We start from the raw sequence: 72089 nt of genomic DNA on the forward strand, positions 1-72089 counted from the left end.
TGAACCATGTTCTTTGGGCTTATTGAACTACACCTCGGACAACCACTAAGGAGACCCCATTTGCCTTAGCATACGGCGTCGAGGCCGTGATTCCTTCGGAGATGGTGGCAGCTACTATGCGAACTAAGGCCGTGGAGGAGGGATTGAACTGGCGCATCTTGGCGGGGGATTTGAATCTGGCAGAAGAGAAAAGAGACTCAGCACGCATTCAATTAGAAGAGTATCACAGGCGATTACAGAGGCAATACAACAAGCGGGTCAAGCCGTGGCAATTCAAGATAGGAGACTTGGTGCTCTGCCGAGTGACTCTAAGTATAAAGAAGGAAAAGGATGGGAAGTTGGGTCCAAATTAGGAAGGGTCATACACCATGGTGGAAATAGGAGAGGCTGGTACCTATAAACTATGAACAATGAAGGGCAAATTGATAGAAAAGCCTTGGAATATAAGAATGTTGAAAAAGTTTTGCAATTGAATGTAATGAAGTTACAAAGCAATGTAATGAAAGTCCAGAGCAAAGGACTAGAGTTGTTTGTAAATATATAAGACCACGACACTTTTGTGAAAAGAAATTTGTTTGCTATGTATAATGTCTAAATAAGAATGTGGGTAGCGGACAAGAGATACGAGAGACACATGGGGCAAGGAGAGTGACCCTCATCAGGCTTCCACGCCCATCAGAGGGAGAGGCAACGGAGGGGATGAGCCCTTCGCTGACACTAGAGCTGGAGGGAGCCTGGGACAAGATGAGTTGTTTTAGCAGGCTTCATGGCTTGATCGAGCCCGTAGAGTAGGATGAGCCCTCCACGGATCAGAGATGCGAGAGACACATGGGGCAAGGAGAGTGACCCCATCAGGTTTTCACGCCCATCAGAGGGAGAGGCAGCGGAGGGGATGAGCCCTTCGCTGACACTAGAGCTGGAGGGAGCCTGGGACAAGATGAGTTGTTCCAACAGGCTTCATGTCCTGATCGAGTCCGTGGAGTGGGGTGAGCCCTCCACGGACGAGAGATGTGAGAGACACTTGGGGCAAGAAGAGTGATTCCATCAGGCTTCTACGCCGATCAAAGGGAGAGGCAGCGGAGGGGATGAGCCCTTTGTTGACACTAGTGCCGGAGAGAACCTAAAACAAGATCAGGTGTTCCGGCGGACGAGCGATGTAAGAGACACATGGGGCAAAGAAATTTGCCTTCATCAGACTGCACCGCTAACCCAGGCATGCTGCATGACCCAGCCGAGGCTGCATAGTGCCCTAATGAGGTGTAGAAAGCTTCAGGGGTGTAAACTTCAATAGTGTACTAAGGAGAGGGCAAGGGACTGACTAGAGACGTGAAAAGCTATATGTGGAGATACTTTACAAGTTAAACAAGTAGATAAAGTTCAAAGATAAAAAGACAGCGTTCACACTGAGCAAAATCAAACATCACAGCCGTAAACGAAATGGTGACAAAATAGTCACTAAACATGGAGCGAGACAAATCATGAGCTTGTAACTAGGGCTGGCAATGGGTCGGGTAAGAACCGATACCCGATCCGATCCGAACCAATAAAAGCAGGTCTGGGACAGGTGGTTAGCATATTGGATCGGTTCTGGGTCTTGAAAATCAGAACCAGACTCTTATTGGATTGGTTCTGGATTAAGTATGTACCGAACCGTTATAGGCCTGATCCGATTAAAATTTTTAGTCTTATTCTTCCTAATTTTCCTCCACCATATATTTCTATTACCACAATATTACAATATTTAAAGTTCCAAAATAAGATATGCAAAATACATATGTAATATTACGATATGTTTTTTACATAACAAAAAGATGGTTTCTATCTAAAGGAAAATCCTCCCTTACAAATTTGGATTTAAAATCATTCATTATGCCTTTTGGATTTGTGTATTCTGTTTTTGTGTTTAGCAAAAAAAAATTATTTAATATTTATATAACGAAAATTAGGATCCAATTATAAAGAACTTGATTCACCGGATTGAAATTGAGCTTATTGGTTCGGAATTGATTGGATCCGGAATCCAAAAAAAGTTTTCGATTCTGTTCTGGTTCTCTAACTCAAATATCCGTTCGGGTCGGGTTCGGTTCTGGTCTGTATTGTTGAAAAGCGGATCGGTTTTGGATTTGCATATATCCGGACCGATCCAACCCATTGCCAGCCCTACTTGTAACAGTGTCTTAATACAGAAAGATTTCTAGGGCATTCCCAAGGTAGGCTAATCAACGATCATCTCATCAGTAGCTTCCTCAATGGCTGCAGCGGTGGTCTCATCAGTGGCTGCCGCCTGGGTAGAGTTTTCTTCTGTCATAGAGTTTTCTGGAATGACATCAGTGGCCAACACTTCTTCCCTTGCGACCTCAAGGGATTCAACCACCGGGGTGGTAGGTCTTTCGGGGAGAAGCCGACCTTCCTGTGTGAGCCGCGCATGTTCCTCTTGGATTTTCTTGACCACCATCTTGTCAGCCAGGAGCTTGAAGTAGTCGCGAAGTACAGTCATGTCTGTTTGGTGCTGCTGCAGTAATTCGGCAGTAGCATCCTGATGCTTCTGATTGAGGGCGTCCACGTCTTCCTTGTGTTGTTGAGTGAGGGCATCCAAATTGAGCTGGTGTTGTTGGAGGAGCACTTCCCTTTGATGGCTCAGGTGTTCATTGACCTTATCCATGTATTGTTCGTGAGATGACTCCGCGGACCTGAGCTCGTCCTGTGCCTTGACTTTAGCCAAATTAGCAGCTTCTAGATCTGATTGGAGGCCGACATAGGTAGCTCTTAGTCCAGCAGGGCCGTTAAGTTCTTGCTCTAGGGCTGCCACCTTGTTCTTGGCACTGAAAAGGCCACGGATCATGAAGGAGACATCTAGGCTTACCTAGGATCAAAGAGGAAGATGGATAAAAAAAAAAAAAAAAAAAAAGTTGTACCTTCTCCCAGTTGGTATACAGAGAAGTGCGGTGCTGATAAAAAAAACTCCCGTCCGCATATGCTATGTCTTTGGGCAAGTGAGCATTATAAAATAGAGATGAGGCTACGGCCGCATTGTCCAGAGCGGAGTCCGCAGTGTTCATCCTACGATTGCGCACCTTGAAAATAGGATACAAGTCCTTTGCAGTTGCAAGTTCGGATGCTGGGGTAGTAGACGGAATTGGTTCTTTGCCAGACCGGCGTGTGCGGGGGGAAGAGACAGCAGGATGAAGGGCTGAAGTGATAGGGGCTTGTTTTTCGGATGCAGAGGTCCGCTGAGTGGTAGGGGCTGAGGTCCTCTACCTCTTGGATGGAGTCGTGTCAACAAGAGCCCGCACCTCTTTGGAGGGAACCTCCCTCACCTCATCATCATCTGAATCACTATCGAACAATTTTTGTTTGTGGACATCCATATCGTTGGGAGGGGAGTGGGGAGAAGTGTACTGATTGTCCCAATTGCAGATAGAGCGGTATGAAGGGACGTCTTCAAGAGTAGAGGAGTTGGGAGGATCGTGAGATTCAAGGGAGGCGGGGGAGTGCGAGGAAGTTCGGGGATGATGGCGGTGGGAGGTATGGGTGCAAAGCCTTTTCCTTGGAGGAGGAGATGCTCTGGGTTTCCGCTCCTTGGGAGGGGGAGGACAATAAAATGGGGCAGAGAAACCGCCAATATTGTGTAGATCGGGGATTGGCAACAGGGGAGTAGCGGTAGTGGGATGGATACCCAGGCGGTCGGCTTGAGCAGGACCGAGTTCGCAAAGCCTTTGGAAAATGGGACACGAGATGCCGGAGTAGATTCTGGACTTGGAATCTGGCCGCCAACCTGCAAAACAAAGAGGAACCGCGGTTTAGTGATAACAGGGGCAGCACATCAAGAGAGAAGGGAAAAGATAAGACACTCACCATGGGTTATGAAGGCGAGGTGGGTAAAAGTTAAATCAAAAGGAATGTCCACGGACAAAAATTGACCTAATACGTATAACGGGTAGTGGTGCCACACCTTGTCAGAGGTTGTGACACGGAGTACAAAAGATTGCTTTCCGGAGGGCATAAAAAAATTTGGTACCCTACTAATCGACATCTTTGGTACTGGTTTTGATATAATATTGAGAGAAGATATCGCGGCTCGTAATCTTGGGTTCTCCAGTCTTATTGTACGAGTTCGCGGCGTACATAATTCTCTAAAAATTCCCTATACCTTGGCAGGGGGGGATATTGAAGTGATTGCACACCTCGATGTCTAGAAGGGTGAGAGGAAGCCGTAGACCGACGATAATTTGACCTACAGTGATTACAAGGTACCCCGAACGTCGGGGAACCAGATGTGGGTAATGGGTGACAGATGGCACATGTTCCAGCATTATATCGGTCAGAATGCCATATGCAGCCCTAATTATGGTCAAATTAGGTCTACGACATCTAGATGGGGGTGGCAGTAAAGGGGCCAGACGATCGGAGGTGGAGGGGACCGCAACAGGGGCAAGAGCGGGTGGAGAGGCTACTCTATCGGATTGGGAAGAGGAAGAGTCATCGGTTTCAGAGCCCGACATTGGGTAAGAAGATGAACAGACGCAAGATATCGAACCAACTCAAAAACACAGTACAAACAAAAGAGAGTAACGCCTAAAAAACTTACTGAGGGGAGTGAAGAGAAAGGTGATGAGCCCGAAGAGTGTGCTGGAAAGAATAAGGAGTCACCGGAGGAACGGTGGAAGCGAACGCAAGTCGGAGGTTGGTCGGAAAAAGGAAAGGTGGCAGAGCAGTAGAAAAATAGAGGGAGAGGGGGAAAACTAAAATGAGGAAGGGAAGAGAAGGAGAAGAGTTTAAATAGGGGAGGGGTAGAAGAGTAATTTCCAAAGATTGGGAAAATCGAAGAGTCGGATAGTAGACCCAGGCAAAGAGTGACGCGTGGAAGCTCGAGGTACGAGGGGCTGCAGAAAATGCGCGTGATGGTTGCCATCAACCTCACACACAAACCGATGAAGAACATGATGAGCTGTAAAGAAAAAAAAGTGGTGGGAGTTCTCGACCCCGGGTCCATTAACAGAACCGCGGAGTCGAGAAGGGGCATTTGTAGTGGCCCAATAATGAGAAGTGGACTAGGTCAACAGGATAAGAAATGGGATGTAATATAATAGGGGAAGTCGAGGAGTATGGAATTGTGACTGCGGAATCCTAGACCGCAGACGTGGCATAGGTACAGCGAAAAGAGAGACCGAGGGATGAAAAGACAGATGGACGATCTAGATTAAGAGGAGAAGGGGTATAAAAAGAAGAGGATGGAGAGAAGAAGGGGGGCACAGTGAGAAAAGAGGGGGAAGAGAGAGAGACTAGGTAGAGGCTGAGTTTTTAGCTCTTCCGTTCTTACTTGTAGTTTTTAGGTTCATACACTGTTATATTAATTTTAGATAAGGAATGAAATGAATATCATAGCGCATGAATTATCTACCTCCGATAAATGGACTTTCTTGAATGGTTGGCCGTTAGAGCTATAGTAAATCAAATAATCTTATTCTCGTTGACATCTTTCTAATCTATAACCATTCCTAGCTTATCAATACGTGTTTTTCATTTCAATTCTTGGAAATGTCTTAAATCCTTTGTGCTGTCTTTCTTTCGCCAAAACAATCTTAATATAATGTAAATTGTGAAATCTCAGTCAAATTAGATTTGGAAACATTCATAAACAGCAACGATTTTGCTTGAAAAAACAAAAAGAAAAAGGAAGAAGTGGGCCATTACAAATTAATTAGTTGTTACATGCCTAAATGTCATTCATCCAGTTATAATTATTGCATATCCTAGACTGATTTGGGTATTTTTCTCAATACTTATTATCTATATGATCATGCTAAAGATGAAGATCGGCCATCTCTAAAGCGTGTTAGATATTTTTGACACAATTTTATTAAGGGAACAACTAGACAAAATTCCCTTTTCTCACTCATTTCTCTCAAACTAACAGTTTGTGGTATATAGGATATACTTCAATAGTTGTATAAGCACCATAACAAGCATTTCAAATGTAAAAGTCAAAATGCAGTCTTTGGTCTGTTATTTTTTCATTCTGTTACTTCCCCCTCTATCTGTTTTTGATAGCTCTTGAGCGAGCTTGTTCTTTAGGACTTCTGGTTTTGTGTACAGTCAAAAGTGTTTCAGAACATTTCCTTGCTGCTCTCTTGTTTGTTTCTCATTTCAACAATGCGGATCAGAGATTTTCTTGTTTAAAGCAATGATGAGTGTGCTTTTCTTTTTCTATTTCTTTTGTTAAGAATTTTTTGAAGTACGTTGGGTTGAGTTTCATTGTAAGAAAGAAATGCTGCAAGGTGAAGAACATAAGGAGGAGTTGGAGGAAGGGGAACTGGAAGAAAGTGAGGCTCGCGCCCTGCTTCTCCAATATGAAAGCAACCTGGACCCAGATGCTGAATTTTCTTACATGGTAAGAACATGCTTTTAGCAAACTTCAGATGGTTTCTCATATAATTTTGATCTTTACTGTTCATATAGTTCTCTCTTAGTTTCTCTGCATGGTATTGATGAACTCGACTCTGGCTTATTAAGTTTTAGTATCCTAGAATACTTCTGCTTTTCTGTATATGTAGATGCCACCTTTATTCTAAATGCATGATCTTAATTTCCTTTGAAGCATGCCAAATAACTCAAAAAACAAGTGTTCAAACCCATAAAAGAAAGGTGTTTAAATTGCTTAACCAATTTTCTTATACAAACTAGAACGAAATTTGATTCTCGAACAATCTAAGTAGGAGTCAGATCTCTTTGGATGTTTTTAGTAGTCTGTTGTTAATCATTGCGACAAGTATGTGCCTGGCGTGGTCCACAGGACAAAGCTTTCAGTTTTGTTTCTAGGAATGTACAGCTTCAGTCCTTCAGGGTCCTACACAAAAACACAAGGATTTTTTGGATATACCTATTTTATGGATTTTGACCATGCACGCAAATTTGAATTGATTGCAACATAGCTACGTAAGAAAAAGATACACTCATATTCTGGCATAAGTTATAGTTGGTTTCCAAATGATCTAACTGCAATTCATACTCAATGTCTTCAGTTTTAATTTTGTATGTTTAATATAGTGGTTTTTGTTTCTGTTTCCGAAGGATGATCGGATCCAATCTATTTTCGGGAATTTTAAGAACGATTTTGAAGATGGAGGTTTTAAGGAGAATTTGGGTTAGTTTTGACGTTTTTGTCGACTGAATAGAATCACATACGCATTTTTTGTACTTCTGAGTGATGATTATGAGTGTTTTAAAAAATTTAGGGGCTAAATACGGAATGTACGGTTCATTTCTTCAGTCATATGCGCAACCCCCTTCTGAATTTTCCTGTCCAAGGACTCTGCAGAATTATCGCAATAGGAACAAACACAGATATCCGAACAGTCTGCCAGCCAAGGTCGATATATATTTCAAGGACTTTGAATCTTAATACATAAAACTGGTTTGCTGCCAGGGCATTGTAAGTAACTTTTTATATATTCGATTAACATGCAGACTGCAAATTTTATATCAAGTACAAGACGAGGAAGAACTTATACAAATAGTGGATCATTTCCTGTTCCCAGAAGTAATTATAGTAGGAATACCACATTATTGCCTTTCTCGAGAAGAAAATATAAGAAAATTGCACCATTCTCTGTTCCTAGAGGAAATTATAGTGATGCAATACTATTGACTACTCCAGAATTCCAGGGTTTCAACTATTCGTCCAAGGAAATTGCATGCTTGTCATTGTCCTGTGGCACTGGAGTCAGTGCCAAACATGTAACCATAGACAATTCATCACTTAATCAAACCGAACAAAATCTGCTGAAAAATCGAACTAAAACAGGTCGTGTTTTCTTGTTGCCTGAAGAAGAACCAGCTATATGCTATGACCTAGGGTTTCACTTGTTTCCATCTTCGTTGGCGGACGTCCCTGGCCAAAGTAGAGTATGTCCTCTTGAAACTCAAGTTGCACTTTATGAGTTACCCTTGGGCATAATTGAGGTAATCTTTATGGTTCTTTCCCTCTGAAATTTATGTGAAGTAGTGTCTTGAATAAATGTCTTGCTACTGATCGACATAAATTGTTTGTTTCTCTTTCAGTGTATGACTTCTTTCCCAGTCCTTGAGGAATGTTTACTATCACCTATCTCTAATAGTATATTGTGCTGCTTTTCGGAAACACAAGGTAACTAAGAAACTCTTTCTTATGCTTTATTGCTTTTGTTCGGTATGTTGTCATTGACCAACGACATTTGGGGATTCACTGTCAAACTATTGTGTACAACTGTAGCCAGATTAGTCATTCCAACAGAAGTCGCATCACTGAAAGTTCGAAAGAAAACAGATTCCGTTAGCATGTTACCAATATTAACTGAGGAACTCTACAATGAACTTGACCTTAATGCGTCTCCAACTTCATCGGAGCTTGAAACTACTGGCCTTTACTTCCAGGCAGCCTTAAAACTTTTCCGAGGAGCTTTTCTTTTAGAAAGAAGCAACTATGACAGTGCTGAACTTGATGAAATCACTTCCTCGATGCTGTTGTATAGGAAAACTGCAACTCTTTGCGAGTAAGATGTGTATTCAAGCTGCAGAGCTGAGTCAGCAACCTTTACTCTCATGTCCAGTTTTGTGCACTGCTTTTCTGTGTGCAAGCTTACACCATCTCATTGGTTCCCTGATTACAGTATGTACTTCCTAAATATACAGGTTTGTTGCTTATAAATATGAAAGATGCAAAGAGATGGCTGCAGCAGCTTTAGCATACAAATGCATGGAGGTGGCATCCATGAGGATTGTTTATTTCATAAGTTCAGTTGTAAGCAAAGATCGGCACAATTTGCAAATGGGAGTAGTAAATAGTCGTCCAGGTAAGTTCAAAGTTTTAAAAAAATATTTGTGGTCCCAATTAATATATATTCATGCTCCCAATTACAATTCAAAGCTTTAAGTACTTGACATCTTCTCTTCATTTCAGCATGTTTTATTAGGTTAGTCTTTCAGCATTTGATTTAAACTTCTACGCATGTTCTATTGGTGAGTCTCCATCATCTATTGTCTCAGATGTTTACAACATGAAAAATCAAGGAATAGTGGAGAAGATTGGTCCACAGAACGCTGTTGACTCTGACCTTGATGCGGACCATACCATTGTTGCAGGAGACCTGGACAGTTACGAACGAGTTCTTAACTATGTAAGTACTTGATGTTGTTTCTTGTATGTGCTTAATTGTACATGCTTCGAGCCCAATCTTTGTTGACCTACCTACATTAAGGATTCAGGAAGAGAGTAATGAGCATACTCCTGACTTCCTGAGTGTACCATCCAAATGAAGAACATAGTAATTTCTTTATGGAATCAAAGGTCATTTCTGCTGCTAGGATAGACCTTTGATTCTATAAAGAAATTACTATTCACACTCCTGCAGCTGACAGAATAACATGCCCTTATCTCTGTGGATGGTAACCTAATCAGCGTGCCTTGCATAGAAAGAATGAACCTGAACGTCATAAGTCACTGTCATGATGCAGATTGTTTTCCTTCACTTGTTTCTGACAATAATAATGTGGATGTATCAAATTGGTATTGTTGCAGATAGAAAATGTACTTAAAGCACTGGAAGCCACAACAAAGTACATAAATGCTCTTGAAGCTGCTATTGTAGGCCAGAGAGATGCAGAAAATGCAAAGGCCATATCCTCGGTTCAAAGGGTCATTGAATATAGTTTCCAAGATATCGAGGAACTAATATGTCTTATATGGCTTGCACTAGAGGCTATTAACCATAAAAAATGAAGTGGTAGCGTGGATGGTGTCAAAACCTGTGAATACTACATATATCAGTGGAATTATTCTTGATAAAGAGACCTTGTACAGAGAACAGAAGAACATAACTAACTTAGCTGATATCTGTACTCACAATATCTGCTGAAGAAACTCACTGAAGGACTGTAAATGATTAGTTTGGTTGCTGTTTGTTCAATGTGAATCATAATATATATGTAAAGCATACTAAAACACTAAAAACATCAAACGAACATTGATTTCAGTAATTGATCAAGTAGTCTCGTGTAGCAACCTCCACTGCAGTTAGGAGGGGATGCTCGCTTAAGATCTTTCAAGTGCAAGGATTCTACATAATTGTTAGGATATGTATGGGGGGCTACAGATATTCCAGGGCATGTAAAATACTTTCGTGGTTCAGAACTATTTGCCAAACTGAGGTAGAGTCCCACATTGAGAAGGCACTAGATGGGAAAAGAAAAGATACAGTATATATCAAGATTGAAAACTACATTGTAACATACTTAACTGGAAGGGTCAATGGGCGATCATGAAGGTCTATGGCCTAGGTTAGTGACCTCCATTGCACTTTGGAGGGGTGCTCACCTAAGATATCTCCAAGTGGGATAATCTAGGTCTGTAAGTTGTTGTAGTGGGGTACATAGTAGGTCTATAATATGTTCAGAGATATATACGACAGCAACTGTTTGATGCTATTTAAACGATATTCCAACTGTTTGATGCTATTTAAACGATATTTGTAATATTTTGGGATATTTAGAGATATTTTGTATATATAACAATTTTATTTCATATTTACTATTATATTTTAAATAAATATAAATAATATCATGATATATCAAGAAATATCTACGATATTTGTCGATATTTTGGATATATTCACGATATTTGCATGTGAAACAATGTCAAATATCCTCAAAGAGGGAGATATATCCACGATACATATCCAGAAATTGAATGTTGATAAATACCCATATCCTGATATTTTGTACTAGTGGGGTACGTGTTCGCCCCTACCCCCCCACCCTTTACTAATTCAAAGTTAAATTTTTTGCTGTTTAGATAAAGTTTTAAATAATAGGGCAATCCGTCTTGAGATGAAATATGGAACTAGCCATCTCAGCAGTTCAAAGTCAAGAACATCGTGCTTCGGTGTCTGTATGGCGCGTTCACGATTTCTTTGCTTGGAGAAGGGAGTGCGACCCACACTCTGGTTGGCTATGGAGAAGAAGGGAGTGCAACCCGTGCTCTGGTTGGCTTTGGAGAAGGCGCGACCCGCGCTCATGTTGGGAGAAAGTTATTGGAGTTGGGCGTGACCTGCGCTCAGATTAGCCTTGGCCGAGGTGCGACCCGCGCTCATGCCTTCCGAAATTTTCACTGATTTCCGATATTTCGGCCCAAAAAGCCCATTTTCTCACTTTTTTTTATGTGTACCTATATAAAGGAAATAGAATAGGGTTTTGAGACAACTTTAGAGAGATTCATTTCTTGGGTATTGTGGGAGCTCTATTGAGCTAGGGTTTGAGTGAGGCTTCTTGTTCTTGATTCTTGTTACCTCTTGTAAACTCTCCAATCTTTACTATAAAGGAAACTCGGCTCTTGTGTGGATGTAGATAACATTTACCAAACCATCTTAAATCTTTGTGTCTCTTTGTATTATTTACTTCTATATTTATTGTTGCTATGAATTGTGATGATATATTAGTAGTTTTGCTTTGTTGAGTTTGTTGTGATAACTACCAAAGTCTTAGGTGGGTGATTTCCTTGGTGTGAGCTCCAAGTTGAAATCATTTGGGTTAAAAAGTAACTAGATTGAGATGTGACTTTCTAGTGAAATCTCCCAACACATCGTAGGCTAGACAGTCGAGCAGCTCACGAAATGCTTCACTATGTTACATGTCACGAACACCTGAATAGTAGCTTATTACATACATCATAGTGATCATACTAGACTACTAGTAGAACTTCTTCGTCTGACATTGAAAATCAATTATGAAGACTTTCAATCAATTATGAAAACCATGGATTATCGGGAAAAAAAAGCATTATGAAGACCGTGAAGCAGCATACTACCATCTTTTAATTGAGTGAATACATTGGAAAAATTAGAAAGAGAGACAGAGTTGTACAAGATGTCGATAGATTTAGAATTTGCAATAAAAAATAATAACTGTACAGAAAGATTTCTTGTTGTATTGCTCTCATGCCATTAAGGTATTAAGCACAAGAGTCTAGAATCACACTTCATTCATTCATAGAAATACAAAAGGTTAGAGTTATCAAATATCAATACATGAATATGGTGGCAACTGGGCATCCACATACATTGGACCTTTCGTTAATTTATTGGCAAGTCTGTTTTAAATGAGATCAGTAACATTTTGATGCTGGTAGGGTTCGAGCCCCAGACTTCTAGTATCATCACCCAAAGGTTTTACCGATTTTGCTAGTTGACACCTGCAATTAATTTTGCAAACCTGTTAATCTCATTTCATAACACCAGAGATTTTAATGTCGTTTTGAGTTTTGGACTTTTGACATACCCTGTTTTCTATCATTTTTTTTACAAGACTCTTTCCTATTCTACCATATACTTACCAATTGAACATGCTTTCCACATTTCCAATTAATATGAAAGAGCTGAAATACTTATACTGCTGAAGAATGTCATTAAAGGACTCAACTTGTACCTGTGTTGGTAGAACATGCTCTAAAGGAATGCCCAAGCTTTTCTTGCCAGAGAGCAATGAAAGAGTAAGTTTTCTTAGTATTTCTTCACTCAGACAAACACAACACGTCAATATTAGTGTTATTTTCTTCTTTTCATCTTGTCATAAGTTCCCGATAGCATCATGCCATATTTTTCAAGTAATGCTTTGTGTTCAACAAATAGTTTTAGGAGTCCAAATAAACTTGCACTACCTTTTTGAACTCCTTTTCCCCTGATATCTTCATGCGTTGCTTATACCTTGAATGTCCTATCAGTAAGTCCTCCACATTTTATTGTATGCTTGTTGCATCATGTTAACATTTGTACCCACCACATTCAACACCCCTAGCATGTTGTTAGAGAAATTTCATTGTCTACCATGAATGAAAACACTCAAACTTACGTTAAGCTCCATAATGTCTTTCCCCTTAACAAATAAATCACAAATAGGCTTACTTAGCAACCTGTTGTCCCTCCAAAGGCAAATCTTATCCCCATTTCCAATGATCCAGCCACGAAGAGAACTCATTTCATTCAGAACCCATATAATACCCCTCCACATAGTTGAGGACTTGAACTCAACTTGTGCTAGCAACGGGAGAGCCATAGTCATTGGTTGTATGCACTTGCTAATAGTTATTAGGTAGTTTGTTTTTGTATGTTGATATGCTTTTAGTCCCATATCACCAAGGTACCAAATATCCCCAGGAAATGGCAGTATGAAAAACTTGATTAAGCATACCTTTCTCGACCTTTAGGCTAAGATCAAGTGTAGTATCTGTTCTTATCACGCACAGTGGGGAAAAAAAAGAAAAAAAAAACACAAGTGCTTATAGCTCAATTGGTTGTGTACCCTCTCCTCATGGGAGAGATTGCAAGTTCGAATCCCACTAAGTGTTGGTTGGGATTTATTTCTTGTATAATTATGTGATAGGCCTTTGGGCCATGTGAGCCTTCGGGCTAGAGACAGGGTGTTGCTCCGATGGGTGGACCAATGAGCGAAAGCAAGTTTTCATGGACAAAGTGGAGGCGGTTGGGTCTACTCAAAATGGCGCATCGGCGAGAGCCTTCGGGCTAGGTTCCCTTCGGGGTTGATGAGCCTTCGGGTAATGTAAGCTTTTGGGATAGGGGTTGGTGAGCCATCGGGCTAGGTTCCCTTCTGGGTTGATGAGCCTTCCGGCAGTGTAAGCCTTGGGGCTAGGGTCCTTAAATGTAACCGGTGTGGGTCTGCCTTAACCCTCTAAATATTTTAAAAAATATATGTTCTTATCAGTTTAATATCTGATATGTGAGGCAATGCCTCACACGATATTAAATTAATTTTTACCTAGGGGAGGTCTACCACAATAGTTTGCTATTGGGACCTTCAAGTGTCGCCCATGCATTGCACTACTGCTTAGGCATGTGGCCCACCTTAACAAATCAATTGGAAATTTGTTTTGGGGTTAACGAGTATTACCCCCACACTATATGAGCCAATTAGGATTTCCCTCTCACTAGATGGGAAATTAGGGTCTCTAATACACACAAAAATAGTCAAATCAGGTTGATTGTGATTTTTTTTTTGTATATACAGATATGGGGGTGGGTGGGTGGAGAATGGGGCTTTGTTTTGTTTAAGAATGAATCTCTCCTTGGTTCTAAGGGTACCTTAGCAGTAAGGGTTCTTAGTGAAATTTACTCGTACAGGCTTCATACTGTTCTTAGACTGCTTGCAAAGGATTTTCCTAGATCCCTTACATACCGTCAACACTTACAATTAATAACATGTATTCTTAAACGTACGTACTTGAACATACTTTTAACTAATTTCCCATCTAGTGTGTGTGTGTGGGGTTTAAGAATGAATCTCTCCTTGGTTCTAAGGGTACCTTAGCAGTAAGGGTTCTTAGTGAAATTTACTCATACAGGCTTCAAACTGTTCTTAGACTGCTTGCAAAGGATTTTCCTAGATCCCTTACCTACCGTCAACACTTACAATTAATAACATGTATTCCTAAACATACTTGAACATACTTTTAACTAATTTTTTCTCAAAAAAATTTGTTGCTTTTGATTCAAGCACAACTTTTGTAGCAATGGTTGAATTTGTTGCTTTCGGTCCAAGCACAACCTTAAAAACAGGTTGGATTAATTTCTCAGGAGAATGCTTTCGGGGTGTTCTCGTGTTTGGTCCTTACCTCTTTCTCTATGTCAACTCCTGTGGATACATCCATAGATCAAGGTACTAGAGCCATGTTGACATAGGTCTATCACTAATGCTATGAATTTGTTGATGTCACACCCCAAATTTCCAATAAATTTAAAATAGGGAATTATTCAAGATATAAATATCTCAATCGCCACCCTATTTAATCATCTGAAAACCCAGGGGTGAAACGAAAACCTAATATCCTAATATCAAACATCACAATAAAAATTTGAGATCAAATTTAAAACAGAATGAACAATCCATCAATCTCATTATTAAATTAAAAAGAAGCTAACCAACTCTATTACATCTATCTCAATTCAAAATTGTCCACTCTATAAAACTTAAACCATAAAGACTCCAAGAGCGAATACAAATCAAGCGTCGCCATCCACTGCATTCTACCATCTATATTTCCACGAACACACCCACGTTGCAAAAGAAAGCAAACATGGGTCAGCAAATTGAATTTGCTGGTATAAGTACGGTTAAATATAAAAACAATATGTTCAATATTTCAAATAAAGGAATATACTATTACAATCATTATAACTTAGAAGACAAGTTAGTTCTGTTTTTTTAAAACGGCATGTAGTTTCTTCTTAAGTAAGATAACAGTGTAACAGTACTCATCATAAAAGTATAACAGTACAATTCTAAGAATCACATATAACAGTACTCATTATTTCCACTTTCCAAAATAACTCACAACATAAATACTACTTACATTCCACTTATTAAATACACATATGATAACCTAATTAAATATGAGTTTGATACACCTTACCTTTAAGCCAACACGTCGTCTTAGGGTAGGATATTTATGTCTCTGGATAAAAGATTAATAGATCCTGCGCTCCTGCAAAATAGAGTTAAACATCACAATAAAATGATTTATCTCAACCAGTCAAATTTCCATTCATAATCAAACCTTATTTAAGACATTTAAGTCTAATTGATATAACCTAGTTCGTCCCGCATATTCGGAGAATACCACTTATCATAATACTTCTATCAAGGGTAGTCATTCACATGACATTATTACGTTATAAAATTTCTGCGTGCATAACTATAGATCTCAGACTATCACAAGTCATTAATATTTTCGTAATAACATATCAAGTTATAGTCATTTCTCAATCACATAAAAGATCACAAACATTCACTAATATTATTCACAGTCACACTTCACATCCATAACATCATATAAATTCACATATTTTTAGTTCATTCAATTCCACAATGTATCTTATTTATTAATCACTTATTTACTTACCTCACCTTTAATTCCTACTCCACGATTTGCACTTCACACATTTGCCAAATCACACATACCCGTGTGCCTCTCACACACCGAGTACCACTACAAGACATATGTCCCAAGCGGGGATATCGCCTCCAGGAACATATTTACATCTTGCAAACTCGTAACTTGTGAGTCACAGCCATTTCTAGGCTTTCCATGCTCATAATCACAACCTCTTATGGCATTTAATATTTCAGGTCATTCATGGCACATTCAATGAATGCCTTGGGTCATTCTCGCCACATTCAAAGAATACCCATCATAATACTAACAGGTCATTCATGACACATTTAATGAATATCTTGGGTCATTCCCGCCACAATCAAGGAATACCCATCATAACACTAACATGTCATTCATGGCACATTCAATGAATACCTTGGGTCATTTCCACCACATTCAAGGAATACCCATTATAACACTAACAGGTCATTCATAGCACATTCAATGAATACCTTGGGTCATTAACGCCACATTCAAGGAATACCCATCATAACACTAACAGGTCATTCATGGCACATTCAATGAATACCTTGGGTCATTCCCGCCACATTCAAGGAATACCCATCATAACATTAACAGGTCATTCATGGCACATTCAATGAATACCTTGGGTCATTCTTGCCACATTCAAGAAATACCCATTATAACACTAACAGGTCATTCATAGCACTTTCAATAAACTTCCTATCACATGACATCTTAAGTCATAATATATCATTACCAAATCCTAAGGCGTGGAGAGTTCAATTCTAAAGGTGTGGTCGACTCATTGAAAATATTATTCTCAGCTCACTTATCATTGTACTAGCATTAATCACGCACAACAATTTATCACACGTGCAGAAAGTTATTTTCATGCATCAATGCAAATCAATTACGTATTTAAATATCATTGAACGCAACACGAATGGTCATCAATCAAATACAATTCAAACAGCCACAATCACGTACACAATTAAATACTAATATTATACACATATAGTTATCACAAAAACTAATATATAATATATAATATAGTGGTTGCGCTTTTGCTCAAAGTTGCCTATATATCCAAATCTTTCAATATTAGAATCAAGTCTTACGTAACTCTTAACCAATAAATATCAATATCCTTGTATGTACTTTTAAGGAAAACAACAATTTATACTATATAGAATCACATACAATAAGTTTCAAATACTCCAACAATCATATACGTAAAGTTTCATACTATGAATCTTTAAATCCAAAAATTCACAACTAGATATTTATTTACTTTTGATTAAAAAAAAAAAACGATCTTATGAACCATGTCGGTTCCAAATATAACCACATTCTAAAATTAGGCTACAAACACTATATAAAACACCCAAGAAGAGTTTAAGAGACGCTTAGTTCATTACTAGACATATTTCCCAAAATAGGTTCATGCACATAAAGTATAACACGGTAGGTTTTCTAGCCAACTTGTCAATGCTATAGTTTTTCCTATATTAATCCAAATGATATGTAGCTTAATTATTTAGAAACTAGGGTATGTAGACCTACTTTTTCATGTAGAACTCTAAGTCCTAACCTCAACCCATCTAGAAGAAAACTTAGGTCGAAAACGGTAAAAATCCTAATTTTCAGCAAATTAGATTTCTGACGGACTATCTTCCAAATGACACAACTCTTTCCACAGGTATCCAAATACATTGAGTCTTTTTGTGTTGAAAATCAAACACACAGAACTTACTTTCTTATGTTTCACAGAAAAACTCAATCTCATTCTAAATGTGCGAAAACTAGGCTTAAACACAGTGCACAGAAACTGATTTCTGACGCACTGTTTTCTGCCAGTCAAACTTATAGATGTCATAATTAATTACACGGGCCTAGGAATGCAATGAGGCTAATTGGAATAGAAAGCAGACTTCTAGATCTTACTTTCTTATGTTCATAAGAATCTAGTTCAAACTCTAACTAAATTAAAACTTGACTTGAACACAGTGTGCAGAAATTGATTTCTGACGCACTGTTTTCTGTCAACCAAACGTCCAGACATCATATCTACCTCCACAGACCTCGGAATGCGACGATGCCAATTGGGTTAGAAAGAAGACTCATAAAACTCACTTTTTAATGTTTTGGTGAGAGTTTGAATCTGACTCTAACTAGGTGAAAACTCGATTCCAAACCAGGCACAGACCGGATTTCTACAGTCAAAAAATTATGACGTGCCAACTTCCGAAGGGTGTAACTCCTTCTACATAAACCGAAAAACTATGGGGTTTTTGAGTTTGAAAGAGGGCGGATAACACTTACTTAACGTGCTTTAAAGAAAACCAATATCAATTTCTAAAGACACTGAAAATCGTCTCCAAATCAGACAAAATTCCTGACTTGAATAAGAACAAAATAACAACAATATTGGAACAAAGTGTATGCCCATTTGAGTACTTATCAAATTTAATAGAAGGGTTCGTGTTCATGTAGTATCCTTATACACCAAGAAAATGGTTCAAAACTAATAGATAGGCTATGCTCACGCGGCACATTAAAGTCAGACTTATAACCATGCAAAATTATTAGGTGGGGATAAATACAAAGGGTGTTCGTTGTACCTCGCTCCTGGTATTCAAAATCTGTTTCTGCCATGCATGGAAATCATATATCATGACTTATTTTAATATAATAACCAAATCCACACATTCCTGCTTAATATATATATATATAATAAAAAAGAAGTTAGAGAACCTACCACTAGAAACTAGCATGTGAAATTTGCTAACAGGAAACTAACATGGAAAATACCCATCAAAACACGTATATCAACAAGAGAATCTTGGCGTCTGTACTTATCTCATGCATCAAAATCAAACAATACCCTTTAGTTAAAATAGTAATCTATAAGGTTTTTAACGTAGCTTTAGACAACTTTTTAAATTAAACAGTCCAAATGTTCTAATAAACCATTCAAAACAATCACACATCTTGCAAACTACCAAAGACCATTTAACAATTTGCGAAAAATCTTTATCTAGCAACTGTGAACCTTGCGACAGAAGGACAGTATGTCAAATTTTCAACCTTGCTAAGTAACATATAATATACAATATATGAATTTGATAAAATTAATTAATACATTTTTAAATCTCCAAATCCATTAAATAAAATGCATAACTACTACAAATTATGTGATAATCAAACAATAAAATTTCAAAAGAAATAAGCAAGTTTAGACTGCTCACCGAAATTAATCGAAAAGCGAAAACGTTGGTTTACGTAACAAACTTGAAATTAGACGAACTCGAAAACTGGTGTTAAGATAGTTTTTCTCTTTCGAAACCTTCTCTTTACCACTCTCAAAGCAGTAGCACTCTATCTCTCTCTTTTCACTCTTTACATCTCTTTTTGTTTTCTTAACTTTCATTTTTTTTTTTGAAACCCCTGAAAATATCCAAGAGGGAGCAAAAGAGGGTTCGGTTGTAACTAAACTCCTTTTCTCTCTCTTCTTTTATCTTTATCTTCTATTCTTATTATTATTACTTAACTTCATATATTTAATTAAAAAAGAGAATAAAAATAGAGAGATAGTTGACCTACTACTAGTATTGCTCATCTTGGGAGTGTTGGTATGAAGACAATCATATATATGGACTATTAAAGACTACATTTGTAGGTGAAGGAGGCACTAAGAATTCCTGCACAAGCTTTCGAGTTCCCGGGCTGCCTATTATTAAAATACATATGTAGTGAAACGCTCAGACAACACCTACAACACCTACTGGCTACTGCTAGAACTATATTATACATTATGTTATCTCGTTGTTGTTATGAGGGTTTAGTCCCACATCGCTTAATTCAAACATGTATTGAAGGACAAGCTAGTATAAAATTGAACCTTTGACTGTAAACAACTCATACCTTTCTCGGCCTTTTGGCTAAGATCAAGTGTAGTATCTGTTCTTATCAGCTTAATATCTGATATGTGAGGCAATGCCTCACACGATATTAAATTAATTTTTGACTGGGGGGAGGTATGCCACAATAGCTTGCTATTGAGACTTTCAAGAGTAGCCCATGCAACTTGGGCATGGCTCACCCTAGCAATTCAATGAAAAATTTGTACTTTCGTTTCAAGTGTCCTGTTTCCTGTTATTTGGGGAACTAGATAAACTTTGCTAGTGAGCCCCTCACATGCTCTCCCTAGTCGCCAAAACATACTGACTTTAATCAGTTTTACATATTCTCTCTCTCTCCCCCGTGTATTTCTTCTCCAAAATTTCTACCAAGTAAAATACAAGCAACAATAAGTATAACCACACTCAAGTTGTGCAAGTGAAAAAATGGGGACTCTCCTTAGGCGAACGGGAGTCACTTAAGATTCTTCTATTTCACGATCCTGTGCTCCGTATTCTTTCCTTTAGTAGCAAGTTTCTGGGTAGGATAGATACCCTTATCTGCTCTTCCCATGCTTTCCCCCCCTTTTTTTAGTAGCTTTCTTCTCTACAACACTCACAATCTACTAAATCTCGTTTTATCATGGCTGATCAATCAACCATCCCCCCCACCCCTGTAGAACCCTCTCTTGGTTCTCACAGACATCACAACCCCTCTTGGAGTTCTCTTTTCCAAAATGAAGCGAGCTCTTCATCTAATCCTGATATGCTGTTGCGTAGATTTTCTTATGAACTGGTGGAGGGAGTTGCTAAGATCCCTAACAACATAGTGCATCAAGGTGTCGACTTTTGGAACGAATATGTGGTGGGTTTCTTCATTGGAAAAAGACTGCCATTTCTATTTGTAAAGAACACACTGAGCAAAATTTGGAAGCTTAAAGGGGATTTCTCTATTTCCACTGACAAAGAACTATATTACTTCAAGTTCAACGTGGAAGAAGATAGGAGAAAGGTTCTAGATGCAGAGCCAATATTTCTCGCAGGTAAACTGTTTGTTATAGCACAGTGGACCCAGGAAGTTGAAGCTCAGAAGAATGAAATAAAATCCCTTCCTATTTGGGTAAAACTAATGGATCTACCAAAAGAGTTGTGGACTGATGATGGTCTGGGGTTTGTGGCAAGCCTGGTGGGGGAGCCTAAGAGAATGGATGAGCAAACTAAACGGAAACAAAGGCTTAACTATGCAAAGGTCTGCGTGGTAGTTCCCATTGACTTTGATTTTAGAACTGAAGTTAAAGTTAAAATGCTTGGAAAAGAGGTAACTATAAAGCTGGAATATCCGTGGGTTCCTATTTCATGTGCTCTATGCAAAAAATATGGTCACAAGGAGAACAAATATCCGGAGAAACCCACCCAAGTTTGGGTAAGAAAGAGTACATCGCAAGAAGTAAATAGAGGTTTGAATGTAGGTTCTACATCTAGGGAAATACCAAGTCCAGTGGGGGAAACACCAGTAGATCTGGAGGTTGAAGAGGGACAGGGGGTTTTTCAGGAACAAGATAGAGCTACAGAGAATAGTCAAGCTATAGTGGTATGGAATAACAATGCTGTAAGGGAGAATCTTGAAGGTATCGTAAGTACGCATAATCGCAAGCTTTGGTGAATGCAAAGTGAATACTGGTACCGAATGGACAAGAGTAAATAGATCATCAAAGGTACGAGAGAAGGTAAGGGAAAGAGAAAAAGGAATAGGATTACTTCTCTTCCCTAACTACCCAATAGCCGAAAGAAAGAAATATGTACGAAGGTTAGTTGTTGAAAATGAGGAGGTAGATGATATGGATGACCTATCGAGTTATGAGGAAGAAATGTTTAATGACCACTTGCCTAAAAACAGGTCGAGGCATGAAACGTCTTCAGAGGATTGGTCAACTGTAAAGCCAAAAAGAAGCAAAAGAATTCAAGAACGTTCTTCGGGAGAAATTGAGCCTACTCTCGCAATGATGAAGAAGGTAAAATCACTAACCAAAAACAAAAAGAGTTATCTTGAAGATTATACAAAAGAGTTTTGGGACGACACTATGGGACTCACATATGTGTGTTGTGCTTGTGGGTGTTTTTTCTGTGACTATGAGAAAACGCAACTTCATCTTAGGAAAGATCATCCTAAGATAGTAAAGCAATTGAAGGCTAAAAAGTAGGAGATCAAATGAGATGATTCCTATGAATACTTGCTTGTGGTATGTGTAATGTCATTTGTGTGAGGGCTTCATGCCTGTTGTAGTCTTTGTATGCTCCCTTTGTCTTTGATTGGGGCTTGTGGATTGAAGTCAGATGGTCCCTCAGGCTATAGTTGATGGGGTTGCTGATTGTGGTTTTATGCCAGTGTAGGGAGAAATCCCAAGTGTTTTAGGTTTGATGCCTTAGGTTATGTGTACCTCCTTTTAATGACCATACTCTTAGGGAGGGTATGTAATGCTTCTTTATGTGCAATAAACAGGTGGGGGTCTGCCTTAACCCCAACAAACTCTTCAAAAAAAAATATGCTACCAGGGCTAACAACACCAATACTTAATTGATAATTGTGAATTTGTGACCATGCCACATTATCTTCCTCATTCTAAATCTCTTGTTTCCTTAAATGAAAAAAGACAAACCTAATAGCACTAATCTATTTATGTGAGATTTAGAAGAAGAAAAGGGAATGAATTCATGAAAGTAGGAAATAGAGAGAATAGGAAAGCCCGTATGAATTAGTTGAAGCGGTAAACTGTTAAATTATTCCGTCCTCTAGTGGAGAGTTTCCGAGCCTATCTTATAAATGACGGGCTCGCTAGCATTCCTCATTCCTCACCAGACCATAGAGAATTTTTTGTAGGGACAGGGTGATAAGCTACTTACAATTGGTCCTCCCAACTCCCAAGTGTAGACCTTCATTCCATAGCATGACTAACCCTTACTGGCGCTAAAATGATATCTGCATATGGTCCTCGCATTCCTTCTCTTACCTATTGTACACCTGTGTTTGATGACATTCGAGTGATGCTCGTCTTCCCACAGAAGCATCAAATTCTACCATGACTTTATAGTCATTTGTGCAACCATCATAGCAGCCAGAAACTCTGCTGCTCCAGGACTCGTTGTTGCTTTGCACCAATACTCCATTATCCCACATGATCACTCGAGCTTTTTTTTTTTCTTCGTAAACACTCCCGAATGTACATTTAGTACATTACAAGAGGGAGGTTTGGCTGACCCCTACCAGTTTATTAAAAAAAAAATTAAAATAGAGAGTACAAGAAGATCGGAAATAAAAAAAAAAAAAAAAATTCCAAAGGAAATACAAATTTACCTAAATCGATAATTAGAGAGACCATTCATGTCATGAATAATCTCCCTTCCAATGAAATTCGGTGTTGAAGGCCACCATGAGAAAACTGACTTAGAGCAAATAGTCCATTGTTGGCCAATATGTCTGCAACTCTATTTCCTTCTCGATAAATATGGGAGTAACGAAACTCCATTCTTGAGACAATGAACACCATCCTCCCCTATCCTCCAACCCGTTGAAAAAAGCATTAACTCTAAAATTAGATGTGCCAATTTTTCTAAGATGTGCTATAGTTCGGTTGAAATTAGGTTGAGCTAGAAATAACTTGTTCAGCTTCAAAAGCCTGTAGGCAATTCCTCTATGGTCACTTGGCAAATTGAGGATTTGTTCTCTATTCTATCTTACATTACCAAATTTAGTATGTTGATCTCTACCCAACGTCAGCACACAGTAGCCATTAGATCACTGATGTACCTAATTAGTGGGTATTAATGTATTATAAGAAAGACAACGACGGACAACGATTGAAATCATCTGAATCCAATCCTTTTGTAATTAACCAACTGAACTTTCAAATTTGGAGGAGTGACTTTGCGACTTCTTCATTCCACCTCTGGTTGCAGATTAAATCATACAATTATGTACTTATGGCCCTGCTTCTTTGTTCGACGTCTTGGTTGCAAAAAATTGTATCATACACGGAAAGCTTGTGATCTTCAAATTGTAAACCATCACCCGTGTTAGTGGGTGGCTTCAAAAGAAGCCCCCTGTAGCTTGGAACTTCTTTGTCCTCTCTTGATGTTACAAGAACAACAGGGAGAACTACTGGACATGAAGACACTCTTTGCTCAATTCGGATTTAGTCCCACATGGGGAATCACATGACAGGATATTGGTACACCAAAATTTATAAACATACCAAAAACAACGTTTGAGCATACTTACCTGGACGGGGTCTTTGGGCGATCAAGATGGTCCATGGCCTAGGTTAGTGACCTCCATTGCACTTGGAAGGGAGGGGTGCTCGCCAGATAATCTGTGTCATAATTTGTTGTAGGGGAATATGCGTTCGCGCGGCCCCCCTACCCCTACCAATTTAAACCTCAAATTTTAGTTATTATTAGTTTAATACTACCTCTCTGTGCTATTGTTTATATTAAAAAATCTTAATTGAAGCATTTTAACTGAATTTGGCATTCGAGTGCTTCCGAAATACCAATTACAGCAAAACTTAAGTGAATAAACTTTCAACTGTTAAAGTTGTGATTGTCTTGCTTATTCCACTGAGATTCTGTAACTGAGCAATGTGCCATACATAATGTGAAGCCAGGTTAAGCAATTAACATTCCGCGACCGAAGTTTCTACCAACCAACTTCAGCAATCACCGTTCATTCTTATTTCTTTCCAAGAAAGGGCTGTCAATTTAAGGACGGCTGCTTCAATTAATGAACAGAAATGAACCGTTTTATAATGAACAGAAATAATGTTAATCGCAGAGATGAATTCAACTTTACAATGAATATCATTGAATTATATCGCCCTATATTTTTGGTACATGCACTTGCGCTCCAAAGAGTCGGCATTAAAGACCTCGTCCCTACCGAACTGTATATGAGTTTGAGACCAGGTAAAAAGATTCTGTAATAACATTAACAACTGCTTTTGCTATGATTCAACATTTATTACACCTGTATCAAATTAGATCAAGTTTCATAATAATGACTTTTACTGTAATATAACCGTAATGAAACCTGTATCAGATATCCAGCCATGTCGCACAATACTCGTGGAATAATACTAGTAGAAAGCAATGAATTCACGTGTCAAGTAGAAAACAGACCTTTTACTTTCCACAATATCGCAGATGCAAAACAAATTACAATGAAAGGAGACGGCAGGCAAAAGATTACAATAACAAAGCAAAATGAACATTATGTTGTGAGCACGTGTTGTAGAATGATAAAAACGGCATACAAATAGGCTGAGCAGTTCACTCTAAGAATTACATGGAAGTTTTTGCTCTTCGAAAGGGCAAGAATTCAGATACTGCCTGGCATCTAAGGAAGAATTTACAAGGATTTGCTCTCCTGATCCTGCTTACAGATCAGTCTCAACAGCAACAGCACTTCTAAGAATTTATGTTCAATCTCCATCAAAGACTGGTAAAGAGTAAAGACATCTCGGTGCCAATGCCAGGAGCACCACTTGAACATAACACCCTTGAAACCAATATCTCATATTGCTTGATATGGCAATCAACAGAATCAGGCCAGGTACCTGAACAGGTTTGGATTGTCTTTGTCTCTCTCCAGATAATCTCGTGTTATGAGATCTTCAATACGCTTCTTGATGGCCTTAAAATCAGGCTGCACAAAATTCAAATGGAAACCATATGTTAACATGTGTTCCTGCTTTTGATTATGTTGAATTCAAGCATGTTTATAGGGAGACTAATAAGGCTGCTGATTATTTAGCCTCCCTGTACTTGAACGAATTTAATAATTCTAGCTATGTGTTGATGTTCTATCCTCCTTTTGATGAAAGACTTAGCACAATTGTAATGGAGGATGGACTAGGCACTGTGTATCAGAGATTTATTACTGAAAGCTAGGGATGTTGTAATCCCACTTATTCGTCAAAAAAAAAAAAACATTTAGAAACAACTATTGTTTGATAAACATTTATCCTTTCATTAACATGGGACAGAGCAGTTACCTTGAACATGCGGCCCAATTGCTCAACGCACTCCATCACCAACTGTTGATGACCCAAAACTTTCCGGCTCTTCATGATCCGCACAATCGAAGCATCAATAGCGTATCTTCTGTCCTTATCAACATCTTCAATCACTTTCTTCTTCTCATCAACAGGCGGGAGGGGAATCTGAAGTTAAGTGATAATGTGAGTATGTGATAATACGTGTGATAGCATGTAAAAGATCAATAAAACAACCACAAACCTTGATCCTCCTCATCTTGTCAGTAAACTTCGAGTTAAATTCAAAGTGGTCTGTTGGAGAAATGGTTTTTGTGCTGGGTTCCTTGTTAAGAATCTTGTATTTCGCGCAAGATAGAGAATGAAGCAATCTAACGATGTCATCATCGGTCAAGTTCAATTGAGTCATGATTTCCGAATAACTCAGTCTATCTGAATTATTGAATAGCAATAGGACAGAGGCCTACAGATGAGAAAGACCACAACTGTAAGCGTGCTTTGTCACAATTTTATCAATTCATACAAATCATATAATTCATATCAGCATTTACCTGATAAGTTGTCACAATCAACTCCATAGTTTTTGTTTCAAACTTGCCAATGATGTTACAGGTACCCAGTGAATATATCCAGGTAAGCTTCCGATGTTTAGTTTTGGTTTGATAGAACTCCCTGAATACTTCAACACATTTTACCTGAGGGAATAACATACAAAGTTCACACTTAGAGAAGATTTCTTCAAATCAACAGTACAAGAAATAATGATTGTTTAAGTTTCTTTTTTTTATTTTTGAGAAGTAGAATGACTATTTACATGTACTTACCATCTCATCAGGTAGGTTTAAATCAAATGATTTATAGCTTGGCCAGAACCCCGTAGTTAGAACAGTAACTGTCAAGTCAATCCCAGGATTCGCCTGTGCATTACTGTTAAGATACTCCTCAAAGTGCGTTTGATTTTCCCTTGCTAAAGTCAAATCAGTGACCTGGAAAACAGAACGACAAATGCCAAAAAACCGAGCTATTAAAATCAAATTGAAATTTAGACACACCAATGCTGTGTTTGAAACAAAAATGTCCAACTTTCGGAAGTTCTTGTTGGTTCCGAAGGTTAATTCAACAATTTCAAGCAAAAACGTTTAAGTTCTCACATATCTTGAAACTACCTCAACCCTAGGAGTTCAACTTGCTACCTAGTTGCAATAAGTTCCAAGTTTCCAACTCCTGAAATTGTGGTGTTGCATCACATTTTCTTAGGCTACAAGTTTCATAACTGTGTATCTTTTGTTTTTTACACAAGAAAATGGAAGCAACAATCGGAGTTGGAACTAGAGAAATTAGACCCTAAAATAATCTAGCTGACGGGCAAATAAACTGACCATGCCCTCCATCTTTGATGTGAATTGTCCACCACATTGCTGTTTCAGTTTTGTTAAAATACTCCTCTCATGGTCATCATTTGCACTTTTGTCAAATAATAGCCGACGAGCAAGTTTCTTCCTGCAAGAGACACATTAACAGTGTAAAAGATGTAAACTGGTTGAAGTAATCCATTGATTCTAAAGTCACATAACTGGAACTTAAATTCTTACCTATAGAATTCGGCGAACAAGTCTTTATCACTTATATAAGCAAGAAGCTTGACAACCTGCAATATCAATTAATAACATCAGGACCAAACATGAAGAGATGGAATGCTAGAATTAATAACGAAAACATGTTTACCTTCTCAAGTGTTTCCTCTATAGCCTCATCACTCAACTTCTCACTACCACCCTTTTTAAGGATATTATCACAGAAAGTAGCCAATAACTCTGCACTTGAGCTTCCAGCAACACCCTTGTTGCAAAACACTTCAAAGGCCTCTTTCAGTGCCTAAAATACAATTTATGAGTGTGAGTTAGATCACACGGATATAACCAAAAATACCAAAGATGAATCCTCCAATACAAACCTTGTGAAAAAGAGAGTGATTCATAAAACAATCGTTCACATATGCCAAGTATTTGTCATGGAGCTCGATAACTTTTCTTACAAAGACCTGAAGACAACAAGATACACTGAGTCTCCATTCTTTCTCAATATTCCAAATATTATTGTAGACTTAAAAGGTTCACCTGTTCTTGCAAACCAACCACATCTCTTTTCTCTGCCTGTGAACAAATTAAAATTGTTAGTTAGATTTCCAACCAAGAAGTATGCAAGATAAATATCCGAGGTGGATAACATGTCAAAGACCTTCAATTATTGAAAAGCCCATAAACAAGACAATGTAAAAGAGTTAAAATGCCAGATTTCATGGCTCTTCCGAGAACTGAAATCATATAAAGGTTAGACCTAATGGTTTAAGGTGAAGCTACAAACACGGAAACAAGACAGTCTAAAATATATAGATCTGTGCAGTTAAATCGCTACTCGGTCGCTACTCGCTTGAAGAGCGAGTAGGTGTAATCGGTCGGGGATTAATCGGGATTAATCGGATAATTTTTCATAACACTATTTCTTTACAAATAATTATTAAATATATTTAACTTTGAAATACCAACATAATGAAGCCAATTAAGAACCCAATTAATTAATAAACAATTAAAACACTCAATCAACTAAAATAAATATGATTAAAGTGTAAAACTTTACAGAATCGAGGGTTGGTCGAATCGGTGAAATGTCGAGTTCAATGTTTAACTTTGAAATAGTTGAAATAGTGAACACAATTACTCGGCTAATCGGGCCTAATCGGCCGAATACTCGGAGAGTTTTTGAGCCCGATTGTGACCGGGGATTAAATTGTTAGTCAGGTCGGCTAAGCAGCGAGTACTCACCAATTACTCGGCAAGTACTAGGCAAGTACTCAACGATTTAATAGCCCAGATATAGATAATCTTTACAAGATACACTTTTATTCTTCCTTTTTTTCTTCGGTAACACACAAATATGGAGCTTAAGCATAACCCCCATTTTCTAAATCACCAGTATAGTAACATACGTCAAGCATGACAACATGTCATCCACATAAAATTGGAGTATCACCTAAAGGTTAAGAACTTAAGATGATCAAAAGTTTAAAATTGGGAAACTTCTTTAGAATAACTGACCTTTTTGTTACTTGCTGCATCTTCTGCCTGTTTGACCAAGGCTGTGCCTTCAGCAGTCACATGCTGCATAAGAGAACACTCGTGGATGAGACTTACATATAATGCTTCATCCACTAAACTGTTAGCTGGTAAAATGGATACATGGGAATACTAATCTAACCTGTTTGAATATACTAGAAACCGGGTCTAGGCCACGAGAAATTCTAGAGAAAAGCCTATACATCCTTGAAAGATCGTCCACCTATAGAATTAGATAAACATTACAAAATACTTTGTGCTCAGTCAATCGCATATAAAATCTCAATTAAAAGATAAATTCATAAACAAATAAGACACAAGGGCATCAAGAATATTACCTTATCATCCCTCAGCAAGGCGTGACATCCAGAGTGTTCTTTTTCGAGCAGTTGACTTGCATATACATATAACAACTCATGTTGCACTTTCTACAAAGAAGAAGATAGTGTAACATATTAACACAAAATTTATACAGATCCCTTCCACATCCTACTGCACTGTAATATAATCACAAGTAAATTATTTGCCTGAAGATTAAACCATCGAATCCATCTTAATGACATATTCTTATCATCTAGTAAAAAATGACGTCCAGATGTGTTAATTTTGTGAAGTTGAATTGGTAATAGATATGATTTTCGTATTTCATTCTCAACAATTAGAACGTAGCAAATATCTCATTGCTTGAACACAGAAACATATCATGCTTCAGTGTTAGGTTTTCACTTTTTACATATACTTTAGCACAACTCATTAAACTATTCCAATTTAATCGAAAAGGGTTTCACAACAAATGCAGTATACATTCAGGGCAAGAACAAACCTCCAATAACTTCTGCTCACTGCTAGAATGCAAGTAATGAGAAACTCTATCCTTCTCCCTTTTCAAGCACTCCTCAGCCTAAATTTCCAGAGACAACATTCATAATCAAATTGCCGAGACAAATTTCTTGTACATATACTATTTTGAACAAAACAAAAAATACAACAGAAATTAACCTTAAGCATGTAATCTGGACAAGAATCCTCTAAAATCCAATTGGAAGCCTTCCGAGAGTAGTAAGCAGCTGTATCTTTAAGCATGTCAACTTCAAAGTCGTTTTCGTAACAATCCATCTGCCCCATTCCAATTTCAACGAAGATATCCAGAACATTCTTAAGCAAAGCTCTATCAATCTGTTCTCCTTCACGCTCTTGATCAATCTGGTGCATAAAAGTTACGTTAATGCACAGTAAAAGAAAATTACATGCTTAATGCATTCCAACTTACCAGCGAAATCACAGCATCTCTGACTTTACCATTGATCTCCCTATAAACCTGAAATGAATAAAACCACATCAATTCTTATGATCTATCCCAAATATGGATATTAACTACAGGAGTGTTTAACATCAGAGCATAATAGATGGAACTGAAAACATCATTATCAAAATTAAAGTACTGCTCAGACGGTTTACTCCACAGACCATGTATCATGTATGGAAACTGCTCACCCGGGGATTCTAATGCCAGTCACTGCAGTTCTCTCACTTAGTAATTTTACAATGGTTTGCTGTCATATCGTATACCTTAGGGGCCTCACTAAAGGGGTAGGTATGTGCAATAGGTGGAATGGCAAACAACAAAAGAACCAAGGAGACCCACTACGATTTATTTAGGGGAATGGCAGCTTTAAGGGACTTCAGGTTTCAACTCTAGATTTCATGTGTGGCTGAATAGCATTGTCAGGTTGTAAGCTTGTTATCTCTGTGAGAATCTTGCTAAGTGAGAATTGTATCTTTTGCATTATCTTGGGCAGTAATGAAACAGAATGAAAAGAGTAAACACTATAATAGAAGGGTAAAAAATCTCCCATACCAAGTCCCGGAAGCAAGTAAGTCCAACTTCATTTAGTGCTGGAAGAGACCTCCGAGCAATGAAGTAACGATCAAGATAATGAAAGAAACGTGAAAGCCACCTCACCATGACTTTATGATTTGCCCACCTTTGTACAAGTTCTCTCAACATAAACTCATCATGTTTTTCTCTCAAAGACGGTAAAACCTGAAACAGACAACACAGTGTCAGTAACTTGACAGGAATACAGAGTGAAAGAAAATTTTCTTGAGATTAGGAAAAAGGTCAGTACATGTACATGACTTAACAATTAGAGAGAAACTTGAACAAGGAATAACTACAAATGAGAAACCAAAGCAAGTGAAGACATTAAGCGCAAGAATGTAGCTGGTAAGCACGTCCAACATAATTAGACGAAACAAATCCAATCCCCCTTTTTAATTGTATCCTGAACCATAATCAGCATGTTTCTATCCCACAAATTACTAGTATCCAATCAAAAGATTTGTAGGACGAGATGGCCTACAATACAGCAAAGTACAAATCAAAATTATAAGGCATATTACATTGGAAGAACACAAAAAAACGCATCCCTCCCATGAAAGTCTCCAATCAAAGACAATAAGAAAGAGACACATCTTTTAGCTCTGCCCAAACATTCTAACGAAGGAAGGAAGCGACCTTAGATCAAGATATCGGTCTCATTTTAAAATAAAACATTAGCATCAAAATGTCTTCTGTAAGACTCGAGCCATACACCAACATGATTGCAAATGATATGATTCTCCAAACTAGACAGTGCACTCCCAAGAACCAAGAATCCAATACATCCTTCTGAAAATGTGCATACCACCCCACCCCGAACTGCGCAAGGAAATAATACCAAATCCTCATGTCTGATGTACACAACGTCCTTTTAAGTTGAAGTGAGGTTGACGATGGTTAGGAAATTTCTCCGGGGTCACATACCACCCAACGAAAGGAACATGCAGATCATTGAACCACAGCTTCTATTTTATTACGGCCTAGAGTTGGATGATAATTTTCCAAAAGTCAGGAAGAAAAGGAGGCGAGCACCCCTGGACAGATATCTCCATTCCACTTCCCAAATTCTCTGTTAACCTCAAATTCTACTTCTTATTAAATTAGAGCGAGCACCTCCAGATAGATATCTCTTTTTCCACCCAGTAAACTCTTTACTAAAATTCTGCACCCCACATAGAAATTGATCGATACTTCACACTAGCGAAAGGCCTAGAGACAAACTACCCACTCTACACTCATTGGATCTGCAAGGCTGCCCATAATTTCCATTATCCACTCACTACAATTTCTCTCTTAACCTATACCTTCAACCTAGCCCTTAACCACTTATCATTCCCCCTCCCCACCCCCCCTAGAGAATGTTACAAGTGAGAGAGGGAGTCACTCAAAGAATTCAAGACGAAATATGCATACCCAAGACCTCTTCTATTACTCCCCCTCCCCCCCACCCCCCACCACCACTAAGAGAGAGAACGCTTAGCATTTAGCAATACCACAAACAAGTTTACAGGTCAAATCTGGGAATCCGTATTCTGAAAAAACTTGGTAATCACAAGATGTCGAGAAATCTAGATAACAAACTTGTATGATATGAAGCACCCTCTACTGAAAGCCTATGAATGCATTGTGCCCCAATTCATTCCAGCCTTCACAACTTAACCTGTGGAAAAGATCCCTCGGGTACTCAACAAGAAGCAAACCTCCTCGGTAAAAAAGTAATAGAATAAAGATGATCAATCCCCCTCAATTGCCCATTCTGAGACCTCTGCCACCAACTCCAAATGAAGAATTAGACTTGAGAAGGGCTTCTTTCATGTTATTTGTGAGGAAAACAAGGGGCAACGAAGGCAAAAATAATTTTACCAGTATGGATAATTTTAACCAAAATCCGCTCCCATTTATCAACACCTTTCACCAATAGTAACTTTGTCAAGAGCACCATGAAGTAGCACTAATAGCAACCTCTCAATCATGAGCACCACATCCACACTATAATTCCATCAAAGTGTTATCGATGTAGAATCCAGACTAAATGACCAACTGCTACGCTCCTTTAGATCAGTAAAGTGATGATAATCTCAAGCCAAGAAACAAGGTGCAACTGTGCAAGTGCTATAACCCACTGAAACAGATGCCACTGCTAAATTCAGATTTCAAGGCCATAAGAAGTCTCCAGCAAATCCAATTGTAAAAAGTTTTCATCACCATGGTCCACAACAAAATGCAGAGATACCATTCTTTGATACCCGTCCTCGAAGAGATGTCTTCATCTCTAAACTCTCCTTAAAAGATCCAAACCTCAAGACCATTTTCCTAGGAGGGCTCTCTTCATGAGACACACGACTAAAACAAAAGCCTACTGTTAATACGAAAGAAAAATTCATCCCATGCTACCACAAAACTTCTGTTTTAGGGTGCCTCCAAAATGTTTCTAGTTATTTTTCCCATTATTTTGATGATGGAGACAGGGCTCTAAGAGTGCAAATAAAAAGAAAGGTAGGATAGAGTGCTTCTAATCAGAATCAATCTGCAATTTTTGATTAAGATCTTCCTTCTCCACCTTGCAATGCTCCTTTCAAGTTTTTAAAGAGCATAAAATTGGTCTCTTTCTTTAGTTACTTCTTATTGTACTTGCTCCCAAAGGAACTATCAATAGCAATATCGACAACTACTGAAAACTCAAAACCATAGTTTGTAAGTAGTCAACCACTAAACAGTAATTCAGTAAGGGATTTCCTCTTAAGAACAATATTTGATCATCGACGGTAAGAAAAACAATATTGTCAAACAAGATAGCATACTGGATAGTTGCTTCCGCCCTAGAACACAATGAAACTAGCCTGCACTACTCCCTTGACCATCCCAACAAAGAGCCTTGGCCACAATACTGTTAAAAGTAGATAATAGGTCGTGCTATCTAATACCAAGGGACTTCAACAACATCTCAACCTCCCGAGCAGGGTTTACAAAAATGAACAGAGACTTAAGCCTCGAGGCGCACCTTAAGCCTTCTGGGGATTTAGCTCTTTCAGGCTTAAGCCTCACATGTTTTTTTTTTGGTACTCCCATTTCAATTGGTTTTTTACGACTTAGCCCCTCATAAAATATTCAAATATCCCTATGATTCATGTTTTCAGTATTAACACCTAAATCTATTAGAAATCACAAACTTCCATCATCAAACCCCATTTTTTCCTGTTCTCTTTATTCTTATATTGTTTATTGAGGCTTAAGCCTCGAACCTTTTTTTCTGAAACACTGATCCTGAATGAAACTTGATGCACAATTGTCACAGCAACCAAATTAGACAGTGACTAATAACAGCCACTGCTGGTTTGTCCACAACTATTACACATTGCATCAGTTCCAAACTATCTGATTTCTCTTCTTCTGAGCCTGAACAACAGAACGAGTTTAACTTTGCTCTTGAAGAAATGGAGAATTAAAAGCTCCCAGAAGAGGATAACCAGAAAACGATTTAAGGACTATAGCATGATTAGTGAGCCAGAGTAATATCATATAATTTAACTACAGATAAGTCAGCCATTAAAACAAAACATTCATAATCATAATCATCATAATCAAATTGAAAATCAAACTCCAAAAAAATAAAAAACATGATTTCATGGTCACAAAGGCATAATTGGACTGTTCTTTATCGTTGAAGTACTGTACTATCAAAGGTAAAAAATTCTCATGTACCTATATTCAATTACGATGATCCTTAACGCATAACAATAGCAATATTTACCGTTGAAGTAATGTACTCTTGAAATGACTCGCGGTACTTGTCGTAAAGCTGTTGTGAGTAGTCATGAGGAGGTTTCTGAGTGCACATATTATAAATAGTCCTGTTTACAAACAAAACAGAACAAAACAAAATCATGAATCCAACAAAAACAATAACATCAAAACTGCAAATGCACCGAAACAAACATAATCAACTAAAAACGAATCAAACTACATACGTGTATAGCATCATATAGTCCTCTGAACTGAATTGTGGCTCAGGCAATCCTTCTAATATATTCTTCAACTTAGTAATCCCCTTCTGCATAAACTCCCATCCTTGCTCTAAGTCAATCGTCTTCCTTTCATGCATCGCCATATTTCCTCAATCAATTTCTACAAATTACACCCAAAATCATCAAATTCTCATCAAAATAAACAAAATTTCACTAACAAACATTGCATCCTTAATCAATCCAATCAAAAATGAAATAAATTTCTCATCTTTACACTACAATACACAAATTAACAAAACCTCAAACCTTAAATTGAATCGATTACATAAAATTGATCAAATTAGTAAGCAATACATACTCAAAAATCAATGATTAGTAACTAAACGAACGTGAATTAAAGTAATCGCAATAGAATTAGTACCTGGCCAGGTTTGAAGTCAAACCCTAACCCTAATTTTAGAAGAAAAGGGGGGAATTGAATAAGAAAGAGGGAAGAAGAAAAGGCGGTGTGGATTTATGTTGATTGATTGGAAATGAAAAATGAAGACGCCGCTTATTATTAGAATTAGAAAATTTAAAAAAAAAAAAATGTGGTTTATTTATTTACTTATTATATATTTATTTATATTTATAAAAGAGTTTTATTCCGACAATGCACAGTTGCCCATTGATATGAATGATCACTTGTCCTTTTTCTCCTTGGTAAAATTGTAAATGTTGTTATTGTCTTCACATGAGGTCGACGTCTTTCTTAAGATCTGACCGTTTATTTGTCTGATTGAGATTAGTGTTGTTCGCGTTCACATGAGGTCGATGTCTTTCTTATGATCTGTATCGTTTATTTTGTTGTTGAGATTAGTGTTGTCGTTAGTGAGAATGTGAGGAGATCTTAAGAGAGATTCGTTTTTTTGGGTTTCCTAGATTCTTTTTACGTCGATTCTGTTAAGGGTTTTTTTTAGGCTACAGGTTTGTTGGACGTGAAAGAGTCCAGCAGACGTGAAAAAGGGCATCCAACTATACAAATTTTGACAATATGGGGACTAAATATTTTTTTTGGTCAAATTGGGGACTAAACTTTTTAATTTTTGAAATGTGGGAACTAGTTACACATGTTGTCTAAATTTCTCACACGGTGTTTCATAATTCACAAATTACATACATTTCTTATCAAAGTATATCCATGCTACAACCTCATGACCATAGAAATTAATTCGAATTGTGAAATACTGTGTGAGAAATTTAGATGTCATGTTACACATGTCCTCACATTATAAAAATTAAAAAGTTTGGTCCCCAATTTGACCGAAAAAAAAAATTTAGTCCCCATATTGTCAAAACTTATAAAGTTGAATACTCTTTTTAGTCGTTTTTCCATTTCATTTCAAATTTTTGTACTTTGTAGTCTCTAAGCAATCTATTATTTGTATATATACATATACATTATAGTCTCTAAGAAGTCCCATATAGTTAGACTCTTTTAGATATCACAAAAATTGAATTTTTTCCCCATAAAAAAAAAAAAAAAAAAAACTATCAAGTCAAGAGCAATAACAAATTTTAAATTGTTGTGGGTCCTTAAGTTTTGGTCAATGGGGACCTTGAGCTGGGAAACAGGTGTTACCTAACTTACTTAACATCATTGATCCAGTGCACCTGTTTTTTGCTACTTTTAGTTGTTTTAGCTGGTTCGAAGCAGAACTTATCCTGTTTTTCCCTCCAAAGCATACTCTTTTAGGAAATTTTTGAGGAAGACGAAGATATCTTTTGCTCAACATAATCTTTTATTCTTCTCCTCTTTTCAAATCCTTTTCCTTTTCTTTTCATGTTTCTGTTCTCTTCAGGTAAAATCCTCCTTTGTTTACAGAGTGAGTTCTGAAGTGGAACTATGGTTCGCCATGTTGTTGCAGCTCCAATGGGTTTTGGAGATGCAGTTGATGGTCTCTCTGTGTCGAGTGGAGCTTCCTCTTCTATAGCTCCCTTGATGCCTGGCGTTCCAACGTCACAACCTTTCTCTTGGAGTTCGCTGTTCTCCAACTCTAGGGTTGCTTCTCTTGGAACAAGATTGGAACAGTTTGATATTAATGAAGTTGATGGTATTTCAGATGTTCCCTTGGATCTCATTATGAGAGGTGAAACAGTGTGGAGGGAGTATCTAGTAAGTTTCTTTCTTGAACAAAGATTCGGCTTTCCTTATGTAAAATCTGTTCTGCAGCAGAAATAGAAAACGAGGGGATCATTTGAGATGTCAGCTGACCAAGATTTGTTTTATTTCAAATTTGCAAGTGAGGAAGATAGGCAAGTTGTGTTGGATGAAGGTCCAGTGTTTATGGGAGGAAGATGCCTTGTTATTGGACCCTAGACTCAAAATGTTGAGCTCCAAATGAAATCGCTGAATATCATTCCCATTTGGGTTAAGATGCACGGAGTACCCAAAGTGATGTGGATTGATGAAGGTTTAGGATTTATTGCTAGTAAGGTGGGGAAACCTCATTGTCAGGATCAATCTACAAAGGAACAAAGGCGACTGGATTATGCGAGAGTCTATGTTGAGTACAAGGTTAATGAGACATTGCCTGACTCATTCTATATTCAGCTGAGCCCAAATGATGTAAGGAAAATTTCTTATGAATACCCTAGCTTGGATCCCTAAACAATGTGAGGGTTACCACATTTTTGGACACTAGAGAAATGCTCGAGAATAGCACTGCAAAACCAAGGCCAGAGAGCAGCCGACATGAATAGAGCTGATGGTAATGGAAAGAACAAGAATAGGAGAACTGGGATGGGATTGGAACGAGGAAATAATATAGTAATCTATGACGGCAATGGTCCTGGGGTAGATGTGACTAGAAGGATCTGGATTCGGAGGCAACTCAATCCCGAAAACATTCAGTCCTCGGCAGACGCTGGGACTAGTGGTGTAAGGGCTGAGCAGGTAACATCACAAGTGAGTGACAAGGCAAATGAAACATTAGTTGCAGAAAATCTAGTCGATGGTCCAGAGACAGAAGGAGCACAACAAGGAATAGTTACAGACGACCATGCTGATTCTAGAATGGTAGTCTATAGGGAAGGTAATGATGATCTTATGGGATCTCGGTTTGCAATTCTAAATGTATTAGATGGACTTGACTCTGGGAATGTATTAGAGGAGTTACAGAAGGTGGCTGACACTGGGGATGCATCAGTGAATTGTCAGGAGGTGGCTGACTTTGAGAAAGGCTTAGTGCAATTTCAGGAGGTGGCTGACGCTGGGAATGAGTTGGTGCTTTTTCAAGAGGTGGCTGATTTTGAGGGACCTTTTCAAATGGCTCTTCAGGTACCCAAATTGGATGAGTTTAACAGACAAGAGCATGGCAATGAAAGTGTGGATTCAAAGGGAGAGGACTCAATCCATGAAACTGAACACTTTAACGACCACATTCTAGATATGGAAACAGTGGAAAAACTGGACGCCTTGCCAGTAACGGAAGTACCAACCACCCCAGCAGTGCAGAAAGGCAAAAATACACAGGGTAGCAACTCGAGACACAATGGGAAAGAACAAACAACAAAGGGAGACGAGCAGTCGAGTAGGAAAAAGAGAGGAAGACCTAAAGGGTCAAAAAACAAAAACAGATATTAAACAGGATAGCTCCAATCTGTGTTTGGAATGTTCGGGGTACAAATGACATCCTTCGAGCTAAGGAGATTAATAAATTGAGAATGGAAAAGAAACTTTGCATCATGGGTCTTTTAGAAACAAAGGTGAGACAACACAAATTCCAGGACAGTTGTAGTTTGTGTTGCCCGAATTGGGAGTGGTTTGACAACTATAACCAGGATCCTTCTGGTAGAATTTGGGTTAGTTGAGACCCAAACTTCATTAGTATGTAGCTCCTTAAAGTCTCCGATCAACTGATTCACTGTAAGGTCTCCTTTTTGCCTAGTAGTGAACACTTTCTTTTAACTACGGTCTATACGAGGAATGCCAAAAGGGACCGAATAAGTTTACGGAGAGACATAGTAGCCATTGCCTCATCCATACAGTTGCCTTGGTGTGTAGCAGGAGACTTCAATAATATCAGATTTGCTCATGAAAGTATGGGAGGAAGCCCTATGCATCCTAATGAAGTGAGTGATTTTGTTGATTGCTTGCAACAAGTTGGACTAGATGATCTTAAATACTTGGGATTCCAGTTCACATGGAGTAATAAAGCAGGGGGAAGGAACAGAATGATGACTAAAATTGATAGATGTCTTGTCAATAATGCGTGGCTTGGAGAATTTTCAACTTCCCAAGTGGAATTTCTGCCACAAGGAGTGTCCGACCATTCTCCTATGCTGCTGTTTTGGACTGTCTACATCAAGAAAGCTTCGCCTTTTAGATTCAAGAACTTTTGGGTAGCCAAACTGAGTTTCAGGACATGTTACAGCAGTCTTGGAACACAAATATCTACTCGAATCTGATGTATGTTTTGATGGAAAAACTGAAGCTGCTCAAGAAAAGAATAAAGTCGTGGGCTAAGAATATATTTACTGATTTACATGGTCAAGTTGTAACAACCAGGAAAGTTCTTTGAGAAGTTCAAGTGCTTCTACAAGATTTCCCGCATGATCCTTTCTTGTGGGAAAAGGAGAGAGTGGCACTAGACAAGTATACATAATTGGTCAAAGATGAGAAAGCAGAGATCCAGCAAAAATGCAACGAGGAATGGATGATGGGTGGAGACAAATGCACATCTTTCTTTTTCAATCTCATTAAAGAAAGGAAAGCAAGAGGAGGGATATGGAGTATATTGGATGATCATGGAAATGCAGTATTTGGCCAGAGTCATGTTATAGAGATGTTTCTACAGTATTACAAGAGACTCATTGGCACTCCGTCTGAGCCCATTAGTGACGATGATTTTTTCAATTCCTTGCAAGTCAAAGGGGTGATACAGAGTATTCAGGTGTTTCTAGAGGTGGACATTTTTGAGAATGAGATCAAAGAGGCCCTTTTTTCTATGAAGAACAGTTCTGCTCCTGGTCCTGATGGATTCAATCCATATATTTTTTTTCAAGAGTTGTTGGGGGATTGTAGGTATGGATTTTATGAATGCTATTACAAATGTTTTCCATACTTGCAAGATGCCTAGAGGAGTTAATTCAACCTTTCTGTGTCTTATTCCAAAGATATATAATCCGTCTAAAGTAGAAGACTTTCGACCCATTGCTCTATGTAACATTGTTTATAAGTGTATCTCTAAAGTCATTACTAATAGACTCAAGATAGTGATTGATGATCTTGTTTTTTCTAACCAATCGGCTTTCATCTCTGGTAGAATGATTCAAGATAATATTTTACTCTCACATGAATTACTTCGAGGCTATGACAGGAAACATGGGACTCCGAGATGCTCCATTAAGCTAGACATCAAAAAAGCTTATGATATGGTGAGTTGGGAAGCAGTTAAAGCCATGCTTATCACTTTCAAATTTCCGAAGCAGCTGAGAAAATGGATTGAGATGTGCATAACTACACCATTATATTCCATCCTTGTCAATGGTTCCCTAGAAGGATTCTTTCCAGGTGCCAGAGGTTGAGACAAGGAGATCCGCTTTCTCCTTACTTATTTGTTCTGGTGATGGAGATTTTGGCCTATTTACTGAAGGACAGATTGGCCTCCAAGATGATCAAATACCACTCTAAATGCAAAAAAAGCCAGCTGTCACACCTAGCATTTGCTGATGATGTCTTGATATTCTGTAAGGGAGACACATATTCTATTGCTGCTCTCAAGGAAGTTTTAGAAGAGTTTGGCCAGGCCACATGGTTACAAATGAACTCTCTTAAAACTTCGTTGTTGACAGGGGCCTTAAATCAACCAGATGGCAGTTCTCTAGCTTAGATTCTTGGAGTGCAACTTGTGATTCCACCAGTGAGATACCTGGGTCTACCACTCATTTCGGCTAGACTGGGCATTCGGGAATGTCAACCTCTCATTGAGAAAGTCGCGTCCAGAATCACCAATTGGAAGTGAAGATTTTTGTCACATGCCGGGAGACTGCAACTTATTCACTCAGTGATTATGTCTTTTCACTCTTACTGGTCCAGAACCTTCATTCTGCCCAAAACTTACCTGGAGAATATAGAAAAGATTTGTGCTAGATTTCTGTGGAGTGGAGCAAATATGAAAAGAGCGATCCATCATGCTAGTTTTAGCACTATCAGCAAAATCAAAGAAGAAGGCGGACTTGGTATCATGAACTTGCAAGTTTGGAACCGAGGAGCATATTGTGGTCTGGTACATAAAATTGCATCGAAGGAAAATAGTGTGTGGGTGCAGTGGACCTGGAAGAATCATATTAAGGACAAGTTCTTTTGGACTATGCCAGTCTCGAGAGATTGCTCATGGTCATGGAGACATGTGCTTCAAGCAAGGACAGAGGCCAGGAAGTTGATAAGGTATAGTATAGTAGATGGAGAAAACACTTTATTCTGGCATGACATTTGGTGTGGTTCGGCTCCTCTCATTGAAAATCCTCTAGCAATAGCAGAATGGCAATTCCCCATCGATACCAAAGTTAGCCACATCATCAACAATGGAGAATGGTTGGCAGCAGTTCATAACACTCATAACCCAAGCTTGAAAAAACTTATTCTGGAGGTCGGCATTAATAGAAATTTGGAAAGTGACAGAGTAATTTGGTTGCCGCATCAGTCAGGACAATTTACATCCAAAAGTGGCTACATGGCATTGAGATCATCGGGAACCAAAGTAAGATAGAGCAGGGTAGTGTGGGCCAAATGGGTGATACCCAAGCACTCGTTTTCGTGTTGGCAGCTATGGGCCAACAACCTGCCTACATAGGATAGACTGATCTAAAAAAAGATTCTCAACCACTCGTCGTGCTGTCTTTGCAGCAGGAGCAGGGAATTCTCCAAGCATTTTTTTTGAGTACGCATACTCCAAGGAGCTGCTGCTTCACATCAAGCAACTGCTTCATATATCGACTGACGCTCGCAATGCAAACCGAGAATGGTCATCGATCATCAAGCTATGCAGAAAAATAGGATCGATCTACGAGGTGTACAAAGTCTATATTTGTGCCGTGGTCGATGCAATTTGGAAGGAGCGAAATGCAAGGAGATTTTGAAATCAGTCCAAATCAGTGGTAGTGGTTTTTTGCAGATTGTGCAGGGAACTTAAGACATATATGCACTCGATTCTACCATAAATGACTGATTTTGTGGACATGAAGATGCTACTCACATCCATTAGAGTGCAAACTTGACTGAACACGCCAGTTCAAAAACAAGTTTCTTGGAACAAGCCTGAGGTAAGAAAGGTTAAATTGAACACAGATGGTTCAGTGACACCTAAAGGGGTCCGGCATGGAGGAATTATCCGAGATGAACATGGTGGAGTGATATCAGGATTTAATGGAAGTGGAGGATTGGAGTCGGTCATTTTCCAAGAGCTAAAGGCCATAGAAGTAGAACTGAGACTTTGCGAAAACAAGTTGTTTAAGCAAGTTCAAGTCGAGTCAGACTCTATGAGAGCTATCCAAGCTATTAACAAACTTGAAAAACCTCCCTAGTTTTGTGAAGATCTGGTACAGGCCATTCATAAGATTAAGGAGGCGTTTGAATTTGCGTCGTTCACCCATGTATTCAGGGAATGCAATAGGGCAGCTGACTACCTGGTGGGCCTTTGTGAGACAAAATGTAATTTTTGTAATTTCTTAACTCCTCCACTAGATTATCAGTTGATTGTAATAATGGAGGAAGACGCTTCTGGGAAGATGTATGTTAGATTATAGTGTTTATTGGTAATACAGGTGAGGGTCTGCCTAACCCTAGCTTATTTCGGATTTTTTTTTTAAATTGTTTCATAAAAAACTCATAGTAAAACAATCAACAAAGGTACAATCCCATACATAATTGCCTTAAAAAAACTTTTACATGCCTCATAGCTAAAGTACCAAAGCTCTATAATGTGAAAAACCTTCATACTATGGACTATAGCAATAAGAAACAATTCCATAATTTAACCTATAAAATTTAACGCTTAGATGTCTGTGAAATTAAAAAAAGGAATAGGGAATATTTAGAAGAAATAATGCAAGATAATGAGCTAATTGTTAAGTATCTAAGTTTTAAGAGCTTTGTAACTTCAAAATAGCATCAGTGGTCTTAATTTTCAAAGTGTTAATAATTTCAGAAGCATTATCTTTGTCCAGGCCAATATCTATCTTCACCTACATTTGAGTGACTCCCCTGCATATGCTGCCACACTATTATGCATAGGGTTTTTAGTGGATAGCTTAGGTGTGAGCTCTACTTTAGGCATTAATTGAGCTTGGATATACAACACCTTCAGATTAAGACAATGTTGAGTTAAGCTTTTTCTTGCCCAGTCGTCGTCCTCGCTCAAACCAAACTCATCCCCTACCCATATCACACTGAATTTCAGAGTGAGTAATAACTAATTCCTCGGGCCATACACTCACAATCATATTTCTCGCTAATACACATTCTTCCATTCTAACATATCCGTTACCGACTCTTAAGTGCTTCCTAATATTGCTAGCTACCATTCTCCATGTGTTCCATATTTGGTTATATATTCTCCAATGCAAACTTGTTTCGACTTACTGTGTCTTGTCCAAAACACATACACTGCCAACGTTTCTGCACTTGTTAAGGATTTTCTTCTTTAATTCCCTACCACTCAATCATGTAATATGTGCAACTGCATGATCAACATAATTATATTGCATATATGTATTACATAAAGGAACACAAATTGAACGCATATTGTTTAGACTATTTGTACTATCAAATTCAATAGCTCTACTACACTCACATCAAACTCTATTATCTCGAGAAAAAAGAGAGAAGCATAGCATGACATAATAGGATTATAGAATATAGTTTACTTGCAAGCATTCAAAATAGTTGAGAAGGTGACAACATTATGTTTTATATTCAGTCCATGCATTTTGTGGAAAAGTCCCTAGATGCACAATCGCTCCTGAGATTCTCTTTTAATTTGGCTTCTTCCTTTTCCTTTGAAGGATGTGCTTTTTCAGCAACTAATCAAACAACATCTTAACCCTGTCATCATTATTGCTCTCCTTTCCTTCATTAGCATTTTGGAGAACCATACAAATAGATGAATCATTCCCTAACTCCCAACTGTATTCTACCTACATTAATATCGGTTCTTCCAAGATGCTCATAGTGAGCCACGTTAGCAAAGTTTTTAAAATAGTCCCTACTTGAAAAGTAATTACTTGTCTTCTTACCAAACTAACCCTGAATTTGGTGTCCTTTCTAATTTAATATAAGTCAAAATTGTCCTTTCATGTGTGTTGGAAAAAAATAAAATAAAACTACGTCCATTATTTCAATTCTACGCCTGTTATTTCAATTCTATGTATGGCTGTTTTAGTAATTATCAAATAAAAAAAGAACCCAACCCTTCGTTAAGCGTAACCTAACTGCCTTCTTCTTATTCACAGAAACAAAACCCCACTCTTCGTGAAACACCCCACTTCAATTAAAAAAAAAAGAAAAAAGAAAAAAAAGAAAAAAACCCTTCCACGTTTTCTTCTCCACGCCGCACCTCTTGTGCCGCACCACACTCCACTCCACCGTCGTCTCCTTCCACCAGCACTAACTTGGTGCTGCCACTGCCACCGCTAATCCTCCACCATCTCCACCAATTTAAAACCCTTCTTCTCGATCGTTGGCACCTTACCACCACCACCAGTCCCTCACCTCACCATCACCACAACCACCAAACCAAAATCAAGATCTACAATAATCCCAACCCGACGGTGCAGCACCACACGTTGCCTTCCCACCGTGCACCACCTACTCGCTACCATTTCTTCATCCACCAAATTAAAACCCAACCCTTTCCTGCTCCCCACCATCCACCATCATTACTGTTAAAAAACATAAATAGCAAAACGAAGCTTGTCGTAACACTGTCACTCACCACCGTCAGCATCATTGCCGTAGCACTGTCACTCACTCACTCACCACCGTCAGCAACAGTGCACTCATTGGTTTTTGTTTTTCAAAATTTTTGTTTGTTGGAACAGTGTCGTATACTGTTTCTTTTCTTGTCTGTTTTTGCAACCGAAGACTTCATAACCAATTCCCCACCAGTAAGCTGAACTGCTGACAGCAGTTGGTTTTGGATTTGTTTGTTGGACTGGTTTAGGATTTGTCTGTGGATTTGTCTGTATTGGGTTTTGTGTGTTGTTGTTCGATGGGTTTTAGGGTATGGGATATGTATAGTTTGGGATTTGTTTGGTTTGGGATTTGTTGACTTGACTGCGGGATTTGGTTATGAGAGGGAAGAAAGGTCTTGCCCTCTCAGTTACTTCTTCGGGGGTCTATGCCCCACCCCCTAAGAAATGTGTCCATTGTCCTTTCCAGGACCGTCATGGATGCACCAATGGAGTGAATGGTAATGGGTTTACTGTTCCCTACATTTTCACATATTTTGATAAACAACATTTGGATTTCCAGTTGAGTATCGATAGGGTATGAGATGAAATTAAGGATGACCGTGAACTGTATTTGTCACTAGAGAACTCCTTAAGGTCATTAGACAAATGGGTTTGTGGAATTTGTCTTTGCATCCATGCACTTGGGATACCGTGTCATCATCTAGATGATACCATAGAACCGCCTGCTTTGATAGAGTGGAGAACCCGTATGTGTTATTGTGGGCATACCACAGCCGCCCTCTAAGCCCAACACTACGGATCTTACACTCACGACACACAGGGGTGACGGTGATACCCCTAATCAGCTTGGTAATGTTTCGCATCTTGATGAGACGTTACTTGATAGTGTATTCCATATACCTTTTCGTACTGTGAAAAGTATACCATGTGCTTGTCGTTTGGCTTTTTCTGGTGCACTGAAATCTGCTCTCTGGGATATTACGGCTGATCCTGGTTCAGTTATTCCCTGGGCTCATTTCCTTCTTCTGTCGCGCTATACTCTACAAGTTTTTCAACCACAGAATCATCAGGAACGTCGTTCTGGTACTAGAAAAAACCTTCAGCAGAAATATATTCTCCGTGCTTTGACGACATGGAATGAGCCTGGTAGGATGTTTCGTCTCTTAGAGTTCGTAATAGAGCCTCCTTCAATCCAGCCACCCTAGAGATCTGTCCCTATTCAGAATGTGCGTCGATGCTTGCAAAAAGTTGCTGATGAACATTTTGCTGCAGCAGTAAAAGTGTTGACTTCATCAGGAGTTGCCTCCAATATTGCGGAGACCATATGTGCATTAGAGGAGAAGCACCCGATGCGACAACCACCTGTAAGACCAATTGTTCCTTTTGCTAAGCCCCCTTTAGTGGTAAAGAGAGACGCCCTATTATCATGTATTAGGTCATTTCCTAAAGGTACTTCTTGTGGCTATGATAGTCTTCGAGCTCAGCACTTGTTGGATGCCATGAGTGGTGCTACAACAGCTATATCGTCTGATTTGCTAGATGCATTGACCCCTATGGTGAATCTTTGGTTACAGGGATGATGTCCACAGCCGTTAACGGAGTTCATTGTGAGTGCTCTGCTTACTCCACTTCTTAAGCCGGATAATAGTATTCCTCCTATAGCTGTGGGCATGGTTTGGCGCCGTTTGGTCTCCAAGATTGCAATGAAAGGAGTTTCCAAAGACGTGGTAGGGTACTTACAAGATTTTCAATATGGGGTTGGCGTTTTTGGTGGAGCATAAACAATTTTGCACGTTGTCAATCATATAGTGTATGCTAACAGGGACAATACCTCCTTTTCGATGCTACTTGTAGATTTTCGAAATGCCTTTAACATGGTTGATCGGACTACCATGTTAAGAGAGGTTCGTATCTGGTGCCCAGCTATTGCCCCTTGGGTCGAGTACTAGTATTGTCAACCTGCAAGGTTATATTTGGGAGATGGCTACATATGGTCTGCTACTAGGGTCCAGCAAGGCGACCCTTTGGGTCCCCTTCTCTTTGCAATGGTGCTGCATCCTCTGATTCTACAGATTTAGTCCAGTTGTCAATTATTGCTACAGGCTTGGTACCTAGATGGTGGGACTCTGATCGGAGATACAGAATAGGTGGTGACAGCTTTGGGTATGATTCAAGAAGAAGGACCTTCTTATGGGCTGGTTTTTAATGTGGCTAAAACTGAGGTATTTTGGCCATCACTGGATCCATGTCTCCACTCCCAGTCTCTTTCCTTCAGATCTGTCCCATCCTCAGCAGGGGGTTAGGTTGCTTGGAGGTGCGGTCAGCACTGATCAATCCTTTGTCAGGGGCCTTGCTCGAAAGCGTGTTGAAAATGTTATAACTTTGATGGACTATTTAGCTGTGTTGGAAGATCCTCAGTGTGAGTTAGCGCTTTTATGAGCTTGTGTTGGGCTTTCTAAGTTGGTCTTTGCGATTCGTACTTGTCCACCATCGCTTTTTAGAGAGGCAGCTAAGACTTTTGATCGATATCTCCGCAGTGTTCTCCAGGGTATTGTGGTTTCTGATGGTCCTGGCTTCGGTGATTTGTAGTGGCATTTATCGACACTCCCATTACGTCTTGGTGGGTTAGGTATCTATTATGCCTTTGATATCTCTACTTTTGCTTTCGTGGCCTCCCGTTGCCAGACTTCTGAGCTTCAGAACCATATTTTTAGGAGTTGTGGCCTAATGCATGTTGATACGATTCTTGATGTTGCTAGCAGTGTATTGAGTCTCTGTCTACCATGCAGCACATTGTCGACACTTTTTAGGTTTCAAATATCGACATGATCATGTCAGAGACATTTTATGTGATGCATTTTGGAGGGCTGGGGTACAAGTGAATAAGGAGGCTCCCGTCAATTTTCTTACTGATCCGAATGAGAGAAGATCGACACTTCGGCCTGCGGATGTATTGATCTACAGTTGGTCTGAGGGGAGGCATGCGTGTGTTGATGTAATTGGAGCCTTTTCGTTGGTAGGGATTGGGAATGGAGTCTTTGAGGTGGGTGACGCAGCTAATAGAGCAGTGACAGAAAATATTGAGAAACACGAGGAGGCTTGTAGGGCTAACCAGCATTGTTTCATTCCGTTCAGTTTCGACACTTTTGGTTTCTTGTCACAATAGTCTGTTGAGCTCTTTAAGAGATTGTAGAAAGTTATGGACTGCAACGTAATGACAGCTGGTTCTAACAAGTTTGTATTTAGGAGGATATGATTTGCCATTCAGAAAGGACTTGCGGCGCAGCTTGTTGCATGCTTGTCCTAATTATTTATAAAACTCGTTACCATTATCAATAAAATTTCCACTTCTTAAAAAAAAAAAAAAAAAAACTTAAAACAAACACCCCAAACTCTCTCACAAAAAAAATACTAAACCAAAATCGAAAGAAAACATACTTCAATAAAACAATCGGTAGCCCAAATTTATATTATACGTTATTCGTCAGGAGTTATGGTTGAATCAATCAACTAGAGGTTATTGTTTCTCGATTCTTGAAGGTGTTTTTGTTAATCGAAGAAGAAGAAGAAGAAGAGATGGCTTCAAGACCCATTGTTCCACCGCAAGCAACAAGAGGTAAAATACTGTTTCTTTGTATACCCATTCTTTTGTTTTTTTTTATATTTGGTATTCCTTTCTATTCTATCTGTCTCTTCACCGGTTTTCTATTGATGATTCTCTAATAAATAAAATTTAATGATTTTAAATCTTCAATTCGAAGGAGGATTTGGAATTTAATTGCCTGATACCTCAGGCTCTCAACTTGAGAGACAGACAATGGCTGTGCATAGTGCATCTTTGGCAGCAGTGGTGACATGTACATATGAAGCACATTAGCCATATTCGCACAGGAAAATCGAATAGCCAAGTGAAGCTCCCCCATTTTCTTAACACTAGAAGGGTGTAGCATCAGTAACGGGTATGCATGAGTGTAGACACGTTCAGATTCCAAAGTCGAAAGTTGAATTCTCACTTTTCCTATTCGAGAGTCACGCCCTCCAACTCCAATCATCGCCACGGTCGCGGGGATCGGACCCTCCCATGTATACCGCTTCATCACCATGCGAAAAGTGCGAACCCATTTCGACCATACTTTGCAATGCAAGTATGCATCAATTGTGCTTCCTTTTCCCACCTTGATCTTCATTGGCATTAGTCCGGTTGCTCCCCAAGACACCCATCTCAAGCACACTAACATGCGGTTTCCAGAGTTGTTTTGCAGTAGGCCTTCCATCACTACTGTACATCATAAACTCATCCAGAACATGGTAACCTCCATCAAGTGAGAGACGAAAATGAATCCTAGAACCAAACCTGTTAGACACTTTTGGCTCATTGAAGTTATTGTTCATATCAAGACTAAACCACTTTGAGACCATAGGCGGCAGTGGAAAAATCTACGTCCAAGGTGTTTGGAAGTTGGACTGATGGAAAAAAAAAATAACTCCTGAATTTTTAACTGAACTATTGGATTCTACATGTATGTTTACTATCTTTTTATAACTGAATTTGTTGGATATGGGATTGGGTATATTTGTTCGATTGTATAATGCTTATAACCCAAATTTTGTGTTTGATTTCATATTTTTACCAATAGTGCAAGGACGTTTTGAATTCCTTTCAAAGATATTCAGAAACATGATTTTTGGTCTCTACGATATTAGTTTATTTTTATTTTTTTAAATGTGTTTATGGTATAGTTAGTTATTTTCAATGATTAACATAGAGAATGAACAAAACTAGGTTCTTATCGTTAATGATGGTGTGTTATTATTTGCTATCAACTACCAACAATTACTAAGTTAACAAGAAATATGTAGTAGATTGTGATAACATATTATCGGTAAATTTGATTTTAGAATATTTTCATGTACTACTGTTTGATTGCACTAACTGGCAACCATGCAATGTATCTTGCCATCTAATTCCAATCAGTGTCTTTGTTGATTTGAATTATTTGGTAATAAAATTTCAATTGCATAAGCTCTTAAAGGGTGTGAACTGATTTGTTAATTTTCTTTATTTTACGTGGTAACACTCAAACACCTTTGCTCCAATGTACCATATTTTCAATAGTTTTACGCTTTCTAAGTACATTACCCGTGTAATTTGTTGAGCAAGCCTTGCATAACTAAGCGTAGTTAATATTACGATAATTAGATAGTGTGACTTGATTGATATAATTGCTTAGTCTGCTATTGATAAAAACAATGCCAAGATGGTTTTAACCATTTTGAATGAGAATTAACTTACATGACGTATTTGTAGGGGAAAAAATTGTTATGTGAGTGCAATGCATAGTGATAGAGGAATTAACATTCAAAGTTTTTGAGTTTGATTTATAACATACCTATTCTTTTTCACTTATAAAATTTACTTGTTATATTGTTTTGATGTATATGATGTGAGTTAGAAGCTTAAATATATTCACGTTTACAAGCTTTATAGATGGTACTACTTTTAGCGTGAATGATTGCACATGTTCGTATCAATTTTAGTGAATCCCATCTAACTTGGGTGTTTGTTTGGAATTATAGGCTTATAGCTTTTGTAAATTCTTATCATTTGCTCATATTTTGGTGGTTGCTCAGGAAACGAAAATCTTATTGTGAAATTTTTCAGTAAGATTTGAGTTCATTTTTTTTTGTCAGATTCATGTATTTTAACACTGTCTTCATTCCTCTGTTAGTAACTTTGGATATGTCTTCCTTATACACCATTTCGATTGAAGCATGTTAGATTAATATTGATTATTAGTTTTTCATAGGACTTATGACTCCAGTGGTGGCCAAATGATGGGTTTTTATTCTTTTTAATGAACCAATATGGTCCATTTGACATAATTGGTGTAAAAAAATGGAAGAGAAAGCTTCACAGCGTCATCTGTTGTTCAAGCTACGAAAAAAATGTACTAATCGTCCAAATTTGCCTAAAGCATTTTGTTGTATAATTGTTTCGAAGAACTATCATAAAAATTAGGCAACTTATGTTTGATATAGATTATTCTGCTACATTGGATGGATTTAAAACATAATTTTGATAAAAGATAACCCTTTCATGCATCATTTTCATTACTTTTTTGCTTTCTACAGGTAAATGCTCCACAAAATCAGCATATGAAGCAATTAGAGGGCATGGACAACCTGTGTGTTGGAGTACGCTAATGTGGTGTCGATGGTCTCTACCTAGACACAAGTTTATGATGGGGCAATAATTACTATCTAGAGCCCTACGTTCTTACCCAGGACAAATTGGTGTAGCTCAAGATCTTAACTTCTTCATATGTAATACTGCTAGAGAAAGCATTCAACACCTTTCTTTAACTGTGGGTACACAGTACAAAGACAATCTGGAAGGAGGTAAACAAGGTTGTGGATACCAAAGAATAGTTTTAGAAGCTTAGGAAGAATGGAAATGGATTCTTCACACAGTAAAAAAGAAAAATACACTTTTTTGAAATTTTTTAAAGTTTGCATGGAAAGTACCACTCTATATTGGTTATGGAAAAAATGAAACAGTAGAAGATTCAAGAAATAGGCATGTGATTAGAGGACTTTACTCAACGGGCCCAAGGAAGAAATCAGAAGGATTCTACAAAACAAAATGATTCGGGTACGTGATAATCCTTTAATAAGGGATTTTACAAATAGATTGGGCATACTGGTCACATCTATCCCCGCTCAGCAACTCTCTCTCATTTGGGAACCACCTGACCCAGGATAAATGAAACTTAACATTGATGGTAGCTAACAGTCTGGTAGAGCAGGATCAAGAGGTGTCATCAGGGACCACAACTCTGCCAAAAGGCGTAAGAACTGTGATCAGCCAAGAGTTGATAGCAATTGTTAATGTTCTCAAAATATGCAGAGAAGGAAATAACAAGGTGAAGATTGAAACATATATATTCAAAACACGCAGCTCAGATAATAAGCAAGAAGGAAAGAACTCCATGGGAAGTGGAAAACAAAGTCTTAGAGATTTGGGAGCTGATGCAACAAGTATGACAAGTGCAGGTTGTTCATGTATATAGGAAGGCAAATACAGCTGTAGACTTTGCTTGCATTTTTGCGAAAAAAAAAATACACAATAAAAAAACACACTATATTGGCGGGTTAAACGGGGTCATCAAGCTGTGGGCTATTTGACTTTCTGAATAGGGATTTACTGTAGTCAACTCAAATCAACCCAATAAATCTTGATAGAGAATAAACCAATAAATCCTTGTAGAATAATAGGATACAGTACATCATTGAATTTTTCAACATATGGATTAAATTGCATATGAGAATCCAACTGAGAAGACTTCTTCAGTAATGTTTTTTCTCCCACTGTGTGCGCGCATGCATACGAAGCGTAGATTTGCTGTTAAAACAAGAGGCTGCAAAAACCATACCCATCCTTTTGTGTAGACAATGACGGTGGTTCTAGACTTTCTAGCTTCGTAGAAATAAAAGTGAACAATAATATAACACAAATGAATACAAAATTACATATAGCTTTGGATAGTTACGACAATATGGAGAAGGGGAAATTTGGAGGATATTAGTATAAGCGAGATCCCTTTTATCTAGCATTGACTTGACTTTTGTGCCATTTTGCTAAGTTTGGTGAGATGAATTCATTTGAATTTGAATGAGGAGTATAGTTCATAACTTGCTTTTCTGCCTAGAATTGAGAAGCTCTGTTGTAGGCATGTCAGATGTGAATGAGTTTATCATATTGTTTTGTAGGGGAATAATTAATGTCTTTGAGATAGTTCTATGTTGTTACAAACTTCTCAAAGAGGCAAGGGTCCATTTAATTGATGTATTTTAATTAGACTTATTTCACTTTTATGTGTAAGAATCCTATAAAATTGTGGTGGCATGGTGATGCTATTAAAAATGTAATTAAATCACCTTAAAAGATTTTCATTATTGTCATATATCTAGGGGATGAAGTTGCACGGTTTTAAGATGTCGGTCTCTATTCCAGACGGATATTGTTGTTTTGTTACTCTTTGGCATAGATTGGCTTTGTGCATCACTTATCCAAGATTTAGATGAAATACAGAAGAATTTGTGAATGATTGATTTCTCTTTTTGCTAGAAAAGAAGGTAGGTTGGGGAAGTGATGATCCTTTTATTTTATTTTTCAACTTTCGACAGTAGAAACCTTCATTCAAGAATTGTACGTTTTTATTGATGGGCTGGATGCTCCATGATAAAGTTGAAACAATATTGGTTACCAAAAAAATGTAGAAAGTAGAAACGACGATATTGAATATTGTACAACTTCAACTTCTAAGTACTTATTTAATTGTTTTTTACCCCAATTGTCGGTAATGTTTGAAGCTTTGTTCTCCGAAAAAAGTTCCAAACTCTTAAGTGGGTACGCATTTATATTTTTACGTAATCTAAATTCATTAACAAAAGCCCAACAAAAGTTTTTAAAAATTAAAGAAACCCAAATTAACTAGCCTTAAATTTATAAGTGAACAAAAGCCCAATTAAATTTTTTTGAAAAATTAACAGGCCCAGACATGATGGGTTTAAAAATAGTAGGCCCGACCACAGGTTGGGGTGCATGGCTAGTTCTAATCAGTTTCCCACAAATATAAGGAACGATAGGGTCATTAGTACGTTGTACGCTATTTGGGAAAGAAAATCATTTGTTTCCTTAAACCCTTTCCTTAATTAGTTAAAACACTTAATAAATTTAATAATGATGTGCATTTTTCAATCTAAACTTCTTGTGCAGATCATACCAACGTTTTCTATCGAATTAAACCTTTTTAGCAGGTCTTTTCTTATCAATTCATTGCGAATAGGATTGGTTTGCAACCATACTTGGTAGTTTCCAAATTGGACTTAGAATCACCTATTTTTTATCAACGTTTTCTATATGGTTGCCAATTAGAACTCTCTTGCTGAAACATGGAAAATAGAAATACAATCAAAATCTCTAAGGAGGTTCCACGTGGCATGGTAGAGGGCATGATAGAAAGCCACCTAGGAAAGAAAACTATTTTTTAGCAAGTTTTTTTTTTCTTTGGTAAAATATATAGGAAGTAAAAATACACTCAAACTCTCTAAATAGGTTCCACGTGGCATTGTAGGCTATTAGAAAAAGACTATCTCTCATATTAGAGTGCCACCTAGGAGAGAGAAATCCTCCCTTAGAGGTCTCTAGTTTAGTATATAGATAGTAGATTTTCTGGGAGGCAGTTATGGAGATCATCAGTATGGAATCAAGCTCTTGAAGTCTACTAATAAGTACGAACTACTAACTCCTTTGCATTGTAGATTTAAACATTTTCTAATGAACTTTTATGAAGGTGCGAAGACGGCCAACTAACAAAGTTGAATTGTTTTGCCGAGGTCAAATTTTTACTGTCTAATATGACTTTAAGACATACAAAGTTCATAAAATGACATTAATATAGATAATAAAAAGAGTAAAAGAGGAATTAGGAAATCAAATAGATAGCATGATAGTCATAATAGTCTAATATAAGTAGTATAAGTGATAAGCTCCCAAATGTGCATTTTATTACCCGTATATTGCTGCATTACAGTCCCTCTTATCCTTAACGAAAAGACAACTCATAGTTTTTATTGTCTCTTTAAGGTTAAGGAGTATTTCAGACCACTTATCATAAAATCTGCATCTTAACACCAAAATGAGTCTTAACACGCTTATTATGAAGAACAGTAGCTGATATGGAAAAGTGCTGAAAAAGTCAAAGTCAATTGGTCAAAGTCCTCAAATCAGAAAACCAAAGATGGAGGCCCTTATCTCAAATTATGAAGACTTTCTCCCTAAACCTACATTGGTCATGAAGAAACCAAAAAGTAAAAGCAAAAGCAAAAGTGAAAAGGTGAGGTGTCTAGTTTGTAATGGAGGAGGGCAAATCTATAAATGGCAAAAGTAGGGGTATATAATCAAAAAGCAAAAGAAAGAGAACTCATCCATTGTCTTAGGATCCAAACCATTTGGTTTGTTTATTTTCTTGTCTTGTTTTTCAATTTATGTTTTTATTTTTTTGTTGTTTTATTTCATTTCAATCTTGTTATTTACTTGTTCTTTATTTCAATTAACTTGTTATCTTCTTGTTCTTTGTTTTAATCTTCAATCTTGTTTGTTGCTTTCATTTCAATGTTTTAATCAATCTTCCCTTTCATGTTTTCAAGTCACTTCAATACAACAATCAAAGCTTTCAAGTTTTCATAGCTTATAACCATTCTAATCCTACAAGAGACTACATTTCTTCTTCATATCTCCCTCACTCAAACTCTAAATAATTTAGGATGAACCTCAACTCTTAATCTAAACTCTTTTAAAGTATACTCACTACAATATTAAAGCTTCAAATGGCGTCGCCGTCATGGATTGAAGGAGTGAGAGTGATTGGTTGAAAATCTAAGAAGGGAGCATCATTCTCATCTTTCCATTTATATATATTTTTTTTTTCAATTTTTCATCATTTTATTTTTATTGTTTCTCTGTACTGAGATACTTTTTTGCAAAAGCGGAACAACGAAGCTGGAAAGGAGCTGAAGACAAACGTAAAAAAAAACTGACGGCCGTTCACTAGAGCCGGCGGGCGTGGCAAGGGTGACCGCCCACGACTTCTAGCGAGGTGTGGCCGGTTTTGTTGCAGTCCAATTGATTTGTGACACACAGTTGTACTCCGAGCCCAAATTTTGTAATAGAGTAGGAGAAAACAGTGGAACTTGTTTGTAATAGTTAGTGATAAAAAGAAAAACGAAAAAAAAAGAGAAAAATTGGTTTTTGATTGATTTCTTATGATGAACATGAGTTAAACTTGGATTAAGTTTTATACTTACCAATGTATTAGAGTTTTAATTGCTTTGGGAAATTTAAGTGTGTGAGGCAAGTTGTGGATCATAGCTCACACATTATGGATCAACTTGGTAATCAATACTCTAAGTCCATTTGACTCTAGTTAATCTAGGTGATTAATCTAAAACTAGTTAATTAGATTAGTATAATTGTAGTTTAGTTTTAAGTTTGAGCCCTTGAAGGTAAAGTTGTATAAATTGTCAAAAACCCAACTTGTGGGCTTTTTAAGTGGGCCTTTATTATAACTTAAAACAGGGTAAAACTCGAAAGGTTAGGCCTGATTCTCATATCAAGCGCCAACCGACGTCCTCTTCTCCTCAAGCAGCGTGTAAGCACGGCTTAAGAGATAAATTCTAAACCTCCTCGAAGCCCAAGTAAGAGGATACTTGTATGTTCAAGCATGTTTATGTGATTGTTTGAAATTTACTTTCTGCACTACAATTTACATTCGCGCATAAGGCTGAACCCGAGTCATAACAACCATTAGGAAGTCATTACCCAATGTAGGTAAAATGGACGTTGCTTGATTCTTGAAAACCCTAGACCAAAAAAATTAATTAAAATCAATCAACTAGAGCCCAAGTAGTCATGCTCCTCAAGAAAAGGACAAAAATATAGCCACGAGAATTTAGAGTAATAAGTTACCAGATTCCGGTGGACCAACTACCTTCCTCATTCCCCTTTCCCAGATTTATCGTGAGTGAGATCTTGGTAGCAAACAACTTGGTGAAGTGACTGCCTACTCTTCTGAGACGTGTAGTAGAGCCATCCTAGTCTCGCACCCAATTGTTCCTCTGAACAGGGCATAGTAAAATATAGGCCAAAAGTAATGTTTTCAAAACTCCATACTTGCAAAAACGAATTTCGATTTCTTGAGCATACATTGCACCATTTGCGCATATTAGAATAGTTTTGGGGTCTTGCTAAAAGTGTATGATACTACGTTTAGGCACTTTTAGTATTAGCAAGAATAAAACTTACTAACGTAGGAGAGTTCGTCGACCTAGACAATCTCTTGTTTCTAACCCTCCATCTCTTAAGATGGTTGACGAAGTAGTGCAAGCTGAAGAGCCTCTCTTCAACTTCTACACACGGTTGCAAGATGGGCCTCCATCTTGTATACGACTCACACCATTTACGAGCGATTTTAGGATTCCACCGAACGTGTTCAATCTTCTACCCATCTTTCACAGGTTAGAACACGAGTTACTGTACGAGCATCTACGCCGGATACATGAAGTATGTAATACCTTTCATCATCTGGGCGTCACCGACGATCAGGTGAAGCTACGAGTGTGTCTTTTCACTCTATCTGGCAAGAGTCATGCTTGGCTTCTTTTACAGAAGGCCGACTTTTTCAATAAATGGGAAATGGTTGTGTTCTCCTTCATGAAGAAGTACTTTCCGCCGAAGAAAATAGAAGAGATAAGAAGTAAGATATAGTTCTTCAGACAGAGTTCGAGTGAGACATTTTTCGAAGCATGGGATAGATTCTTTGGCCTAATCCATTCATGTCCTCACCATAAACTAGAAAAATTCACTCTTGTCCAATGTTTCTTCAAAGGCATTCTCCCAGAACACAAAGTAACCCTTGACATTATGAGTAATGGTAATTTTTTAGATAGAGGTGGAACCGAAGCTTTAACCTTTCTTGAAAACCAAGCTGAAAATAGTACCCATTGGGGCGACATAAACAATTCCAAAACAGCCCAACCCAGTACATCTAAGGTTAGTGGTATTTTTGAGATGAAATCAGATCCATAAATCAAAACCCTAATAGAAACCCACACAAGAAAGATAGATGCCCGCACAACCAAACAAAAAGACCAAACCCTCATCCTGTCCTGAACATAAATACCTTACCATGCAATTTCTGTCTAAGCTTTAATCATATAGATGCCACCTATCCCTTGATCACAAACTTATCATCACTTCAGCCAGAAGAAATGTGTGCTTTCAATATACCAAATACACCATGGAAACAACATCCAAACTTCGCATGGATGAACATTCCATAAAACCAAACACCACCAGGTGTCAACAAACCAACCAATACTGCTTTCAGATAAGGACAATGACAAGGTACCTATAACAATCATAACAGAGCATTGGTTCTATCAACAACCAAAGAGACCTAGACCCATTACACTATCAACTAGTGTCCAAACAGATAAGGCTACCGAAATAATGCTATCTGTCATGCAACAACAAACTCAAATCCTAGCATCCATGCAACAATCTCTGAACTTGTTAGCCCAAGATAAAACCCAGAAAGGTGTGTTCCCAGGTCAAGCTATTCCTAATCCTAAACCAACAAACACAGTCTTTGAAGCAACAAGTGACGTGAACGAAGCTGGACCGCTAAAAACTCTTTCTTAATCATCCCATCTATGAGGATTAATTCCTCTTTTTCCGATGTATTCCTTTCCCATTCCATTCCATCTTTTGTTTTAAGGGGATACATCAATAAGGTAACCTGACCTCTCCACTTGGAGGGTGTGGTTGTAAGTGCCGGAGCCTTAGTCCACAGTATATCTCGCATATTCTTTGTAAAACACTTTTTACTCGTCGTTGGAGTAAGTGTGAACCTGTGGAGCGAGTATACAATTTTTCTTTTCTTTATTTTACACCTCTTTTTCAAAAATGTTTGTTTTCTTTGCGCTGTTAATGATAGATTCTCGATACATCAATAGTTAAGTGATTTTTCAAAATAGGCAATGGATTTTACACAGACCAGCCCCTAGACCAACCCAACCTAGAGGCAGTTTGAGATCAGCTTTGCTTACTAAGGGTCACCTATATCACCGAGCTATTCGCCCGGGTCAGGACATTCCATGTCTTGCGCAGTAAATCCCCCAACTCGCGTAGCTGAAGCTCTGTCTGTCTAGATTGGGTTCGCCACAGAGCCGACACGAAAGTTACCTAAGATTATCTGTTTTTAAAGTAAGTAACACCTAGAATCACTGCTTTTGAGTACGAGTTTCTTAAAACATCTAGCCATAGTTTTCAAAATTAGAAGATATAAAAATGAAAGTTATATATCCGGAGTAACCAAAATGATACCGGATTAATGTATAATTTTATCTTCTTGGCAAAACCTCTATATGGATAGAGATATATTTTGAATGAGAAAACCAAATCTAAAAAAAAAAGAAAAAAAAAAGAGATGAGGCGTTTCCAAACGAGAATTAAACAAATAGAGTAACCTAAAATGATACTATTCTCTATTTAATTCTATCTTTTTGCCTCCACCTCTCTATTTTTGTCTCGAGAAACTGATGTTAAAACATTTAAAAATTTTCCAAAAATTTTCAAAAATTTCCTTTCTAAAAAATCTTTCCCCTCTCATTTAAATCTTTTCCACTTCTAAATCTCTCTCATTTCTGAATTTTTTTTCAAAAATGTCTTCTGTAGCAAACAAAAACCCTCCACCTAGCAAGACTAGATGGATCAGTTTTAATGATCGTGTGCAAGCACTTCCCAGAGAACTGCAACTTAAGATATGTACACATATACCGAAAATCATTCCTGGTTTAGGTAAGAGTTTATACGCACATAAGAGACGGGCTAAGAGAGAAGGCTGGTGCTTGAATTGTCAAACAACAACTTGCTCGGGTCTTCAACCTCATAATAGTTATGTTTACAAAGTCTACATCTACATGTGTTATCCCCCAGTGCATTACGCTCGGTCTAAGAGAGTAATCTAGTTGTCTGCTTGGGATTGACTTGAGTTTTCAAAAACTTCCAAGTCTTGGGGATCTGACTTAAAACGACCCACCTTTTTAAAATTTCTGTCAAACTTATTGAGAACCCAAAAAAATTAATTAAAATTTTCTTTTTGTTATCTGTACATATTTTCCTACAGTTCCTGTATAGTTCTTTCTGTCATTTGTTTCTCATCTACTATTGGATGTGAGTGTATCCTATACTGTTACGTGTCATTTTCAATACTGATCGTTTTGGTACCTCACGGGTTAAGATCAGACGAGTAATGAAGCATGGATCGGCTTTTGAAGTTGGCAATGCACTGAGGACAAGATCAGAATTTCCTGATTCATTTGGGCTTGGGCCAAATTTCATTTTCTTAAAAGAGGCACGTGCCATTAAACCCTTAAGCCCACGTGATCGCCCACTTCCTTTCTTCTCTACTCTAAAAATCCACTACCCTAGCCGCCCTACTCGACTCGTGCTCGCCCCCTCTTAGCTTGCGACCGCCTGTACACCTCAACACACCACCACTCCAAAATTTTACAATCTTCCCTATTTTCAACCCCCGTTCCAACTCAAAACCCAAATTTTTTAAATCCCTACTCTAAATGGCTCGAGTTCTCAAAATTGTGCTGGAGCAAAATTTTCAAGACCTCTTCTATTTCGATATGTTTGAAGTACACTTTAGGGATGAGATCAGAAGAAGAGGATGTGAACTCTTGGTTTTGTTGGAATATGCGGTCTATTCTCCCTCTTTTACTATTTCATTTTATACCTGCATGCTTAGAGGGGAGGATGACTACATTACGATTGTTAAGGATGGCTGCTCTCTGGAACTCACCAAGGAGGTAGTGGTGGTGGAGTTCTGGGGATCCCTCTAAAGGCTTATGTTCAGACGGAATAGTCCCCAGATGGAAAAACAATCAACGTGATGATGATAGAGACAGTTCTTGAGGGGGTTAAAAACCCCAAGTCTCATCAAGGCTTACGAGTTTGCTCTGAAGGAACTAGCTAGCGATATTTGAAGAGACGACTTTACAACCTGCTAGGCTTGGCCAAGCCTTCGGATATAGGTAAGGCGATGCTTCATCTTCTATGGGTTCTTCAAGAGCAGAATAATAGCATTTGCATCGTCTCCTATATCTTTGAGCAACTCTGCAAACCGAAGAAGTCAACTGCCTCTACCAGCTGGTCACCAAGATCATGCAGCACTGGGGGTTCCAAGCCACCGATGCCCTAGTGGAGGTCAAGGACGCTACCACAGGTCCTATCTATGCCCATTGCGTTTAGAAGTTATGGCTTCCACCTGCTGCTAGAGCCGTTGAGCAAGCACGCCCGACGAAGAAGGTTGATTACTTTGCTGAAAATGCCACTCGACAGTTCACTCAACCCATGGATGGAATTCACTTCCTCCATGGAGGCCAGAGGATTCTGCACTCATATCTCCACCAGCTCAGGGAAACTCAGGGTAACATCATAACGGAGTATGTAGCAGACCTTCTAGCAAGAGCAGTGAAATTTTCAGAACAATGTCACTAGAACACTGCAGAGCATCAGAGACGCGCTCCCACGTACTGATAGACATGCCAGGCCTTCACGAGGCTTAAAGCTCATCCACTAGGGAATTCCTAGTGGTTTAAGGTCTTGTTGCATATGGTCAATGCAATTGCACTCTACGAAACGAGATTAGTATAACTAATAATAAATCACTCATTTGTGATCTTAGTTTTTTCTCTCATCCTTGGTTGAGGACAAGCAAGATGCTATTTTGGGGTGGTGATCAGCTCCCAAATGTGCATTTTATTATCCGTATATTACTGTATTATAGTCCTTCTTACGCTTAACGAAAAGACAACTCATAGCTTTTATTGCCTTTTTTAGGTTAAGGAGTATTTCAGACCACTTATCATAAAAGCTGCGTCTTAGCACCAAAAGGAGCTTTAATCACGCTTATTATGAAGACCAATGATAAGAGCCCAAAACTGTCATTTTAACCCCTTAACAATATAGCTATTAGACCAATTATGTGATTAATAATATAGGTTTATCACTAATTACGTGCTTTTGAGTATTTCAGGCTTCGGAGTTGAATAAATGTAAATTTGTTACTAATTAGGTGCTAAAAGGAGCTAAAGTGATTGCTATGAAAGTTCTATGAAGAAAGCCTAAGTTTCATGGAGAAAAAGCCCTTAAAAAGCCCAAGTCAAGCTGTTAAGTGAAAGCCAAACCGGATTAGAAAGCTGAAGAAAAGTCAACAGAACTTCAAAAGGCCATATCTTTGAGCTCAGACCTCGGATTTGGGCCTATTTTATATCAAAATGACCAGCTTAGAAAGCTCTTTCCAATGGTCTAGGTCCGAACTCGATCAGAGTAGTATAAGTTGGTAAAACCTTGCACTACAGTAACACGACCATAATTGGAAGTCTTGGATTCAACAAATTGGGTTTTGGCTCGATTTTTTGGCCCAAAACATAGCTCCTTAGCTTATGCACGAATTTGGGGATCTAACTTTTCTATATCAAGAGACAAAAGCTTAGCTCTTAAGCTATCTAGATCTAAACCTAGTTCTAGTTCAAAAAATTTAGTTTTTGTAATATAGAATTAGTTTTAATTCATTAAATTAGTTTATATAGATTATTGTAGTTTTTTAGGTAGCCATTAGAGACCATTTTTAGATCTAGATTTAGACTCTATCAATTAATTAGTTTTTACTATCTTGTTTTAATTTAGTTATTGAATCAATTATTATTTCTTTATTAGATCAATAAAGTTAGTTAGTTCTTCATAATATAGTTTTATTTTTCATTAATTATTTAGTTTCAATTTATAGATTTAGTTATTTGTCATTACTAGTTTTAATTACTTCTTGCATGATTAGATTTTCATTTGAATTCAAATAAGCAAATTTAGAATCTTTATATATCATGTCTTGTTTAAATTCTATTGGAAATGATAGTTTAATGACTTTAGGCTAAACCTCCATTAGAGGGGGTTGAATAAGCCTTGATGAAAGCTTGATTGTTGTTAGTGTAGAATACTCGTAATTTTCCATTCCAATTTAGAAAGTAATTAGTTCACCATGAGAATGAGTTGGATTGCTTCACATGCTAGATGTTAGTTGGTAGAGATTACCATGAACAACTAGGGATTAGGAAGAACCAATCGCTATGCGAAAGCATTGCAATTCGGATTACGACGAATCTTCGCTAGTTAATTAAGTCGAGTTAAGGTGGAATTAATCCCCCTAATTCTTTATCTAGTATTAATTTAGTATTTCGTAGATGAGTTATTCGTATCTTGTTTAGTATTTGAATTGACATCGTTGTATAATTCCCATCATTACTCTCATTAACTTTGGTAGGACCGATAGTCTTAGAAAACACAAATTCTAAAAAACTAGGAGTGAAATGAATCTTTTACCCCAATATATTGCGATAGGATTCGAGAGTAGAAAACTTTGATAAACCCTTAGTAGAAAATAGCTTTAGTTTTACTTGCGTTGAGTTTAATCGCTTATTCGTAGGTAAAACTATCATTTTTTACTTTTATCAAATGGCGCCGCTACCATCTTAGTTCCCTTTAGAATTGTTTTCGTTAGTATTGTTAGTCTTCCCAAAGTCCCATTAAACCCACCCACCCGTGTTTGATTCTAACTGTGGTTGTTTGTTTCAGAACTGAATTTTTCTTGGCAGGAATACACGGAGTGCACCCCGCGCCCTTGGTAGGCAAATTTGGAGTGCACCCTGCGCCCAAAACACTAGACATCAGCGCGCCCCGTGCCCTACCAAGGCAAAGTTTGAGCGCCCCCCGCGCTGAAGCGCCTAGAACTCGAATTGGACTTGAGCGCGAACTGCGCCTTACCAAGGAAAAGTTCGAGAGCCCCCCGCGCTGAAGCGCTGGAACTAGAGTTGGTCCTGAGCACGACCCGAGCCCTCTTCTGGAACCTCCTGATTTCCACAGTGTAGGGTTTTTACCGATATCTTATGCATGATTCCTACGATATGTACAATTACGCTATATCACATGCACAAAATAGCGCAGCGGAAACATAAGATCGTACCTTTGTCACAGCTTTCAATTCGAAGTTCCAAGCTTTGATCTACCGGAGAAGATGATGTTCTTCGCACACTCAAGATCTTTTTCTTCTCAACTTAGCTAGAGTCAAGTTCCAACCACGAACGGGAAGCAACCTTTGTTCACGAACCAAGAACCAAGAACTGACAATGGCTAGCAATGGAGGTTACCACCTATAGAATCTCCACGAAAAACTAGCTTCTACTTTAGAAAACGTTGGAGGCCACCATTAAAGGGAGAGAGAGCTTTGCTTGTTTTTGGGATGATCAATATGTGAGGGGGTGGGGGTCTATTTATAGAACTCTCCGACCTCCTCAAAATTGGATAGGATAGAGTCCCATACTTATCCAAAATCAGCTAAGGATAGAGTCCTATATTCATCTAATGTAGGCTAGGATAGAGTCCTAAACTCATCCCAATACCTGGTGGTTATCCTTATCTCTGTGGTTTATCCTTATCTTGGTGGGCGTTTATCCATATCAGGTCTGACCCAGCCTTATTTCCAACATCTCCCACTCACCCATAACGGTGAAAAAGGTTTCTAAGAGAAGCATTTAAATAGAATGCTCAGCCATTTGTGTGTCTCACACGGCAAATGGTTCGTGTGACCCTAGTACGCGTATCATGATATCTATGAAGTAGCAAGTCGCAATGAAAAGCACGACACAGTGATCTACCATGAAAATGATCTTAAAGAAGACGAATCCGGAAACCTAATATCCGGAGAGTGTGTGTATACCCCAAGATCTGTTTGTTTCATCACTTTGACAAATAACACTCATCCCTATGAGTCGACACTATAAAGTCAGAAACGTATCACATGATTCACAATTATCATCAATTGTCCTGGCTAGGTAGAATCCCAGTGATTGTATGATAAACGCCAGTTCTTTTACCGCTTTGCATGAAGTCATTTGTCGTCAGAGTTCTACCAACTTCCCAGTATGCATCCAGTCAGCCATATAGTAAGAGCTTGTGGGGAGCAAACCAAAGTTATGAGTAGTCCTCTTATTTTCTTGACAAGGTCAAAAGTTCAAGGAGGGTACCATTCGATATGTTTTAAACAAAAAACCTATCAATTGAGCTCACATAGCAAGAATTTTTAGGGATATTTATTTTCTTGCTCTCAGGTGGTCAACTATACACATATTGTGTGAAAACATGTCATGGCAAGAGTATCTAATTTGTTTACTCAACAATAGATATTTGTATGTCCACTCATACCATGCAAGTGTTGTCATCCCTAATGACAATTCCAAGGATACTTTGCTCCCACTTGGTAACAACCGTTTGTAGGTTTAAACAAAATCTTCCCTATGAAACCTGTTTCTTCTTATCCAATTATAAGAAGGGGCATGACTCGACACTAGGTCCACCCTTCCCATAAGGTTTAGTGACTTGTCAAGCTAAAACTCCCACTGTTTAAAATGGAAGTGACTGTTCATGTGAGTGAACCAGTCAACCCTACTGACATACATATGAGATGATAAACAATATAATGAGAATGCAATCGATCTAGAAAGAATGCACATTTATTCATTAAACCATCAAAGTGTTCTTAGCATAATCACATCCTATTTAACCCAAACATTTTTACATGTGCAAGGAAGAGTTCCTTTGGAATAGGTATGGTCAATGGATCTGCAACCATCTGATCATTGGATATATGTTGTAGAACCACTTTCTTCTTCAGTATCATTTGTCGTACGTAGTGGTACTTTAACTCTATATGCTTGGTTCTTTCATGGTACTTTGGATCTTTAGTATATGCAAGAGTAGCCATGCTGTCAGTCCAGATGTGGACTGGTTCAGCAGCTCTTGAGAACACTGACAAGTGATTGATGAATCGTCTGAGCCACACAGCCTCCTGTGTGGCAGAGCAACATGCAATATACTCAGCTTCCATAGTTGAAAGTGCTATGGAAGTTTGCTTCTTGCTGCCCCAGGATATAGCACTTCCATTCATTATGTAGGTATATCCTGAAGTTGACTTCCTCTCATCAAGGTCTCCAACCCAGTCGGCATCGGAGTACCCAATTAGCTTAAGATCTTTCCCTTGGTAGACAAGCGAGTAGTCCACGGTGCCTTTGAGATACCTCATTATTTTCTTGACAGCCTTCCAGTGTGCAACCCCAGGATTTGTTTGGAACCTTGATACTAACCCAACTGCATAGCAAATGTCTAGCCTTGTACACAACATTGCATACATAAGGCTTCTGACTGCACTTGAGTATGGTGCATTTTTCATAGCCTGAGTTTCAGTAGGATTCTTGGGAGACATTTCAGAACTCAAAGACTCTCCTAGACTTACTGGGAGATTCATTTGCTTGCAATAAGTCATGTTGAATCTTTCCAAAACCTTCTTGATATATGTCTCCTGAGACAAAGACAACAAGCGTTTGGGCCGATCCATAGTTATTTTAACTCCTAAGACATAACTAGCTTCACCCATGTCCTTCATTTCGAAGTTTAATGACAATCACTCCTTAGTGGAATTTATCAATGCCTTGTTGTTACCTGCTAACAAAATGACATCCACATATAGAGATAGAATCACAAAACCATTTTTAGATGTCTTGACATATACGCAATGGTCCTTATTTACCATTTCGAATTTGTCTTGAAGCATAGCTTCATGGAATCTCAGATTCCACTATCTAGAGGCCTGTTTTAAACCATATATGGATCTGTTCAGTTTACACACTTTGTGTTCCTGACCCTTGATTAAAAAACTAGTGGGTTGATCCATATAAATTTCCTCTTGCAATTCTCCATTGAGAAAAGCAGTTTTGACATCCATCTGGTAAAGCTCTAAATCTAAGTGGGCAACCATTGACAAGAGGAGACGTGTGGAGGCAAATTTCACTACTGGTGAGAAGGTGTCCTTATAGTCTATTCTTTCTTTTTGGGTGTAACCTTTTGCAACAAGCCTGACTTTGAATTTGTCTATGTTCCCTTCCGTATTTTTCTTGATCTTGAGAACCCACCTGTTCCCAATAGATCTCCTGTTTGGAGGTAGATCAACTAAGTCCCATACTTTGTTTTTCTTCATCGACTCCAATTCTTCCTTTAATTCATAGCTTCCATCTACTTACTTGTATTGGACCCAGAAATAGTCTCCTTGAACATTTTAGGTTCATTAGATATTTCTGTAAGTGCATTGGTCATATTTATCTCCCCTTCAATCTCAAACCGACGTTTGGGGATATGGCCTCTAACACTCTTACGAGGTTGGGATTGATCAATCAGTTGACCAATGCCATTGTCATTGGAATCAAGGTTGATGAAAGTTTCATCTTCGCCTTGTTCAACAGCAGTTATAAAGTTATCAACTTCGTAAAGTTATAGATCCTTATCAACCTCACCCCTCATTGAGTATTGATCCTCTAAGAATCTGACGTTACGTGCTTCTATTTCTGTGACATGCCCTTGAGTATCCTCCCCTAGGAAGACATACCCCTTAAAAGTCTCACTGTATCTTATAAAGACACACTTCTTTCCAGGAGCACTCAACTTCACAAATTCTCGATTTTGAGAAGTGACAAAGGCTGCACACCCCCATGGTCTAAGGTAGTTCAAAATGGGTTGTCTACTAGTCCATAGTTCATAGGGTGTTTTGTCAACAGATTTTGAAGGAACTAGGTTAAGTATGTGCGCAGCCGTTAACAATGCATCACCCCAAAATGAGATGGGCAAGTTAGCCTGAGCCATCATAGACCTAACCATGTTCAGCAGGGTTCTATTCCTTCTCTCAGAGACACCATTCTGCTGAAGGGTATAAGGAATAGTTAGCTGTCTAGCTATACCCTTATTTTCACAGAGTTCCTTAAACTCATGAGAAAGATACTCACGTCCGCGGTCAGTTCTTAAGGCCTTTATTATCCTATCAAGTTGATTCTCAACAAGGTTCTTGTACTTTTTAAAACAGTCCAAGGCGTTTGATTTGTGAGACATCAAGTACACAGTCTCATAACGTGTATAGTCATCTGTGAAGGTAATGAAATACAAAGCGCCATGCCTTGCTGTTACATTCATTGGTCCACAGATGTCTGAGTGAATAAGTTGTAAAGGATAAGTTGCCCTTTGGGCTTTCCCAAAAGGTTTCTTGGTGGCCTTTCCAACAAGACAACTTTCACAGGTTTCCATTTTAACAGAGGTTAAGTTACCTAACAGCCCTCCCCTTGCTAAGCGGTCTATCCTACTGTGTCCAATATGTCCTAGTCTAGCATCCCACAATTGGCAACCAACCATTTTAGACATAAAAACTTTAGTTTGTGCTAAGTGTAATGTCATAAAAGAATCCATTAAATAAACATGACCTATCAAACTGTTATTCAAAGATATCTCAAGCGAGTTCTGGAAAAAATTAAACACATAGGATTCTTGAAGTAATTTCAAAACTGATAAAAGATTTCTCCTAATTGAGGGTACAAAGAGTACTTCTTCAATAAGGATGGCTCTCCCACTCGCAAAATCCAACCTACAAGTGCCTGTGCCCAAAACATCAGCTACACTTTGGTTTCCTATGTGGACTCTCCGAGTTCCTTGTGGAAGTTTCCGGAAATCTTCAAACAGGGACCTATCCCGGCTTATGTGGTCTGTCGCTGCTGAATCTACAATCCAATATTATGATGAATCATACAGCATGATACTACTTATCACATTGACAATACTTAAAGTAAAACTTACCTCAGGAAAAGGACATGTCCTAGCATAGTGTCCCATCTGATGACAACAGAAGCATTCAACACTAGTCATGTCTATCAACTTCCTAGGTTTCTTTTGCTGTGGGTCAGGCTTGGCCTTTTCCTTGTCTTTCCCTTTTCCACTTTTCTTGTTCCAAGGAGCCTTCCTCTTTTTGGAGTTGACAACATTTGCTTCAGTTTGAACAACATGCTTTTCATTGAGAAGCCTTTGTTCCTCAAGCTCACATTTCCTTCGCACCTGTGCAAAGTTTGTGATACTGTCGTCATGCGTTAAGATAAGACGAAATTGTTCCCAAGTTTTAGGTAAAGAACTAATGACAGCTTGAATTTGCTGTTCATTTGACAGGACCTGTCCTGCTTGGGCTAACTCAGCAACCATGTTCCTCATCACCGTGCAATGTTGTGTCATAGAGGTATGAGGTAGCTTGATAAATTTGTCAAAGCTCATTTGTAGCCTCCTCAGCTGTGCAGTAGTCGTACCCCTAAGGTCCGCCTTTACTGCTTCCCATAGCTTTTTAGCCGATCCAAAGCCATCATACCGCATCATGAAGTCATTCCTCATGGTGCCAACATTGTCTCTGCTTGTATACTCATTGTACTTTCTAAGTGCAGCAATATAAGCAGCTTGTGTTAATCCTTCGGCGGTAGGTTATGCTACTGTCTCAGTTATTACGTCAATGACCTTCCTATATGCCAGAATTAGCCTAACTTTCCTAGACCAAAGTTTGTAATTCTTATCATTTAACAAGTCCTTTTCAGGTAGCATGGTAAACGGGGATTTTCCATCGGGTGCCATTCTATCAAGTTTGAATTCCAAAAATAAGATACAACGAATAAGAATCATCTCTTAAAATAAATCTAAGTAATCCACATTTTTACATATGAGATGATCATGATAATCTACTAGCATGATTCTAGCCATTAAATAAAATCAATGCATTTGACTATCAATAACATAGAATATGCAAAAAATCTACTACTTAAATTTTTATTTACATGCAATAGTAAAAATCCAGATTTAAATAATTACTACATGGTAAAAATAAACATCCTAATGTTAATTTTTAATCGTGAAAAAATACATGTGAAATATCCTAAAATTTCTAGAGAAATAATCTCAGAAAATAAATTTCCATGTAAAAATTTCTAAGGAAAAAAAATTTCCTAGAAAAAATTTCCACTAAATTTTTTTTTAAAAAAAAAGCCAAATTATTTCCCATAAATAATTTATTTTGCAAAAAAAAAAATTTAAGCAATTTCTAATTAATTTTAAATAACCTAATTATTTAAAATTAATTAAAAGATTTTGAAACAAAAGTAGCTTCTCAAAAAAAAATGTAGATCACAAGATCAAAACTACAAACAAAAGCATGCAAACCATGGAAAACCTGGCTAGATGCCAAGGTAGGGTTTTTACCGATATCTCATGCATGATTCCTACAATATGTACAATTACGCTATATCACATGCACAAAATAGCACAGTGGAAACATAAGATCGTACTTTGGTCACATCTTTCAATTCGAAGTTCCAAGCTTTGATCTACCGGAGAAGATGATGTTCTTCGCACACTCAAGATCTTCTTCTTCTCAACTTAGCTAGAGTTAAGTTCCAACCACGAACGGGAAGCAACCTTTGTTCACGAACCAAGAACCAAGAACTGACAATGGCTAGCAATGGAGGTTACCACCTATGGAATCTCCACGAAAAACTAGCTTCTACTTTAGAAAATGTTGGAGGCCACCATTAAAGGGAGAGAGAGCTTTGCTTGTTTTTGGGATGATCAATATGTGAGGGGGTGGGGGTCTATTTATAGAACTCTCCTACCTCCTCACAATTGGATAGGATAGAGTCCCATACTTATCCAAAATCAGCTAAGGATAGAGTCCTATACTCATTTAATGTAGGCTAGGATATAGTCCTACACTCATCCCAATACCTGGTGGTTATCCTTATCTCTGTGGTTTACCCTTATCTTGGTAGGCGTTTATCCATATCAGGTCTGACCCAGCCTTATTTCCAACACACAGGTTAGTTCAAACTTCTATTACTTTAAGTTTTTCAGTGTTTCTAACTTGTTACACACACTGAAGTCGTGTACACAAGACGCTATTCATAAGCGAAGCAAGGAAGCATTCAGGTACTTCTTTCTTCCGCTCCTCGCATCTCCTGTTAGAGGTTTATACTAGCATATTAGGATTGTTTTGAGTGTTGTCGTGTACTTTAGTTAAGCTTAGTCTTAGCCTTGCACGTAATAAACCAGCAACGTCAACAAACACGCCTTTCTAGTATACCACTCACTACACCTCTAGCTAGTATACCACACGCCTATCTAGAAATTTATAATTAGAGTTTCATTTGCATATTAATTGTCCTAGAATATATATATATATATATATATATATATATATATTCTGGCATATCAATATGTAGACGAGCAATTATGTGATTATTATGAAAACCCTTTACCATGTTCATGCTGTGGTAGTCCTGACCATTAGGCTTCTCATTGCCCATCATATCAAGAGTTTGAGCCTACTATAAGATATAATAATAATTATGAGCCTCAATTTTCAGATTTTATAGCAGACAATGGGTTTAATCTCCCTGGTACTTAAATGGTTGCACAAAAACCCCCTATAAGCGAACAAATGCATAAAACCTCCATATTATTTAAAACATAATATCAAAGCCAAAACAAACCAAAATACCCCTGTGAAAACTGGGCTGACGTCATCCTATGTAAATTTGTATTTACATATGACAGTATAAAATTACACAGTCTTCTTAACCTATTTAAATTTAAATTTTCATATGAATTTTTTTTTCATAGGAAAATTTAAATTTATATTCTGTCTGGTGTCGTCAGAAAATTTTCAATCCCAAAAGTTATTGTGTAAATTTAAGTTTTCATAGCTCCAATAACTATATAAATATAGTTTTACATATATATGACTATGTAAAAATACATTTACATATATTCTGTTAGGTGTCAGGAAATTTTCAATCCTAAAAGTTATTATGTAAATTTAAGTTTTTATAGCTCCAATGACTATGCAAATATAGTTTTACATATATATATATATATATATATATATATATATGACTATGTAAAAATACATTTACATATAGTCGGGAAATTTTCAATCCCAAAAGGGTAAAAAAGGAAATAAGATAAAATGGGAAATAAAAACAGACCAGATTTTATCTCTTTTTTGGAAAACAGGGAGGTTATTTAATGAGACCTAAATAATAGGGAGGTTATGTGATATGGGTCGATGGGAGGGAGTTTATACTCAACCGTGTTAGAACCAAGGGGCTGAGCCTCATTTCTTGATTTTTATAGTAACCCATACAATCAAGAGTTTTCTAGTCATCCAAACTATTCATGGAGTTCCACCAATAATAATCAATCAGCCATTCAACCTCAACTTAACCCATCACAGTACGAAGTCAACCAGAGTCACTCAAACGCCATATCCCAAGAAGGACTCATATCATATCCAAACACCAATAACTATGACTATCACACACCATACCAACCAGACCCTTCCACCATGCCAGAAATCACCCACCCATCTAGTTTGCCACCCTTCCCAGACCAAATTTCCCAAACTATGCTTCATAACCTAACTATGCTTAAGAACATAGCCCAAATGATTTCCATGATCTCCTCACCTAACAAAGAACTTTCAACCTTGCCAGAGATCAACACACAACTAGAACAACCTTCCCATGACCCTCCCATTAACCATTATGTTAACTCCACACCCCACCTGGATGAGAAAGTTTTTGAAGACGACTCTTTAGGACATGTTTTGGATTACCACTCCAAATTGAGAGATGCCACCGAGGAACCTCCCATTGATCCGTTTGAAGATGAATATAATGATGACACATTAGAAGATATTTATAA

General features: G+C 38.1%; 2 protein-coding genes, 1 long non-coding RNA gene, 3 other non-coding genes and 3 pseudogenes across 6 annotated transcripts; 6 read left to right on the forward strand and 3 right to left on the reverse strand.

The window, feature by feature from the left end:
* The first annotated feature begins 10265 nt into the window (after window positions 1-10265).
* Window positions 10266-10419, forward strand: LOC147517421 (U1 spliceosomal RNA). Its single transcript, XR_015214634.1, has one exon. It is a non-coding gene; the product is annotated as a U1 spliceosomal RNA (small nuclear RNA).
* Window positions 10420-13214: 2795 nt separating this feature from the next.
* LOC147517422 (U2 spliceosomal RNA) lies at window positions 13215-13367 on the forward strand (annotated as a pseudogene).
* Window positions 13368-13710: 343 nt separating this feature from the next.
* LOC147517423 (U2 spliceosomal RNA) lies at window positions 13711-13894 on the forward strand (annotated as a pseudogene).
* A 1031-nt stretch (window positions 13895-14925) lies between these two features.
* On the reverse strand, window positions 14926-24647 carry LOC147517424 (uncharacterized). Its single transcript, XR_015211442.1, has 3 exons — window positions 24116-24647; window positions 15455-15526; window positions 14926-15075 (listed from the first exon to the last, which is right to left on the reverse strand). It is a non-coding gene; the product is annotated as an uncharacterized LOC147517424 (long non-coding RNA).
* On the forward strand, window positions 19861-20047 carry LOC147517425 (U2 spliceosomal RNA). The gene has a single exon (XR_015214525.1). It is a non-coding gene; the product is annotated as a U2 spliceosomal RNA (small nuclear RNA).
* LOC147517426 (U1 spliceosomal RNA) lies at window positions 24108-24254 on the forward strand (annotated as a pseudogene).
* Window positions 24648-24997: 350 nt separating the features above from the next.
* On the reverse strand, window positions 24998-35472 carry LOC147517427 (cullin-1). Its single transcript, XM_086589632.1, has 20 exons — window positions 35268-35472; window positions 34850-35006; window positions 34633-34732; window positions 30858-31043; window positions 30270-30317; window positions 29999-30202; window positions 29823-29900; window positions 29338-29427; window positions 29142-29222; window positions 28982-29044; window positions 28004-28039; window positions 27841-27927; window positions 27612-27761; window positions 27479-27534; window positions 27266-27386; window positions 26711-26872; window positions 26438-26581; window positions 26131-26349; window positions 25887-26054; window positions 24998-25537 (listed from the first exon to the last, which is right to left on the reverse strand). The coding sequence occupies exons 2-20, from the start codon at window positions 34987-34989 to the stop codon at window positions 25436-25438; spliced, it is 2235 nt and encodes a 744-aa protein (XP_086445758.1). The 5' UTR covers window positions 34990-35006; window positions 35268-35472; the 3' UTR covers window positions 24998-25435.
* Window positions 35473-38929: 3457 nt separating this feature from the next.
* Window positions 38930-39295, forward strand: LOC147517428 (uncharacterized). Its single transcript, XM_086593584.1, has one exon. The coding sequence runs from the start codon at window positions 38930-38932 to the stop codon at window positions 39293-39295; it is 366 nt and encodes a 121-aa protein (XP_086449710.1).
* A 17813-nt stretch (window positions 39296-57108) lies between these two features.
* LOC147517429 (small nucleolar RNA R71) lies at window positions 57109-57214 on the reverse strand. The gene has a single exon (XR_015214556.1). It is a non-coding gene; the product is annotated as a small nucleolar RNA R71 (small nucleolar RNA).
* Between the last annotated feature and the right edge of the window lie 14875 nt (window positions 57215-72089).

This window comes from Coptis chinensis, chromosome 2, assembly GCF_015680905.1.
Source record: "Coptis chinensis isolate HL-2020 chromosome 2, ASM1568090v1, whole genome shotgun sequence".
NCBI lineage: Eukaryota > Viridiplantae > Streptophyta > Magnoliopsida > Ranunculales > Ranunculaceae > Coptis > Coptis chinensis.

Bases quoted from the DNA above. Each gene is read 5' to 3' on its own strand.
- LOC147517427 (XM_086589632.1), bottom strand. From the start codon at position 34,989: ATGGCGATGCATGAAAGGAAGACGATTGACTTAGAGCAAGGATGGGAG. The intron at 30,203-30,269 runs GTAAGTTGGAAT...TTTATGCACCAG, and splicing joins GAGATGCTGTGATTTCGCTG to ATTGATCAAGAGCGTGAAGG. The intron at 27,535-27,611 runs GTAAACATGTTT...TTGATATTGCAG, and splicing joins TAGAGGAAACACTTGAGAAG to GTTGTCAAGCTTCTTGCTTA.
- LOC147517428 (XM_086593584.1), top strand. From the start codon at position 38,930: ATGGGAGGAAGCCCTATGCATCCTAATGAAGTGAGTGATTTTGTTGAT.